Here is a 68868-nt window from a genome sequence, read left to right as displayed (position 1 = left end):
TTCCTCCTCCTTTCCGCAGGTGTCAGTCTCAAACACACTCCTTGATCAACATGAAATCCTGTTGCAGAACCTGCTTCCTGGAGAACCTAACTACCACACCCTTGGAAGGTTGTGAGATCTCAGGGAGCAAAGCACCAGCAATGCTCAGGCCATGTAAGTCCTAATGTGAAAACCCACAGAGTCCTGATCATTATTCTCTTCCTTTCCATCAAAGACACTTGCAGTATTTCAAGGAGATGGTCCAACCACAAGCTAAAGTCCTTCTTATTCCCTATTGACATTTTTGAGCCTCTAGATTAAGCTAACTCTCAAGGCTACCCTGCCTCCAGACTATGTAAATAGGAGAGCGAAAGAAGCTCTTTATTGTTGATGCTAACTTGCATTAAGTTTTATACTGTTTATAACGTAAAGAGCCCTGAGATGCACAAAATAGAGAGAGTGAATTGGTCAAGAGAGGAGAATGGAGCAGAGAAGCAGGAAGATCCAGAGTTACCTACAAAAATTGATTTTGGAAGCTGCCCCAGTGCTTGGGCTCTCCTCCTCCAGATCCACGCAATATGCCTCTCCTTTGATGGTAACTTCACTGGGATATCTCCTCTGTGAAGCCAAAGAAGCTTGACTTTGCCTTAATATAAAGCAAGTTTGGTCAAAATGATTTTATCTATCTATAGTTGTTATCTATATGATTCACCATACTTTTGACTGTTTTTGAAAATGTACTCCTAAAATGCAAAAGTTGCAATCATTAAAGATACTTTAAAAATATGGTGCAGGTTTTTAAAGCAATGTCAGAAGAGGAATTGAAAAAAATGTCTTATAGAATAGGTAGCAAGGCACTCAAGGTAACTATTTGGAGAAAACCAAGCCATTAATTTGTGCTTTGATTGTTATAATAATCCGCTATTAATAGTAACATTTCTACATCCCAAACTTCTAGGGACAGCATATTAACGGTGCAGAGAACAGAGCTTTGGAAACAAACTTGGATTTATATTCTAGCTCTGCAATTTACTGTCTGTGGTCAAGTCACACAGTCTGAGTCTTTGTTTCTTCATCTGTAACATAGGAGCAATAATTGACCTTTCAGGACTTTTCTGTGAGAATTAGGGTAATATATATGAAATGTGTGATATGTAATAGGTTTTCAATAAATGCTTGCTATTTTTTTTTTTTAAGGAATCAGGATAGAAATCATCTCTTCTACCTTTAGAAGATTTTGACTTTTCCGCCCAGAGTCCCTTCTCCTATTTTTGCGGGGGTAGGGGCAGGGAATAGACTGACCCACCTATGACTGTGAGGTTAGGCCATGGGCCAGCCTGGAATGGTATTCTATTCCAGTTATAATGATTGATCCAGAGCTGTGCATGTCACACGTACTAGGCCAACCACAGTCCTTCACCAAGATTTTTTTTTAACTAGCTTCATCAAAAGTCTCCTCTCTGGATGACAAGAAGCACTGTCCCGTATGTTAACCAGTAGCGACATGTGGCTATTTAATTTTAAATGATTTAAAATTAGATAAAATTTATAATTCATATCCTCAGTCCTACTAGCCACATTTAAAGTACTCACTAGCCACGTGTGACTAACAGCTATCATACTTGGCAATGCAGATATAGAACATTTCCATCATCACAGGAAGTTATATTGGACAGCATTGATAATCTATAGCATCTGGCAGCCATAACTCCCAACAAAAAGTATAAGAAGGTTTAAGAAAATGAAGCTGACACCAAAAGCTAAGCAAGAGATGAGTAATAACCAACATGGCTTTTAAATATCTTAATTCCAATTATCCAAGCTCCCTTCAAAATTTTGACACGATACAAGAAATTTCTCCCTTTTTGTTTCAAATTGTTCACATTGAACTTCTATCACAACAAAAAGTCTCGACGGGGGCACCTGGGTGGCTCAGTGGGTTAAGCGTCTGCCTTCGGCTCAGGTCATGATCTCAGGGTCCTGGGATGGAGCCTGGCATGGTCGGGCTCCCTGCTCAGCGGAGGATCTCTTTCTCCCTCTATCTCTGACCTCCCCCGCTCGCCCACACCACTCGTGCTCACTCTCTCTGTCAAATAAATAAATAAAATCTTAAAAAAAAAAAAAGTCTTGACAAATCCCACTCCTTAGTTTGTGGGGCAGCAAACCAGATGCAGAATCCTGGAGGACTAACTCTGGCAAAGATCTCTAAATTAGACAAAGCTAGACCCTAGAAGTACTGAGACAAGGGCTGAAAGCTTTGGCCTGTCTTCAAGGCCTCCTTCCCTATACGGGGCCTTCTTTTAAGAAATCTTGCTCCTGGGGCACCTGGGTGGCTCAGTCAGTTAAGCATCTGACTTCGGCTCAGGTCATGATATCTGGGTCCTGGGATCGAGCCCTGCATCATCGGGCTCCCTGTTCAGCGGAGAGCCTGCTTCTCCCTCTCCCTCTGCCCCTCTGCCCCTCTCCCCCTTATGCTCTCTCCCTCTCTCAAAATCTTTAAAAAAATCTTTGGGAGTGCCTGCGTGGCTCAGTCGTTAAGTGTCTGCCTTCAGCTCAGGTCATGATCCTGAGGTCCTGGGATTGAGCCCCGCATTGGGGTCCCTGCTCGGGGGGAAGCCTGCTTCTCCCTCTCCCACTCCCCCTGCTTGCGTTCCCTCTCTCGCTGTGTCTCTGTCTGTCAAATAAATAACATCTTTAAAACAACAACAACAACAACAGAAACTTTGTTTCTCCCCCTGTTGAGTCTTGTGTATCACAAATCCATCTTCTTAGTGTCTCTGGACTCATTACTGGGGACCCAATCGTTCTCTTGCTGATTAGGTTTTGTTTTTTAGGTCCTCTTGTCTGCCTTATCCCTTGTTTCAGAGCCTTGCTGTATTCTACTGAATTTTTACATCTGGGTCTGACTGAAGGCCATCTCTTTCTGGAGTCGTATATAAACACTAGACCAAGAAGCACAGGCTGAGTCTGGACTTTGAACAGGCTACTTAGCCTCTCTGAGTTTCACGATTTTCTTTGGAGAAAAAAATTCCTGCACATAGAATTGATAGAAGATTAAATGAAATAATTTATTTTTATTTTTTTAAAAGATTTTATTTATTTATTTGAGAGAGAATGAGATAGAGAGAGAGCATGAGAGGGGGGAGGGTCAGAGGGAGAAGCAGACTCCTTGCCGAGCAGGGAACCCGATGCGGGACTCGATCCTGGGACTCCAGGATCATGACCTGAGCCGAAGGCAGTCGCTTAGCCAACTGAGCCACCCAGGTGAAGGCAGTGTGTAAGCGGCAATGCGAATGTATTGGCAATCGTACCTGCTTACAGATTGAAATATACCGCTCCCAGCTATATTTAAGCACCTGGACAGGAACCGTGCCTTCCATTCCTTTGGAATGCGCCACCGTTCCCCTTTCCCACATCCCACTCCTCTTGTTAACCTCTGGAACATTGTGTGCTCTTCACACAGTAAGGAATTATTAGATGCTGGCTAGCTGATTTCCATTTCTGGGCCTCCCTCACTGGGAGGAGGGGGGGGAAGAGGAGAGGGAGACAGAGGGAGTGTGGCAGCAAATCCTTCCGCAGGACATGGTTGGTGGGAAGACACCATTTGAGGATCTAGAAGAAGGGAAACAATGAAGCCTTTCATGAGTTGGGGGTAACTGTGGCTTCCCCAGGATTTTTCAACCTGTTTTTATTTGAGTACTGAAGTTTTACAAGAACAGAACTCCAGAGAAGTTCTCTAGAATGTCCTCACTGCATCTTAAATAGGTCAGCAAAAGCACGATCTTTCCAACACTTTAATGCCCATTAATTTCCCCTCTTTGTTCCTCTGGAGAGTTGCTGAATAGGGCGCGTTCAGCAACCATGGACACAAGCCTGAGTTCCTCTCAGTTTCTGAGGGGGTGGGAATTCTATTCAGAAGTCAAATATTTACTCTCAGCATAAAAGGCTTTGATGTTTTTCAGTTGGCCAGCTCAGATATGGGAGCACCTCCTCTCCACCTTACTGAAATTCACCCAGGACCCCTTGCCCTCCCAAGATCACATACTTCTCCCAACACCACCCCCCCCCCACTTTTTTGAGATACCATCTGTCTGCAGAAGGCTTTTCCTCTGAGTGACTCCTCACATTTACAGAGATCTGCAGGCAGCAAAACCAATGGTTCAGGACGAAGGCCCTGGATAGGGCGGAAGGAGCCTTTGACCCCATCTCCACTTTCTATTTGATGTTTCTCAGAAAGGACCCGGAGTAAGGCTACCTAGGAGAACTTTAAAAAGGAAAAGGAAAGATGAAATGTCCTTTGGGAGGGCCATTCCTCGCTGTCCAGTTCCAAAAAAAAAAAAAGCTTGTTTTGTTCCGAAGAGAGTTAGCTAATCTGTCTCTTGTTCAGTGCTTGCTGGAGCAGCGAGGCCCTGCCTCCTCTCAGCACAAAGCCTCACACAAATTCCTTGTTTCCCAGGCAATGCGCTGCTCTACAAATTCTCTGGCTGATGTTGGCATCCTGATTCCGCCCTCTCTCTCCATCCTGGCAAATTGAATTTATGACAGGGACAACTCTGGCACCATTCACGTATAGGTTTATGGAACCAAGAACCAAAAACAGCTTCAGCAATAATTGGGGGCACCGGGGGTGGGCAGAGAGGGCCACCTTACTTTCTGGAGCTTAGAGAGCTGTTGCTGGGGGTAAAAGATTAGACCAGGACCAAGACTTGCAAGTGGGAAGCGGATTCTATTGTGGAGCTAGGGAGGTGGTCAGAAGCCCAAGCTTTGTTGGTCATCAGCCTGCATTTCTTTTTTTTTTTTTTAAGATTTTATTTATTTATTTATTTGACAGAGAAAGACACAGTGAGAGAGAGAACACAAGCAGGGGGGTTGGGAGATGGAGAAGCAGGCTCCCTGCGGAGCAAGGAGCCTGATGCGGGGCTCGATCCCAGGACCCTGGGATCATGACCTGAGCCGAAGGCAGACGCTTAACAACTGAGCCACCCAGGTGCCCCATCAGCCCGCATTTCTAATCCAAGTTCTGCCACTGAGTATCTACAGGACCTTAGCGCATTGTTAACTTCTTGGAATTTGAAATTTTCTTGTTTGTAAAGTGGGGTTATAATGTCTGCCTAAAAGGGCTATTGGGAGAATTAAATGAACAAATAGATATAAAGTGCCTGGCAAAGTGAGGAGTATCTTACACACACACACACACACACACACACACACACCTATATTAGTTCTCTATGCTGCATAGCAAGTTGCCACAAATTTAGCAGCTTAAAACAATGTACAACTGTTACTGTACAGTTTCTGTGGGTCAGGAGCGCAGGCATGGCTTCGTTGGCTCTTCTGCTCAAGGTCTCACCAGACTTCAGTTAAGGTGTTGGCTGCTCAGCATTCCTCTCTAAAGGTCGGGGGTCCCCTTCCAGGCTCCCTGCTTGTTGGGAGAATTTAGTTCCTTGTAATTGCAGGACTGAGGTCCCTAGTTTCTTGCCGGCTGTTGGCAGAGGGTTACCCTTGGCTCCGAGAGGCCACTGGCAGTTCCTTTCCATGTGGCCCTGGCCCACCCCACACTTTACACCTTCAAAGCCAGTAGGACGACAATCTCTCTCTGGTCTGCTGAGCCAAGTCTTCCACGACAAAACCGAATCAAGGGAGTGGCTATCCCACTACCTTTGCCATATTCCATCAGTCAGATGGAATACACTCATTCTGCATTAGGTGTATTAAACTTTTCTGGAAGTTTTGAAGAAGACAGAGGAGGAAGGGTTTCACAGCACAACTGTTCACACTGTTCTTTGCATGTCTTCAGCTCCCCCATCATGTGGCTCTCTCATTCTCTCTCCTTCCTAACTTCTGTCCTCTCTGCTTGTCCCCCTCCCCAAATTCCTTTCTATTTCTAAAGCACAGCAGTTTACCTTTTTGTTCCTCGACCTTTGATGCTTAAGACCTTACCTCCTGCTCCCTGTGATGTATTTAAATCTTTTTCTGGCTAAAGACAATTCCCTCTCTAAGAGGAATCTTGGTGCCATTTGTTGGAGGACTTTTTTTCATTCTGCGTCCAGGGATGATTTACAATTGAATGGAAGAACAGATATGACTCAATATCAGTGAGTGAATAGAGAGAAAGAGAGGAGAGTGCTAAATATAAAAATTACCACTGATATTATGGTCGATAAGGCCAGAACCTCTCCAGTGGTATCGTGAATGCCAGTGCATTCTTCCTAGAGCCTGGAGACAAACAGGCCAGGTGGGTGGAGATGTTCTTAAATCTAATGGTCGAGTTATTAAAATTGGTACTTATCTACCAATTTGTGTGTGTGTGTATTTTACCTCTTCTTGCCTCTATAATGAAGTAACTTCAGGAGTCCTGGGTTGATCATTACATAACAGTTTAACTCTGGGCAAGTTACTTAACTTCTCTGTCCCTCAATTCCCTCATCTAAGAAATGAAGAAGTGGGACAAGGTAGTCTCACATGTCTCTTGCTGCGGAGTGAATCTACTGTTCTGCCATTCCTGCTAGGCCTTCAGTTCTTTGAAGACAGAGCTCATTTTTATGATTCTCCAGCCAGCTTCCCCCGCCCACCAGCATTTCCCATAAAGGTCTATGTAGGATGGTGACTTATTCAAAATCACTAAGGAACAGCCTCCTGTCCTGGGGATGGAACACTTGCGAGTTTAAGTTGACAGGGGTGTGTGTGTGTGTGTGTTGGGGGCTCCTTTCTGAGCCTCAGGGCACCATCTGGGTGCTCAGTGCAGAGGTCTGAGTACAGCCGGCTAGGGCTGCCATGGGTGCAAGGGTGAGGGGTTGGGATCCCAGAGCCCCAGCGGGGGTGCCAAGGAAGAGTGGCCGGAAGCAGCCGTGTGCAGCAGAGTCAAGAGGACTGGGCCATGCTGCTCAGAAGAGGACAATGCCTTTGGAAATGCATCTGTGAAGTGCTCAGAGGAGAAAGGGGCCTGGGTCTTGGCTAAGCAAGGGCATTACTGCCGTCAGTCAAGCAGTCCGTCGACATCATCTGCTTCAGCAGCTGCATTAAGCCTCGCTCAGAAATGGGCCCATGAGGAGACTTGTAAGAATGAAGAGTTATAGTCCCTGCACTGGAGAATCTCCCGGGCTAATGAGGAAATGGCCTCAGGAACATTTTCTGATGTGTTCCTGCATGTGCCCCAAAGTGGGACATGCAAACTGACACGTATAAATAGACTTTTGAAGTTGAAGAAATGTAATATTTAGAATCAGGATATCCCTGTAAAATCAGAGAACAGCCTATCCTCAACAATTAGATGAGGCAGACACACCCACAAGACATATGGAAGGATAAAACAAGGCAAGGGAGGACAGGTGAGATACACGTTATGTTATGTGTGAGAATCGAGTTGGCTAGACTGTTACCTTATGTGTCTGTAACCCAGTTGCTTATCGGATGAGGGCCGCCCCCCAACGTGAATCCCAGTTATTTCTGGGAATTCACAAAGAGGTGCCTCATCTGTGTTCCCAAACTGGTCTGTCATCTGCAGTCATTTGGTGCCCTCCCCGCCCTCACGCCTCTGTCCCAGCTCCCCTTCACAGCCATCCTATACTGTCTCCAGTCGCTTAAGGAGTGCCCCGCCGCCCCCCTGCCGGCAAGTTCTCATCCCTGCAATATTCAGCAACTCTTTGCTGAGAACCTACTATGTGCCAGGCCCTGTGTTAGGCAGTAGGACTACAGAGACCAGTAAGACATAGTCCTTCAATCAGAGCGCTCGCTGGTTTAAGAGAGAAAGGCACATAGGCCGATGACATAAGCTTCTTTAGGTCTACTCATCTTGGAAGGGCCTGAAGCAAGATGGCAAGATTGCTCGTTGCTTCGTGCCTTTGCGGCTGGCTGCTGTGATCTGTCACGTATGCCCCCTCGCAGCCCCCAAGCTAAATATTAATCCATCCTGGTAAACTCATTCTTGACCCGTCTATTTCGACATTCTTTTGAGGAGGCTCGATCAGGGCTGGGACAACTCACGCAACTGCTCATTCAATTTGTTTAGTTTCCTCCCCCGACCCAGCTCCTCTCTAAGGAGAGTTGGGGTGAGTATACAAGGTGTGGCTTCGGTGACCTTGTGACAAGCGGGGAGCTGGTGTCTGTGGACCTATGCACTGTTCTCCCTGCTCCCTGCTGAGCTACACGCTGACCCCTCCCCCCCCACAGCAGTTGGCGGTCCCCAGCTGTTGCCAGTTCTTTGTCTTCTGGGCACTTCTGAGTCCCCTCAAGGGAGCCTGTGAACACTTTGGGATGCTTGCATATTCTGCATGGGTGTAAGGAGCCTAAGGTCCACCTCTAGGGCAGGGGAAGGGAGGATGTTGAGAAGTTAGATTCCACTTAGGTCTCCCGCTATCACATTTTTCTTTCCATCATCCTTCAGGCTAAAAAAGGCAGACTCCAGACTTTCTATTTCCTGAACATCATATCCTCCTTTTACCCTTGGACAATAAGCCTCAAGGCCTAGCCCTCACAGACAAAAGAGGCCGTTTATCTATACTCTACAGCAGAACTCTGTGAGTCCGTCCAAAGGTCGCTCCGTGATAGGTGGAAGTCATAGTTAAAGGAAATTAAAATATCCTTTTGTCCTTTACAAAGACTGGCTCATAAGCCTTTTGTCTTGCTACTGATTCTAAAATAGTATTTTAGATGTCAGAAGCTAAATCTTGACTTTTTCTTTTTCATTGTATGTCTGCTGAAACCACGCTGACTTTTACCAGAGGCAAAAGTCTAGGGAAAAGTCATAGACACAGAAATGCAAAATGAAAAAAAAAGTGTCTTTACGTATTTCAGAGTATTTTTTGGAGTTCCTTCATGAAGTTCAAAACCAATGCTTCTCTCCTCAACTCCCCATCCTTTGGCTCAGATGAGTTACGCAATGAGTCTTTAGTTCTAGAAACCTGGCCTACTCAGGCTTTCTCCAGTATGTAACAAGACTATTTCGAGAGGTAGTTACCACATTTACAAGACTAAGACCAGGCTTAGAGACAACCAAGAGGGGAGCTGTAATCTTTAGTCTCATCAAGATATAAAGATTGCTACAGGAATGAAAGAGAAGAAGAGGCAGGTTTTTTTAAGTTTAAAATGTTATCTCTCTAACAAAGGATTTCCAAGGCACTCCACTGTACTAAATTGTCATCAATCTTCTCAACAATTCCTACAATGAAGCTACATACCCTACAAAGAAGATGTGAAATTGGAGGCTTAAGGAGATTGTAAGCCCATCCCAAGATCTCACAGCTAGTAAGTATACATTCCACTGACAGTGCTCTTGAAAATGTGTGGACATAATAGTGAGGGGTCAGGTGGAGCTAGGGTGTTTCTCCTCATCACATCCTCGAGACAAGAGGAGATAAGTAGGCTGTGAAGCTGCTAATAGAACCCCAGAATGCTGGCTGTTAGAGTATTACCTTCATCTGTGCTCTGACATGTTCTAGAAAATTGGCTGGAGACAGGGGAACGAACAGAGTGGTTCCTGGAAAGAGGTCCCCAGCATCTATGTGATTCTGTGATGGGAGAGAGAATCCCAAGCAAAATCCTTATTTTCCTTGGTAGGAAAATAATAGAATTTGAGCCATTTTCCAATCTTCTTCCTGGGGGTAGAACAGGGATTTTCCATTTCTTCAGCAGTTCTCTGGAGTCTCTCTTTCCCCAGCTTTTTAAAAGCTCCTCTGTTTCCCTTTTCAGAGCTTATTGGAGGTCTGTCCCTGGCACGTGCCCTCCTTCACAGGAACACGGAGCGTGAGGTGGAGACAGGATAGATTGGGACACAAGATCCAGTTCAGCGTGTGTCCCAGCCCAGTCCCTTCACTGAGCCCCAATCCTCATCACCCCCTGGTAGTGGGGCTCAGCACAGGCAGGCAAAGAACGGGTGGGACCCATCCGATTAGAACCCGCATTGAAGATTATATCCTAAGCAGATACCCCCTTCCGAACCAGGGATGTAGTGCTTTGAAACTAGAAAATGCCAGGTCTGAAAGAGAGGAAAGAACAAGCCCAGCAATACACAGGGCTCTGTGTATTCAGAGGGAAGTTGGCAGGGTTGTGTTCGGGCAGAGAAACTCCGAGTGGTACAAAGGGACGTGCCCAGAGTGGAGAAATCATGCTAATTGTCTGCACCAGAGCCGGAGAACGCCACCCAAAATGAAGAGAGAAAGGGGAGCCCCGTCCAGAGCCTTCAGTGCCCTGAGCCTCACTCCTTTTGTCTACCTTCTTCTGATCCAGACAGGTAGGAGACCGGAAGGGTAAGAGAGGGTCTGGAGAGGGACCCCGCTACATGCAAAAGGGAGGGAGGGGGAGTTGAAGGCCAGAATGCCTTTAATCTGGGAGGAGGGGAGAGAGCTCAGCTGCCCGTGGGAAGCATCTCAGTGAATTCAGGCATTAATGTTGAATGTATTTCTTCATTCTCTGTGCCTCCCACCCAGCCCCTGCGCCCCTCCCCCAAAAGGCTGCATGACTTCGGAGCTCCCACAGCATTCAGTACATTAGATAGAGGGCAGTGAGCCATTTCTTATGGGATGTCTTGTTGGCGTGGGCTTATGGGATGTCTTGTTGGCGTGGGCCAGTCCGGCATTCTTTCCAAGGGATCATGATGGGGCTTGGAGGGGTGAGGGAGATCTGGGATTTTTGCCTCCCCAACCCCCCACCCTGGCCGCTCTGAGTGTACAACAGCAAGGGAGATGAAATAAGCTTGGGAGATAATGAGTCTTTTGGTTTTTGGAAATAACAGCAACCCATCCATAACTCACCCCATGCTGTAGACACCTACCTTGTGTACTGCCCCCTACCAACTCCTTAGAGAATTGATCTTACTTTAAATAGATAAGTTTCTGTGTGTGTGCACAGGCATGGGAATAAACACACACACACACACTATTCCGGAGAGCCTAGCAATTCACAACTTGCTGGGGCAAACAGATGCAGAGATCATTTTAATAAAATGCAGAAACTACGATGAGTGAGATACACAGAGGATGGCCAGGATCAGAGAGGGGTCCCCTACCCCAATCCAGGAAGCTGGTGCTAGCGCTGCAGGGTGGGGTGAGGGGAATATCAGGGGAGGTGTCCTGGGAATGTCTGCACTAAATTTTAAAGGATGAGAAAAATAGGTAGATGCAGGAATGGGCATTATAGTTGGGGAAATGGGCAAAGGTCAACATTTTGAAATGGCATCATGGGTTTGGGAGCAGTCCAGCCACTCACCCTTGCTGGAGAAGAAAATGTTAAGTGGGCAAGAGCCTTGTAAACCATACTAAGGAACCTGGGATAGAATCTGTAAACAGTGAAGGGGGAAGGGGGTATTGGATGGCTTTTCATCTGGAGACTGGCAGGACCAGACTTGTGTTTCAGATAGCTCGTTCTGCTGCGAGGCATTAGAGAAGAAACGGGAGGCAAACAAGATAGGAAAGGAAGCCTGTATCCATTTGCTAGGACCACTGTAACAAAGAACCACAGACTGGGTGGCTTAAACAACAGAAATGTCTAGTCTCACAGTTCTGCAGGCTAAAAGATTGAGATCAAGGTCATATTCTCTTTGGGGCTCCATGGAAGAATCTGCTCCAGGCCTCTCTGCTAGCTTCAGGGAGTTCCTGGGCTTGTGGCAGCAGAGTTTCTCTCTTCACAGGACATTCTCCCTATGCTTGTGTCTGCATCCAAATTTCCACTTTTTATCAAGACATGAGTCAGATTAGATTAGGGGCCCATCCTCCTCCAGTATGACCTCATCTTAGCTTATTACCTCTGCAATAACCCCATTGCCAAATAAGGTCACATTTGAGGTACTGCGGGTTAGGACTTCAACATATGAATTTGGGGGTGGGAGCACAATTTAACCCATAACAAGGTTATTGCAATAATTCAAGGGAGAAAAAACATGAGCTGGAGTTAGGTTAAAAATAGGGGGAATGAGGCATGTGGAGATAATATTTTGGAGGGAAAGTCAGGACCTAGTGATTGATAGGAAGTGAGAGGATCGGGGGTGGGGAGGGAGGATTTCTGTGTGAAACCTGAAATGACACGCTGGGATAGGGTTGGATATACGATAATGAGTACTGTCCATATTGAGGTTGAAATGTCTATGAGACATTTGTGGGAAAATGTGAAATAGCCTAAAGCAGGGGTGGGGGTGGGGGGCAGGGAGGTCAGGGTTGAGGTGGGAGCTCTCAGCCTATAGGTGAAATCCAAAACAATGAGAATGGATAATATCACCTAGGAGGAGAAAATGGGCTGAACGTGGAACATTGAGTAACCCCAAGATTTGTAGAGGAAGGTAGAGGGAAAAAAGGCCCATCAAGGAGGCCAAGAAGGAACAGTGAGAGAGAGGGGAACTAGAAGGCTGTGGTGTCCAGAAAGTCAAGGGAGTTGGGAGTTTTTTGGAGAATCAGCATCAAATGTGTCAAAGAGGTCCAGTATACCAAGGGCCAATTATATCTCAACTATTAGTGTTATTATATTACAACTAAAAACGTTTGTTGGATATGGCAATTCAGAGATAACGATTAACCTTAGTGAGAGTGGTCTCAGTGGAAATTACAATGAGTGGAAGGAATCATGAAAGCTGAAGGTATGGAGGCCGTGAATAGAGAATACAAAGTGCACGGTGAAATATACAAGTCAGAGCTGTCCTTAAATTCCTTCAGGTCATAGAATGGTAAGGAAAAAAATTATAGAAAGATCTTGTCAGTCAGTGTGACCAGGTAAAATCAAAAGGTGACCAAGGATCTTCTATGTGGGAAAATATAACCCAATAAATATAACAAAACATATAAATTATGCTGATAGGATATTAGTTATGACCTTTGATGGGTAAGAAGTAAGTGTAGGATTAGGCCATTGTATTGCTGTGGACTCAAGAACAATAAAGAGCTGAGATTCTACAAGGAATTTCTGTCATGCTCACCATATTACTTAGGAAAATGCCAGCTTCTGTGACAAACAAGTTCCCAAATTTAAGTTCCTGGCACTAACCATGCAGTAGTACAATGCAGTTCCAGACTAGGCCTAGGATGAGGAAGAACTCTGTTCTGTGAAGTTTTCAGGGACCAAGTTGACATGTGTTTCCACTAGTCACCCTGTCACCCTGAGGTTTTTCTCCCATTTCTTGCAGGTAGAGGATTTAAAACAAACAAAAGAAACAAAAAAACAGGATAGGTTTTTTCCAAACTAGCCTATAAGTGGTACCTATCAATTCCCCTGGTTCTATTGTCTAGAAGAGAGTCACATGGCCATACCTAACTGCAAGGAAGGCTGGGAAATGTAGTTTTTAAGATTAGCACTTACAGGGGGCAAGTAAGAGTCTTTAATGCCTTGTCCCTAACACGGACAAATGAGACTTTCCTAAACTGATCACAGCCCAATTCATGAAACATTCGAACAAAGTTTTTCTAGAGGCTAGGACACCGACATACGGACATAAATATGGCATGCCTTAAATCTAGATAATCTGATTGGCAAAATTTTACTCTCTGGAATCCTAGAACTATTCCATCCTCTAGGGACCCAATAGGAAAAAGTCCCTTACCTGGGTTTTACCCTTTTAGCCCTAAGATCACCTCCACATTGTAGGTGCTATCTTTTTCTTCTGACAGAGAGTTATGCCCAGAAATGCATTTAACATAAGGATACAGTTTGATGAACTTTTAAAAAATGAATGAACCCATGTAATCAGCCTCCAAGATCAAGAAATAGAACATTTCAGCACCTCAGAAGCACACCCATACTATTTCAGTTACTGTGGCCCTCCCCTGGGTTACAGTGGTATCCTACTTCTAATACAGATTAATTTTGCATGTCTTTGAATTTTGTATAAATGGAATCATATGCATGGATTCTTTTGTATCTGGCTTCTTTCGCTGAACACCAAATCTGTAAGATTCATTCGTGTTGTTGTTGAAATTGTAATTTGTTTGGTCTCAGTGCTGTATAGTATTCCATTGTATGAATATACCACAATTTATTTATCTATTCAACTTTGATAGACACTTTGGTTGTTTCTAGTTTGGGGCTTTATCAATACAGTTGTTAAGATATTCTAGTACCTGTCTTTTGGTGAACAGATGTACACATTTCTTTGGGGATATACTTAGGAGTAGAACTGCTGAGTTATATGTGTGTGTTTAGCTTTAGTAGATATGGCCAAACAATTTTCAAAAGTGATTGTGTCAATCCACATTCCCACCAGCAGCTCCAGATACCCTGCATCTTCACCAACAATTGTGTCTTCTCTTTTTTATTTTAGTCATCCTAGTGAGTAGGAAGTGGTATGAAATTATGGTTTAAAATTGCATTTCCATTATTACTATTAATTAAGTTCTATCTTTTTCATATCATTATTAGCCATTTCGATATCCTTCTTTGTGAAGTACCTCTTCTAAGTCTTTTGTGCTTTTTCTACTAAGTTTTCTGGATTTTTAAAAAATTATTGATTTGTAGGAGTTTAAGAAATATATTTTGGATACAAAATATCCTTTATAGGATACATGCCTTGCAAATATCTCTCACCCTGCAGCTTGCCTTTTCACTCTCTTAATGGTGTCTTTTGATGAACAGCCCTTAATTTCATTGTGTCCAATGTATCACTTCCTTCTTTTATGGGTACCACTCTTGTGTCCTGTCTAAGAAATCTGTGTCTGCCCTCAAGTCATGGAGATATTCTCCTATGTTTTCTTTTTTAAAAAAATATTGTTTTACCTTTCACTTTAGATCCACAGTCCACCTAGAATTGATATTTGTGTAAGGTGTGAGGTAAGGATCAAGATTCATTTCTTTCCTATATGGCCTGGCACTATTTATTGGAAAAAGAATCCTTTCCCCAGAACACTGCAGCATACCTTTGTCCTAAGTCGAGTGATCATATATAAGTTTATTTTTGGACTCTGTTCTATTCCACTGATCTGTTTATCTATTCTTGTGCCCTATCACAAAGTTAACCTCCTAGGATTTTGATTGGTATTGTATTGAATTTATAAGTCAGTTTTGGAGAAATGACAGCTTAACAATAGTGCCCGTTCTGATCTAAAACAAGGAAAATCTCTATGTGCCATCTTAGTATCTATTAGCTAGATACGCATTACTGAACATCTACACTCTTTAAAGTACAGATAAAAAGGTACAAAGACCCTTTTCTTCCTGGATCCCAAGGGCCTTCTCCACAATTTCTGTTTCCTGGCTTTCTCCTGTGTTCCTGAGTGATTGACACTTAAAATGATTTCTCACTCGTGTTGGCCCTTGGAGGCCTCAACAGGATACTAACAAAAGAACACAACACGGTAACTTCAACAAGTATGTAATCAGTAGTGCACCTATAGGACGGGGCAGAGGAGGGGGTTGTTCTCAGAGCATTGTCCCCTAGGAAGAACATTAAGAACCAAAATCAGAAAGCAAAATGTTTTCCTTTTAGAAAACCATGCTGTGGGCCACCCTTGGATTCTTGTATGCAGTTCTGGTCACTGCACCTCAAAAAAGAAATAATAGAATTGAAGAAAGTCCAGAGAAGGGTATCTGTGATGGCCAAAGGGACTTCCTTGTGGTGACAGACCCAAACAAGACAAAAAACCCATAAAGAAGGATATAACTGCAGCCCACGGTGTTAGCGAGTATGGATTAGGTGTATAAAGACCAAATCCTAGAATACGTGTTTGGCATTGTCTCATTGACACTTTTAAAAGGAAAATTTCAGGCAAATACTGGTAAAAGGAAAACTGTGCCAAGCATAAAGGAGCATAGGAAAATAAGCAGATGATGGTTCCCTTAAAAGGAGAGGCTCCTAAGGGAACCCAGGGTTACTAGCATATACTTTCTCATATTTTAAAGCTTAACATTTCTTGGTTGTCACCGCTGGTCAAAATCCTCCTTGAGAGGGGCCACCTACCAGTATGGCACAGTTTAACAGGTAAATCTTGCTGTGATGTCAATTTCCTTTTGTTCAGCCTCCAGTGGGAACAGAGACTTTCTACATAATGATGCCTCAGAGACTCAAGGACCATGATTAAGTTAATCGCTTCTCAAGGTTGAATAGCCCTAGTCCCTTTTATTTCCACTGTGGATTGTAGTTGTTATAGCCATTTCCTCATTTCTGTGTCCTGCTTTGGCTCCTGTCCCAGTTCTCTGTGTCCCTTGAAAGTTGTGGAACCCTGAACTTAATACCAACTCCAATTTTGGCTAGAGTTTTTGGAAACAGTGTTTGCTCAGCTTCTCAGAAAGACTGCTCCATTCATTTCTGAACATGAGTACATACATCCCTGCGACTCGTGGGCATACCTGTGTTCCCGCGCACAAGGAAGGTACCCACCCAGAGGAGGGTGAAGCCTAAGGCAATCCATATGCTGTAGCTTTTCCAATGTTTTTATACAGAAGAATCAACTTTAAACTGACAGAAAGAACTGACCTGAGCTGGGAAGACATCACAAAAGGACCACTAGGACCTTGTAGGGAGTGACAGGAAATGGGGGAAGCTCAAGGGAGGGCCAGAGAAGATGGAAGGAAGGGGAATCTCTTCCACTTCTCCTTGGAGCTGGGACTGTCACTCCCTAGCCTCCTGGAAGGAGGAAATGAGAACCCTCCGGTTCTGCATCTACAACCCTCATGCGCTCATACCACACTGCTTCCGACTGGGTCCTGAATAGAGGTTCCCCAACCATTGCTCATCACCACCATGGCCTTTAATGAAACTCAATGACTTTTCTCAGGGCCACCTCAAGTCACACATTCCAAAGTCTATTTGCCTATCCAGGGAACTCTGAAAGCTTGCTTTTCTAAATCAAGCCAAGCCTGGGACCTAGCTGTTGCTAGGCAGGAAATCCCATCTAAATAATCACAGAAACTCAGAGCTGGAAGAAGTCTCAAGTATTATGTGAGCAAATGGATTTCAGTCTGATACACAGAGCCAGAGGGATTCCTAGTAGTACCCCAAGTTATTGGGGAGGACAGGAGTCTGGTCCCCACCACCTCTTCTACTGAATCTGTGAGCCAGAACTAGATTTTGTTTTCATTTTTATACATGGTTTTATGGGAACAACAATATCTTTAATAAAAAATATTTGAAAATATTTGATTTTGTCCATTATACCTCCCCCAAATCAAGACTCCTCTTGATAACAAGCATAGGGGTCATTGGGTGACTCAGTCGGTTAAGCAACTGACTCTTGTTTTCAGCTCAGGTCGTGAGATCAAGCCCCTCATTGGGCTCTGTGCTCGGCGGGGGGGGGAGTCTGCTTGAGATTCTCTACCTCTGCCCCGCCCCTGCTCTTTTGCGTGCTCTCTCTCCTCAAATAAATAAATAAATCCTTAAAAAATAACAAGCATATCATATTCATACATATGGACGTTTTAATCATTCAAATAGTCTCTTCCACTTTTAAAGTTTTATGATTCTAACATACCTGGCAGGTCATGGATCACAGAATGTCAGAGCTAAAAAGGACCCTTGTGATCATCTGGCCCCACAACCTCATTATACAGAGGAGTAAACTGAGGCACAGAGAGGTGAAAGAATAGCAATGCGCCTTTCCTCCATCCCTTCCAAAGGTGACGAGCTCACTCTTTAACAAAGAACTTGTTTCAAAAATGGACTGAATAGGTTTATTACATTTGCTTTGATCTCCACAACTCACCTTTTAAATTAATTCCCTCCTGGCTTGGTCTGGGTCCTCTGAGCACAAGTAGAAGAATAAGGAAGGGAAAGGTACAACTTAACTTCCCCAAATTTAAACAACAGTAGCAGAATGGGAGAGTGGGAGAAAGAGAGAGGGAATTCAGAGGCAGTGACCATCAGAGAGAGCAGCTGGGGGTGCAGAGGGACTGAGAACCTGACCTGTAAGTGTCTGTTCAGGTAAACTCAGCCCTGCTCCCAACTGACATCCTCTCCAGAAGACCGTCTTTGGGTGGTCATATTGCTCTACAAGGCCATGTAACACCAATGAATGGCATCTGTTCAGGTCCCGAAGCCCCCTAAGAGACCTCTGAAATATGGGATGCATCTCTAGATGGGGCAACCATTTGACAAGATGGTAAAATCCCAGAATGGCAGGGCTGACAAATGGATGTAACATCAAGTTTGCCACTTATTTTACCTACCTGAGTCCCAAACAGGTAAGTGACTTCTCCTAGGTCCTAAGTCAACAATAAGGGCCCAGGTCTCTGATGTTCACTCTTGTGTTCTCTCCACTACACAACAATAACTGATGTATGTATTGTGCTTTTCCATTGTGAACCTGATAAGGCAGTTGTTCTTGTTGTTGCTCATATCCTGATTTTCTAAATGAGAAAAATGAGGCCTAGAACGATGGCTTGCCTAGGTCCACTTAGGCTGTAGGTGGTGGAGCCCAATCTTACAAGGCCTTCTGTTTCCAAACTCTTTGTTCTGCCCATCCCAAATCCCTCTTCTATAGGGGTTGCATGTGGGACTGGGTGTATTTCTAAAACCAACTACTCAGCTGCAGAACTCTTTGGCCCCAGGTAGGCCTAGTAAAGTGTTCCATGCAGCGGGGGCAAGGAGAGAGGAGACTCTTGGTATGAATGAAGAATGGTCTAGTTGTCTTCTGGCCCCTAAACTTCCCCTTCATTGGCACTGCCTTGTGACACACTCCCTTCTTTATGAATCTCTCTTCCCATGCTTCTCCATTCCCTACTTTCCCAATCCCCAATCAAGAAGCAAACCTGACAAATTCACCCTGAGGTCCATCTTTGTCTGTTTTGCTCACTGATATATCCCAAGGGCAGAACAGTACCTGGCACGTGGGAAGTACTCAATCAATGTTTCTGTGAATGGAGCATAGAGTGCGTGGGTTAGCTGGAGGTCTTCCTCAAGAGGAAGGCAGTGGAGAAAACCGCCAGAGGCAGAGGGCCAGCGAGAAGAAGGACTGAGGGCAATGCGATGGGTGTGAGGGGTGATGGAGGATCAGAGGGGCCCAGAGCTATCATGGGAGAGGAGATGGCATCAAAGTATAAGAAGGAAGGACTGACAGGAGGTGAAGAGCCCAGAGGGTGAGGCATGAAGACATCTGAAGGCATAAAGGAGGCAGAGGGGTAGGGAGCCAAGGGCCTGACATTGCCCTCTCCCCGTGGGCCTCTGTCCACAGAGCCCCTGGAGGGGGTGAACATCACCAGCCCGGTGCGCCTGATCCATGGCACGGTGGGGAAGCCCGCCCTGCTCTCTGTGCAGTACAGCAGCACCAGCAGCGACAAGCCCGTGGTGAAGTGGCAGCTGAAGCGGGACAAGCCAGTGACCGTGGTACAGTCCATTGGCACAGAGGTCATTGGCACCCTACGGCCTGACTACCGAGACCGCATCCGCCTCTTCGAAAATGGCTCCCTGCTTCTCAGTGACCTGCAGCTGGCCGACGAGGGCACCTATGAGGTTGAGATCTCCATCACGGATGACACGTTCACTGGGGAGAAGACCATCAACCTCACTGTGGATGGTAAGGTGCTCTGACAGGGAAGGAGGCGGGGCTGGTACCTGGGATTAGGGGAGGGTCTGCCCAGTGCGCTGGCCAGATCCCGGGAACACCAACACGGAAGCTGCTTGGGAGCTGAGAGTGAGACAGTCGGGCATTAGAAGTTGGCTGGCAGGACACGCAAACGCGTATAGAGTGCTTACTAAGTGCCAAAAACTATTCCAAGTGTTTTGCATATCTTGACTCATTTAATGCTGATAATAATGTAGGCATAGTTAATATAATTATCCCCATTTTGTAGATGCAGAAACTGAGGCACAAAGAGGTTGACTAACTTTCCCAAGGTCATGCAGCTAGTACGAGATAGAGCCAATATTGGAACCCAGACATTTGGAACCTGGGTTTAGCCCAACTGAAATATGTTCCAGGCTGGGCCAGTTTAAGACATCCTGAAAAGACATTTGAGAAGAAGGAAGGGAAGGTCCGTGAGGGCAGGGACCATGGCTGTCTTACTCAGCATTGTACCCTCTGTACTTAGTAGATGCTCAACAAATAATTGGTAAAGAAATGAATGAATGAATGAATGAATGAGTGGATGATGGGGAAAGATCGGACTGATGATCCCCGAAGGGCCTCTCAGACCACAAATCGAGTTGCGACATGTTGCAAGGCAGGGAGTTACGAAGGGGAGGGGAGACACTGTTTGGCCCCTGGCTCACAGGCCGCCCCCCCCCCGGGACTCAGTGCCCATTTCCAGGCCACAGGTATTAGTGGCTTCCACCACGGTGCTGGAGCTCAGCGAGGCCTTCACCCTGAACTGCTCGCACGAGAATGGCACCAAGCCCAGCTACACCTGGCTGAAGGATGGCAAACCCCTCCTCAATGACTCGAGAATGCTCCTGTCCCCTGACCACAAGGTGCTCACCATCACCCGTGTGCTCATGGAGGACGATGACCTGTACAGCTGTGTGGTGGAGAACCCCATCAGCCAGGGCCGCAGCCTGCCCATCAAGATCACCGTATACAGTGAGTCTCCCTGTCTGCTCGCCCTCAGGACTCCAAATCCCGAGAGGCGGGCGCTGTGAGGGACTAAGGACATCCCAGACAGAGTGCAGGGATGAGAGGCAGGGATGGGCCAGCTCTCCATGGAAGCCAGCAACAGGTGGGAAGTGGGCTCAGCAAGCTCCACCATGGACCAGCCATGCTGCACGGGGCTCCTTTTCTCTTCCTTCTGCTGCAGGAGCTCTCCTCACCAGACTTGTTGCCCTCTGAAGTCTCTCCCACCTCTCTGCCTCTCTCCCCAGGAAGAAGCTCCCTCTACATCATCTTGTCCACAGGAGGCATCTTCCTCCTTGTGACCTTGGTGACAGTCTGTGCCTGCTGGAAACCCTCCAAAAAGTCTGGGTAACTCTTCAAGTTCCACACCCTGAGCACCCTAATCCTTCAATCCATCCCCACCCCAAGCTCTAGTCTTAGTCTCTTAAAGGCCTATCCCCCCCCAGGGCCCTGCACCTCTTCCCGGGAGATCCATTTTAGCCCTGCATGTGTTGCGTATGGAACTATATTCTGTGCTCACAACCCCCAAAAGCCCCAGCGCTGAAACAATGGTTTCACTTAGGGCACCTTTTGTGGGCCGCCACGGTGGTTGTGGTTAATGAACTGCCTTTTAAGTGTGATTATCCACAGTTTACAGATAATAACACAGACTCAGATGGGTTCAGTGACTTGCCCATGATGTCAGCCACAGACTCAAGACACAAACCTAGATGCGACTCATTCCAAAGCTCACGGACTATTGCCACTCCCACTGCACCCAGCCCATCCTGTTACAAGGCCTCTTTTACTGCCATGAGATTGCACTTGTGACACTGCCCCCAGGCCGTCTCCTGCTCACACGCAACAACTCTGTTCAGAGGATGCTGGGTTGATTTGCAGGAAGAAGAGGAAGCTGGAGAAGCAAAGCTCCCTGGAATATATGGACCAGAATGATGACCATCTGAAACCAGAAGGTGAGCTCCCAGCCACCCACTCACTCATCCCATCGTCACTCAGATCAGTGGGCTGCTGGGAAAAGGCAGAACTGGGCCACAAGGAAGCCAGCTCTGCAGGGCCCCTTCCTCCACCAAGTGCACGAAGACTGCAGAGCAGGGAGAGGTGCGGCCAAGGTAGGACCCCAGGTATTCTGGATCCTTTGGTGGAGGTTGTGGCGGGGCCATACTGGCCACTTGGGGAGCAAAGAGTGTAGGTGCTGGCTGGTGGAAAGGGCTCTGTACTGGGCCAGCCACCCCCATTCTTCGCCCTGTGCAGCAGATACCCTCCCACGAGGCAGTGAGCAGGAGCGGAAGAACCCCATGGCACTGTATATCCTGAAAGACAAGGTGAGCATACTTGTGCTGGTGTCCCCACAAACACACAGTGAGCCCTACCACGTTCTGGTGCTCCATAGCCATACCATCTCTTTATAGCATTCAGACGAACCCTGAGAAATATTTGTGTCACCCGCACTTTAGGGCTTAGAAAAATAAGGTTGACAGAGGTGAAATGACTTGCCCAGTATCAAACAAGTAAATACACATTAAGTGGCAGATCTAGGCTTCAAACCTACGTCTCTGGATACCAACTCTGGTGACTTCCCCACTGTTCTACAACTAAGTCTGTCCCAGGCTGTCCAAGACAAGTGGGAAGAGGAGAATAAGGGAACAGAGCACTCAAGTTAATGCATTGCAGCCTTTACCGAGCACCTGTTAGGGGCCAGACACCATGCTAAGGGTCTGTGTGGCCAGAAAAACCAGACCTCTGTCCGCCGCCTTCCACCAGGTGGGAGTGTGGAGGGAAGCCTGCTCCTTCAGCTCGGTATGCCCCGCGCCCCGCACTGGGCGCTCACCCCGGCGGCGCGTGTCCTTGCAGGACTCCCCGGAGCCCGAGGAGAACCCCGCCCCGGAGCCTCGGAGCGCGACTGAGCCCGGCCCGCCGGGCTACTCCGTGTCGCCGGGCGTACCCGGCCGCTCGCCGGGGCTGCCCATCCGCTCGGCCCGCCGCTACCCGCGCTCCCCGGCGCGCTCCCCCGCCACCGGCCGGACGCACACGTCGCCGCCCCGGGCCCCGAGCTCGCCCGGCCGCTCGCGCAGCGCCTCGCGCACACTGCGGACTGCGGGCGTGCACCTGATCCGCGAGCAAGACGAGGCCAGCCCGGTGGAGATCAGCGCCTGAGCCGCCTCGGCACCCCCGGGGGATGGGGGGGGCGCCCAGCAAAGCGGCCGGTGCCCGGAGAAGGCGGGGGAGCGCGGCCTTCGCCGCCGCCAGGGGCCAGGGGAGGTCCCCGCGGCGGCGCGTGGGGCTCGCGTGGGGCTCGCGTGGGGGCCAGCGTGAGCATGCGCGGGTGGGGGACGCAGTGGGGCAGCCAGGAGTGGCTCAGGTGGTGAAACCTGGCCGCGTTTGCTCCTGGTTCACCGGCTGTGTTCTCAGTGGGTATGGGTTGTGCCCTCTTAGGACCATATAGATTATTAAATTTCTGGCCCAATCCCCCGAGGGTCTTATGGAAACTAACATCAGTAACCTAACCCCCGTGACTATCCTGTGCCCTTCCTAGGGAGCTCTGTGCTTCCACCCACCTTCCCTCCGAATGAACGCCTGGTTCCCGGGACACTTTCTTGACAAGCTCAGATTAGAGAGGCCACTTACCCAAAAGGAACAACTGTCCTAAACTAAGGGGAAGTCGGATGCCGGTTACTGGGTGTGCAGAGGACTGTTCTGAGAATCCGGGACATCATTGTGAAGGCAGTGCCTTCCAGCACCCTTCTCTGGGCACCTGGTACCCGGGGATGTACCAGTTGGTGAGGCAGGGGTCAAGTTCATTCCTTTGACCCCTGACCTGCGCCCTAGCAAGGGCAAAGAATTCAAGCCTCCAGTGCTTGGCCTCCTCCCAAAGCCTCCCTCAGTGGCAACCAAGCCTTCTTTCCGTCTCTATTCCTATAAAGAAGGGGGTTCTCACTCCCGTGACCCAGAAAGCTAGATCAAGTGAAGAACTTTTTTTGAAACCCTCACACCTATGCCTTCTCCCTGGCTTCCTTACGAAACAAGACTTTTAAACAATCATTATCCCTGGGAAAGGTCCTTGGGCTTCCTTCAGCTGTAAGAGGATAAGGTTCCAGTCTGCAGAGTAATGGTAGGGAAGGAGAGGAGGAGGAGGCTTATTGCTCCCCAGGACAGCAGGGAGACAAGATCCAACCCTTGGCCTCCAGGCTCCCACCTGCCCTACTCCCAGATGCTTGGATCCCAGGAGATAGGACAAGGGCAGACTTCTTAATCACACAAACATAGAATACAGAGAGGTTGAGCCACTGCGTTGCCAGACCATGCCATGTCACCGCCTCTTGAATAGTTTGCAGGAGAGACAATAATCTGTGTGAGGAGTGAGGGCAATTAAAAAGCTGTACGAGAAGTAAGGGCCTCTGTGTTCTAACCTCTCTTCCCTGATGCCTGTAGGGGTCCTTGCATCCCTGGCCCCTCCCCAACCTCCTAAGCTCCAGCCCTGACTCTCCACCATCCCACAGAGAAACTCCTGTGTCTCCCACCACTCCACACTGAGGCAGGTTTTGTTCCAGCCCCAAGGGCAACAACATTTCTAATTGGCCCCCTTCACCCTTATCTCGACAACATGCCCCTCCCAGCTCCCTGTCTCTATGCACTTCTCCAGGCTCCTTGAGCAGTTGTGCCTTTGCAGCTTTCCCTCCTTAGCCAGAACTCTTCCCCTAGGTTTCCCAGGTACCTCATCCCAAATAAGACCATGCCTACAGAGGAAAGCTGCTCAGGCAGGTGGGAGATGCAGGACTTGGTGAAGGAGTACAGGCTGCTTAGGCTTGGGAGGCAGGGTTGAAGTGAGGGGAAGACAAAAGCATGCTGTACCCTATGCCCTGGTGCTGAATCCCTGAGGGGCCGGCTTCCCAGGCTTAAGCCAAATCTGCCTTAAATCTTGGGGGGTAAGTAAGGAAGTGGTTTTGTTTTTGTTTTGTTTTGTTTGATCTTCATCTTTGTATTACCAGCATCTAGCAGAGTGCCTAGCGCATACTGGATGCTCAATAAACTTTTGATGAAATGAAATGACAACTTTATTGCACTTAAGCGAGGAGAACAAAACAAGCAGCTTAAAAATGCCAGTCATTTCCCTTTTCCTTTTTCTTCTCATCTTCCTTCATCATCCTTCACCCTCTTTGCAAATCCCAAGTTGTCCACTCCAAAATCATCACTCACTCACCTATCATTTATTCATTCATTCATTCATTCCAGTGCTCTTTCATTTATTCAACAAACGTGTTTATCTACCTTGGACTAGGTCCTGTGTGAGACACTGGGGAAACAGTATAACTATACCATGACCCCTACCCAGAAGACAGTCCCATGGAGGAAGACAGATGAGTAAGCAGGTTATTATAATACAGTGAGGAAAATGCCATGACTGAAGTAGCTAGAGCATGTTCTGAGAGCATGTAAGAGCATCATCTAACCAGGGATTGTCAGCAAAAGTATCTTGGAGAACAGGCTTGAACTTAGTCTTAGAGAGATTAGTTAATCAGGTGAAAAAACAGGATGAAAGGAACATATTCCAGGGAAAAGGAGCAGCATGTATAAAAACTTGCAAGTATAAGGTGAGTCCAGACTACATAGCACTCATAAAATGTGGATTACCCAGGAGCAAATGTTTATTTTAGCACTGTAATGGAAGACTAGATCTGGGCCAGTGGCAGGGTAGGGGAGCTGAGCCTGAGGCTCCTGGATTAAGTTCATATCCTAGAAGGGAGTCCCAAGCTCCCAAAATAAAAATGCGAATCTTTTCTGGAGAAAAGCATCTCCTAAAATTTTCAAAGATTAAGATCAACCAAAGATGACCTTGAAAGGATATAAACACAGAAGGAAACAAATCACGATGAGTGAGAGTCAGCAGATAGAAGAAGCAGTAGATTAAGACCCCTAAGGCCCACAGATATTGAAATTATCAGATATAAAATATAAAATAACTATGAAATGTTTGAAGAGATGAAAGACAAAATTATAGAAATGAACAAGCAACAAGAGACTGTTGAAAGTGACCAAAGTTGAATAGCAACAAAAAAGAACTGTTGTAAATAAAAATAGAACTGATTGAAATAAAAATGTAAATGAGAAAACTAAACAGCACATTAAGTAGAGTTGAAGAGAGTTAGTTCAATTGGAAGATGTATCTGAAGAAATGTTTCAGAGTAAGGCACAGACCAAGAAGAAGATGAGAAATATGAAAAAGAGAGTAAGGGATACTCAGATATATAGCATATATTTTGTCAAGAGCTCAAAGGGGAGAATAGACAGATGGAGGAGAGACAATATTTTAAGAGTAATGACTGAAGTTTTTGTAGAACTCATGATAAATGTAAATATACATATATAGGAAGGTTATTAACATAGAAGATAAATTTAAAAATTTCCACACTTACACAAAATGTAGTAAAATCAGAGTATGCCAAAGACAAAGAGAAGATATTAAAGGCATCCAGAGAGAGAAAGATGGATCTTGCATGTTTAGACAACAATAATAGAAATCATTAGAAAGTAGAGTAGTATCTTCAAAATAATGGGCACAAATAACTATTAACCCAGAATATTGTACCTAGCCAAGCAATCTTCCAAATATGAGAATAAAATAAAGGTATTATCTGATGAACAAAAACTACAGTTTACCGGGACACCTGGGTGGCTCAGTTGGTTAAGCATCTGCCTTCCACTCAGATCATGATCCCGGGGTCCAGGGATTGAGTCCTGCATCAGGCTCCTTACTCAGCAAGGAGCCTGCTTCTCCCTCTGCCTGTCACTCCCCCTGCTTGTTCTCTTTCTCTCTCTCTCTCTGACAAATAAATAAAAATCTTAAAAAAAACAACTACAGTTTACCATCAACACTATAAGAACTCCTAAAGGACATCGTTTGGGAAGAGGAAAAAGCAAGATTTGAGATACAGGAAAGAATGGTGGGTAAACAGGTAGACAAATCTAAATAGTGCCTTATAAAATGATAGTATCTAATTTGTACTTCCAAAACCTGACAAATAAAATACAGGAAAATGACAGCATATAAATTGGGAGGGGGATTATTCTAATGAAACTATTACAGGGTCCTTGAATTCTTTGGAGAAGGAAGGATGGTTAAGATATTAACTTCAGATTTTATTAAATATTCAAGGGAACCTTATCAGGGTAACCACTTAAAGAATAAAATGAAAGAATTGGTATAAATTCCAAACCAATAGGAAGGGGGAAAAGAATAAAGAAACAAACACAAACTCAATTTTTTAAGCCAAGAAAAAAGAAAAAATTAACACAGAAAAAGTGAGACAATAGGAAGCCAAATACAAGATGGTAGAAACAAGGCTAAATTATAAATAAATTGTAAATGACCTAAATTCATCAGTTAAAATACAATCTGTTGGATTATATTTTTAATAATCCAGCCATATGCTATTTAAATGAAATACACCCAAAACAAAGATTTGCAAAAGTTGAAAATAAAGTAACGGAAAAAGATATGCCAGGCAAATAGCAAGCAAGAGGAAGCTGGGATAACTATTAACTATAACCACAAGACAAATGGACTTTGGGACAAAAAGCCTAATTCGTGGGTTGACCTTATGTCCTGTTTGCCTGAGACAGCCCTGGTTTACTCCTGTTATCCTAGCAACAACTAGTATGCCCTTTGACTCCCAAAAGTATCCCAATTAAATAGATAGCCTCCTTTAATATTAGGACTAAGTGAGGTGCCTTGAATTTGAGTGCAGATAATTTATTTCAGGAAACACCAGTAGAGTAGTAGGGAAGTGGATCAGGAAAGTGATCAAAGTCAGTAAAGGACATGTTATCAAGCCAGTTAATACTGTGGGAAACTGGAGCTCAGTACTATGGGGGAAGCTGGGAGAACGGTGTTGAAATCAGATTTTAGATAAACAGATTTCAGGATAATCCCAACTGAAAGGCAAGGCAACTGGGGTACTGATCTGCCAAATCTCCATGCATCATGAGTTTAGGACCCCTTCTAGGGCCTTAGCTCCTAGTGCTTCCAGCTTGCCCTGCATGTGTCCAGATATGGTCTCCAAAAAGAAAGCAGCCTTCAGCGTAGAGGTAAATTCTGAAGAATTATAAATGGAGCCTCAATAGTGTCTGCTACAGAGGGTAACTACAGAATATTAAAGATTTATTTCACCAAAAAAAAAATTAAAATTGAATTGTGTGTATCTAATTAACCTCAAAATATATGAAATGCATATATATGTATATATGTATGTATCACATCTTCTTTATCCATCCAACCATCCATTGATGAATGAATATGGAAACAGGTTGTTCCCGTATCTTGGCTATTGTGAATAATGCTGCAATGAACATGGGACTGCAGATATCTTTATGAGATCTGGATTTCAATTCTTTTGGATATATACCCAGAGGTGAGATTGCTGGGTCATATAGTAGTTCTATTTTTAATTTTTTTAAAGAACCTTCATACTGTTTTCTACAGTGGCTCTAGCGATTCTCATTCCACACTGGGGTTACCCTTTCTCCATACCCTCATCATCCCTTGTCTTCTTGATGACAACTATTCTAACTGATGTGGGGTGGTATGTTATTGTGGTTTTGATTTGCACTTCCCTGATAAACCACGGTTTATCCATTCACCTACTGAAGGACACCTGGGTTACTTCCAAGTTTTGACTATTATGAATAAAACTGCTACAAACATCTGTGTGCAGATTTTTGTGTGGACATAAGTTTTCAACTCCTTTGGGTAAATACCAAGAATGCAAGAATAATTTAAAAACAGAAAATCATGGGGCGCCTGGGTGGCTCAGTCAGTTAAGCATCCAATTCTTGGTTTTGGCTCTGTTCGTGATCTCAGGGTGGTGATCTCAGGGTCACTGAAGGACTCGGAGCTCAGCAGGGAGTCTGCTTCCCCTCTCCCTCTCCTTCTGCCCCTCCCTCTGCTCCTGCGCTCTCTCTCTCTCACACAAATAAATAAATTAATCTTTAAAAAATAAAAAATTCATAGATGTTATTCCCCACATTAACGGATTAAAAGAGACAAACTATCTCAATAGATGCCAAAAAAACCCTTGTAGAATTTAATACTTAATCACGACCAAAAGCTCTTAACAAACTAGAAATAAAAGGACACTTTAAAAAAAAAAAAAGGACACTTTTGAAACCTGATAAATAGTATCTACAAAAACCAACAGCAACCCTCATTCTTAACGGTGAAACATTAGAAGAATTCTCTTTTAAATGAAGAAGGAAACAAAGAGACCCACGGTCACTCTCTGTAGTCAACACAGTCCTGGCAATGCAGGAAAGAAACAAAAAGGTATAAAGATGGGAAATAAAAAACCAAAAATGTCGTATTTGGATTATATGCTTTCCTACATAGACAACTCAAAAGAATTTTGACAAACTTTGAGACATAATATCAAGGCATCTCAGTTCTTGATTGCTTTGTAATGAACCAATCCAAAATTGAGTGACTTAAAAGAGCAGCTATTTTATTCCATCGCAATTCTTTGTGTCCGCAGTTTGCGTTGGACTTGCTGGGTGGTTCACTTGCTGGTGTCATGAGGTCACTTGTGTGACCACATCATCTGCTATCTTGAACTGGATCTGGGTGCCTAAGGTGGCCTCACCTGCATGTCTGCTGATTGATACGGGTGGTTGGTTAGTAGGTCTAGGGATCCTCAGCTAAAATAGCTCATCTCTACTCTATGTTGCTAAACTGAGCTTCTTCACATAGTAGTCTCAGAGCAGTGTTTCAAAAGGTCAAAAGCATATACACAACTAATGAATCATTGAACACTACACCAAAAATTAATGATGTTCTATATGCTGGCTAAATGAACATAAAAAAAAAAAAAAAGTCAAGAGCAGAAGCTGCAAGCCCTCTAGAGGCTTAGACTTGAACGTTCCACACATCACATCGCTTCCACTGTATTCCATTGGTCAGAACAATTCACAAGGCCAGCTGAGTTTCAGGGTGTTAAGGAAAAGATCCTACTTCTTTGTGGGAGGGGTGACAAGTATTGCAAAAGGACAAGTATACAGGATGGTGGGGATTACTGCAACTATCTTTGTTTAACAAGTCAGCTAAAAACACATTTAACAAAATGTGGGTAATATCTATACAGAGCAAAATTGAAAACTATTGAAAGAAATGAAGGAAGAGCAAAATAAAGGGAGAGGTATATATGTTCATGAATAGGAAGACTTAATGTTATAAAATGCCAGTTCTTCTTATATATTCAATCAGGTCCACGAGGTTTTCAAGGAACTTGACCAGCTGAAGCCCTAAGTAGAGCCAAGACACATCTAAAAAAGAAGGGGGGATGACTTACCCTACTAGATATCAAAATTTATTAGACAGCTCTAGTAATTGAGACAATGTGATGTTCACACAGGAATAGGCAAAAGGCCAATGAAACAAGCTAAATATATATGGGCATTTGATGTGTAACAAGGAATCATTGCAAGTCACTAAATAAGAAGTACTGGGAGTATTGTTGACTATCTGAAAAAATATATATATATGTACATAAGCCATATAAAATAATCAATTAGTGATAGATCAATGACTTAAATGTGAGATTTTTGTACTTTCAGAAGAAAATATGGGAGAATATCTTTTTGGCTTTAGTATAAAAGAGGTTTTTTTCAAAAATGGAAAGAATACACTAAACATAAAAATAAATATATCTACAGTAAAATTAAGAACATCTGTTACACTATAAAGAAAGAGAAAATAGAAGGCCAAGCTTGTTTTTGCAACATCTCTAATCCACAAAGAATTATTATCCAGCTTATATAAAACTCCTGAAAGTTATTGAGAAAAAGACAAATAAGTAGTAAAAAAATGAACCAAAGATAGAAACAAATACTTCCCAGAAGAGAAAAGGCAAATGGGGAGTAAACACTTGAAAAAGTGTTCAGCTTTATTATTTAATCAGGCAAATGCAAATTAAGACAATAATAAAATATTATTTTACATGCTAGATTGTCAAAAATTAAGAGGTTTACCAACTGTTCTGGGGATGTGGCTCAAGGACATTGGTACAACCAACTGATTTGAAAAACAATCGTTACCATCTAAAGTTGAATATTTGTATGCCCCAAGACCCAGAAATCCTACTACTAGGTTTATGTATTCCCTAGAGAGACTCTTAAACACTTATAGTTACACTAGGAGACATAGAAAATGAAGGTTAGGGGCAGCACTGTTCATAATAGAAAAAGAAAAAGAATGACTTGATCTACTACATAGCAAGGAAATTATTAAAGACACTCTTCTGCAAAGAATCATAGAATTATCCCTGATTCCTGAGAACACCCAATTTAGAGCAAAGCTCCACTTCCTAGGACCCTCCCCAATATCACCCAGTCAAAGCCCAAATCCTATAATTGATTCTTTCTAACACCCGAGGAAGTCTCTTACTGAGTAAGTTAAGTGTCTCTTACTGAGACACTGCACAGTTCCCCATGGTGTGCACGTTCCTTAGCTGCAAGGAGTAATAAATCCCACCTGTTCAATAACAAGTATGCTCCTGGTGGTCTTTAAAGCCCTGGAAGTCATTGACAGGTTGAACACAAAGTACAATAACTGATCTCCTTTTCTTCTTGGACATGTGAGCAGACGGTTAAATGTTGATGCTAGCAGCCTTGGAAATCTCCATTTGATCCAATCTCCAATGTTTGGTCCAGGATGACCCATAGTCATTGGTGTCAAAAAGGTCAAGAAACTGTAGGGTTGAAAGTATTAGATGTGAGTCCCATCATGGACCTTGAAATTGCCCGTGACGTCGATGGGACCAGGAACTAGGGACCAGGAACTAGGGAACAGATGTTGTGCCAGTGAGGTGGCATCAGGGCAACCTTTCCATTCAGCTTAGAGAAGTTCATTACTGTCTCCGCTCCTGACTCAGTTTCCCTCCAACCATTGGCATCCTGCAACAAAAATGAGAACTTGGAGATTGGGACCAAACAGACTCAAGCAAAGAGGAAAAAAGAAAGCAAAACCAGAAGACCAAAAGGGCAGGATCTCAAGACCAGAAAGAGTGCCTCCAGGTCCTTGGGGCTGGCTGTGGCTGTGTTGGTCAGGGAGGGGGTATGGCATTCCCAGAACACTCAAGAGATAATTAACACATATCTAATATTTTCTAAGCACTTCCATATCCACTCTCCATAAACCTCACACAAACACTTTACAGATATGGAAAGTGGGGCTCAGAGAGGTTATGTGACTTATTCAAGATCTCTCTGCCAGTAAGCAGTGAAACCAGGATCTACGCCTAAGTGTAGCTGACTTCAAATCCTACTTGAATTCATATATTTTGCCCTACCAGCTTGCCCAGCAGGAGCCCCTGGCTGCATCTTCAGAGAACATAGAATAAGAAGCCAGAGAAGCCAGGAGCCAGATATGGGAAACCATGTCCCCTGGAGGGTCCTTCAGGAGGACGCTGAACTCCTCTCCTCTCTCTTTCCCCTTACAAGCAACTAAAGAATTACTCCCAAAAACGCAAAATTCTAAAACCAGGAGGTGAAGGAAGATGCTATGTAAACTGGTCACTGGCCCCACAGCAGAGCTTCCTTGAAATAACTGGAGACAGCTCCCATTGACTAACCTCATCCGCATGACTCATGCAGTAGGCTCTTCCTTAATGTGTGGAAATGAGACAATACAGATGCTGCAAGGCGTGGTTGCTGGAAATGAGCACTGTGATCTCTGGGAGCCACCCAGACACACTTTACTGTTGGGAAGTCCCCTTGGCCATCATTCCACAGATCCCTGGATGCCCTGGATGCTTGGACTGAGTGAGGAGAGTCTCAGTGTCTCCCAGGAACAGCCCAGTTCTTAGCACTTGGCCCTCCAAGAGTCCGGGAATGGAGGCAGGCTGTGCTGAAGATCTCCAGGGATGAGGCACGTGACTGTGGGGTAGGGGCAGCTCCTCGGGCTGCTGTAGCCTCCCTCTGGGGCTCCGTTCCTGTTGTTCAGCACCGGCACCTCTCCCCACTGTGTACCTGAGGATAGGGCTAGCCACGAGTCTGAATTCTTTTGAGACTTGCCCTCCTATACCATCTTTATGGATTGTAGAGATTTGAGTACAATCCAGTTGGTTCAACTCATGAGCAGAGAACTTGGTTGGGTTCCCCAAGTCCAATGGATAAGCAGAAGAGATTAAAGAAAGACTACCGACAGCAGGCAGTCCTGGGTCAGACGGGCTTGGGGGATCCAGACCCGGGAAAATCCCAAGTTGTCAGTAGGTACGGTAAATCCATCTGTCCGACAACATCCTTCCTTGTCTTGTCCTTGGATGACTTCGGTGTCCACATGAATACCCCCTTCATCACTCTGGCCTCCCAGATCCTTGACCCCCTAAACTCTACTCCACTCTGCCGGGCACACAGATGCCTATGCTCCTGCCCCGGACCTTGTCACTGCCCTTAGCTCTTCCACTTCTGAAATACCAGACTCTGCTCTCTAACCCCAAGTCCTATCCTTGCAGCTCTTTCATTATGTTGCTTTCACTCCGTCTGTTCTTTCCCCACTGGAAATGCCCACTTTCTAGAGACTATGGTGTTCTCTTGCTCTGTCTTTATGTGTGTTGGTCTGCGTTTGAGGGGAAAGAGAAGGAGTGAAGGAGGCCTAGGGCTGTGGCTGTGGCTGGCGCTGAGGCCAGGCTGGGAAGGGGGAGGAAGGGAGGAAGTCAGCTGCATTAGGGGCCCCACAGAGGAGCTGGCCAGGAACAATGGGGAACAAAGGCTGGACACTCTTCCGCTGAGCCCCAGCGCCTGGCCTTGGCCTTCCGGGAACAGCTCCAGGAAATGGCTGAGATTCCAGATTCGGGAGGAAGAGACCTGTAAACAGGAGCTGGGCTCTGAGAGGGGAGAGCGGCGCGTCTCTCTAGGGGAGGGGGCGGGAAGGAACGGCAGGGTGAGCACAGACGTTGCAGGCTCAGAAGCTACAAGGCTTGCCTGTTGTAGACACAAGGTTCCAGGGCTGGAAAGACCCTGAGAAATATCCCTGCCAAGGATGCTTGAATAGTTAAGGTGATGGCATGTGCATAAAAATAAATAAATAACAATATTGGCTAGCCCTTTCCCATCACTTAGAGTGCATTCGGCGTTGTTCTAAGTGATTTCATGCACGATCACATCTCATTCTCACTCCAGCCCCCAAGGTGGGGACTATTACTATTACTCCTACTTTATAGGTAAGGAAACCATTTGGCAAGGGTGAAGGAACTGGCCCAAGGTCTCCCACAGCTTATTTCATTTTTCTCCCAGTGAGTAGGAACACACCGTGGACACCTCCCAGCTTCTCCCAGAGCCCCTAAAGCCTTCCCATCTTCTGTCCTACCCACCCCCCCCCCATCCTTGGGTGGATGGGCTGTGGGATGACAGTACACTCGTGCCTCCCTCCCCCTTGCTGCGTTGGCCCACTTTTCTCTACCCTCAGCTTCCCAACGCGGTGCCCTGAGACTCCACCCCTGGGTCTCCGTTCCACTGTGGCAGGGAAGCGCTTGGAGCCAAGGGACCAGGAATGGCATCAAGGTTTAAATAGAGGCTGAAGGCTGTGCTTGGAATTACATCAGTGTGAAGATCACCTTTAGGAAATCCCAGACTAGACCCCAAGGTAAACCTTAGGGCCAGAGCTGGAGTCAGGGGTTATGGCTAGAGGGTCAAGGGCAGAGAGTTTCTCTCTGCTGGTCTCCTCCCCGTTCTCCAAGGCTCGGAGGGCCAGGCAGGAAGCATGGGCTTCCTCAAAGCTGCTTCCCTCCTGGGGCAGAGGCTCCGTCACAAACAACCACCACCACCCCTCCCCGCCCCTCCTTCCCTCCGCTGTGAGCTTGGAGCGGCAGGACAAAGTGCTTGCGGGCAAGGCTAGAGGCCCGAGAGCAGCCATGGGCTCTGGAGGAGCGGGCCTCCTTGGGGCCCCGGGGCCCCTGTCTCTCCTGCTTCTGCTTGTCACGGGTGAGTGTGGCCGTCCCCTCTCCTAGACCCTGCTCCCTTGATCCAAGGCCTTCCCTTTGGCAGCAGGGGTGCCAGCAATGGTGATGACGATGGTGGTGATGATGATGTATGTGTGAGACGGAGACAGACAGAGACAGATTAAGGGCTCTGCCTGGACACCCTGTGTGTAGCCCTCTCCCCTCCTGGCTAGCTTGTTATTGGAAGCTATCTTCAGACAAGAGAAGGCAGAAGAGATGTCAGGGATTTGGGGGGTCCTGTTGGTAGTCAGACTGGGCTCCGCCCCCCTTTCCCTTCCAGGAGGCAAGGCCCAGGACTCCCCACCCCAGATCCTAGTCCACCCCCAGGACCAGCTGCTCCAGGGCCCAGGCCCCGCCAAAATGAGCTGCCGAGCCTCGGGCCAGCCACCTCCCACCATCCGCTGGCTGCTGAACGGGCAGCCCCTGAGCATGGTTCCCCCGGACATCCACCACCTCCTACCTGATGGAACACTCCTGCTGCTGTGGCCCCCTGCCCGGGGACGTGCCCAGGACGAGCAGGCCCTATCCACAGACCTGGGTGTCTACACCTGCGAGGCCAGCAACCGGCTGGGCACAGCCGTCAGCAGAGCGGCTCGGCTGTCTGCGGCTGGTAAGGCCTGGGAGGGGAGGCCCAGGGTGGCGCACGCCTGGGGCCCGATGCCTGAGGTGAGGATATCTGGGGGGCCGTCTGTGAGGGAAGGCCTGGCCGGGGAGCACTGAGGGCTGGGGCTCTGAAGAGTGAACACAAGGCAGTGAAAAGGTGGGTAAAGCCGAATGGGGCGAGTGTAGTAGGAGGCACGGAGGCCGGGCCTCTGTGGAGGGGAGCACTGCACGCTCCTCCCTGCTGACCCTCCATCGTGCCCGCAGACCTTCGGGAGGATTTCCTGACCCAGCCTCAGGATACAGTGGCCACAGTGGGCGAGCAGGTGGTTCTGGAGTGTGGGCCGCCCTGGGGCCACCCAGAGCCCACAGTCTCCTGGTGGAAGGATGGCAAACCCCTGGCCCTCCAGCCAGGGCGGCACACGGTGAGTGTAGCCCCCTTCCCCGTGCTTTCCCCGGTTCTGAGTGGAATGGGGCACACCCGGAGGGAGTGACCCGCCCCCCGGCCCCATGTCCCCCGCAGAATTTGAGGAAGGGAAGGCAGTGAGGCCTAAGTTTCCCTCCCCAGTCAGAGCCCCTCCCCACATGGAGACTTCACGAAGCACTTGGCCTTGACAGGTCTCCAGGGGCTCCCTGCAGATCGCAAGAGCAGAGAAGAGTGACGAGGGGACCTATATGTGTGTGGCCACCAACAGTGCAGGACGACGGGAGAGCCGGGCAGCCAGGGTATCTGTCCAGGGTAAGGCGAGGGTGGTCAGCTCAAGTTAGGGCCTGGTTTGGGCTGGGCTTAGGGTATGTGGGGATCAACCTGGGATCGGGATCAGAGTGATGGGGGACCCCATTTAAAGAGAGTTCCCCCATCCTAGAGGAGAAATAGGAGTGCTCTAGACTGGGAAATCTGGGAATTGTGGTTGCTCTAAGTCTGGGGGCTGTTTCATCCCTCAGTCTCTCATCACTCTGGCCTATAGGCCCCAGAACATCCCTATGCTCCCCACAGAGCCCCAGAACTATAAGGAGCCTCTGGAGCTGTTGGCTGTGCACATTCAGCTGGAAAATGTGACCTTGCTGAACCCAGACCCCGCAAAGAGCACCAGGCCTGAGCCTGCTGTGTGGCTCAGCTGGAAGGTAAGGCCCAGGACCTAGGGGTGGGTGCCAGTCCAGAAGCTCAAGGAAGAGCTGGTCCTAAACTCCTTGACCCCCATCCTTCCTCTGGACTCTTTCCCAGGTGAGCGGCCCTGCGGCACCTGCTCAGTCCTACACAGCCCTGTTCAGGGTCCAGACGGCCCCAGGAGGCCCGGGAGCTCCGTGGGCAGAGGCCCTGCTGGCTGGCTGGCAGAGCGCAGAGCTTGGAGGCCTCCTCTGGGGCCAAGACTACGAGTTCAAAGTGAGACCATCCTCTGGCCGGGCTCAAGGCCCTGACAGCAACGTGCTGCTCCTGAGGCTGCCCGAACAAGGTCAGAGACAGATGCCCGCAGGACTCAGCAGTATATACTCTCCGGCACCTTCCTGTCTGTGGGCCCCTGGACGGTCCCACTCCAGTCTGGGGGGGAGGGGGGCCTTGGTCCCAGGCTCCCTTCTGCCATGGCCAGCAAGCAGAGCTGCAAGAAGCTCCTATTCTTATCAGTGTGGTCTGTGACCACATTCCCGTCCCAGCTCTATTTCCTAGAGTCCCCTCCTTCAGCATCCCTTATAGCCTCTCTTCCTCCCCTCCAGTGCCCAGTGCCCCTCCCCAGGAGGTGACCTTAAGGCCTGGCAACAGCAGCGTCCTTGTGAGCTGGGTCCCACCACCTGCTGAAAACCACAATGGCATCATCCGTGGCTACCAGGTACCCCTTCCTGGTGGTGCCGGGACATCCTTCTTCCCTGACACCCTGCATACCCTTGCTCTGGGCACTGAGAAACAGCCCCCGTGCAGAGAAGCAAGGGAAACTCACTGCTGCTGAGCGAGGTTTTGCCAGCCCCTGCCAAGCACTTTTCTACCTGATCTCATTTTTGTCTCGCTGTCCGTCCTGGGTGATTATCCCTACTTTACAGACGTGGAAAGTGAGGCCCAGGTCACAGGTGCAGGAAGCAGAACAGGAATCAAACCGGGCTGTGTCTGACTCCCAGCTTCTAAGGCAGTGGCCTCAGAATGGGGTTCTGGGACCAGCCGCACCAGCAGCGCCCGACAACGTGTTAGAAACGCAACCCCCTGGGTCCTTCCCAGGCTTCGTGAATCAGAAACTCAGGGATGGGCTTAGTAACCTGGATTTTTAACAAACCCTCCCAGTGACCCTGAAGCACAGTGAAGGTTGAGAGCCACGGCCTACCGTCTATGTTAGCAGATTGCTTTGGCCCTGCTTCTGCCAGGCTAGAGAGAGGTCTCTCTCACTCTGCAGGGGGAAGGGAATAAGAAGCATGGCTGCACGGGGTGGAGGGAATGTCCCCAGGGTGGCCACATGCCCAGAGATGAAGGGCTCAGCTGCTGGGATGGTGCAGGGGGACCATTGCTCAGCTCCGCTTGTGCCTCAGGTTTGGAGCTTGGGCAACACCTCGCTGCCCCCAGCCAACTGGACTGTGGTGGCTGAGCAGACCCAGCTGGAGATCGCCACCCGAAAGCCAGGTTCCTACTGCGTGCAAGTGGCTGCCATCACTGGTGCCGGGGCTGGGCCCCCCAGTAGCCCCGTCTGCCTCCTTCTAGGTGAGGGCAGTGCCCACCAGCCCACCCACACCCCGTGAGCCCCCCTTCCCACCTCCCTCTCTCCCTACTCACATCTCAGCCCTCCAGTTCATTGTCTGCCCCACTCTCCCCGCCCTCCCCGCCTCGCCCACTGAGCACGAATCCCCATACAGAGCGGGCCATGGAGCGAGCCACCCAAGAACTCAGTGATGGTCCCTGGACCCTGGAGCAGCTGAGGGCCACCTTGAAGCGGCCAGAAGTGATTGCTGGTGGGGGTGTTTTGCTCTGGCTGCTGCTGTTGGGCACCGCCGTGTGTGTCCACCGCCGGCGCCAAGCAGGGGTGCACCTGGGCCCAGGTGAGAGACGCAGTGGGCTCCCGGGTGGTCGACGCAGAACAATACAGGGGTTAGATCTCAGGCCCGGTGCTGGACACTCGGGATTTAGCCTCCCTTTTGCCCTCGCCCAGGTCTGTACAGATACACCAGTGAGGACGCCATCCTAAAGCACAGGTGAGAGATGAGAGGGGAGGGGCTTGAGGTGAGGTAGGGGCCGAGGGGCCAAGGGACAGTGGAGCCGGGACGGAGAATTGGATGGAATATTCTCTCTCCTGCTGCCACGCACTTTGGGATCCTACTACCCAAATCTCTCCTGAACTCCAAGAGAGAATTAATTGCTCTTTCATTTATGTTCCTATCACCTCATTGGACAGTTGAGTAAACTGAGACTCATGACTTAAGTGACTTTGCCCAAGGCCACACTGCTAATAGCTGGTGCGCTTGTCGCCCACCTCTCACTAATACTTACTGGACTCTCCTGCTGACTGGTTCTGCTAGGTGGGGAATAACTAGCATGGGAAGACCAGTCTAATTTCTAATTTTCTCTGTACACCCAGTGTCTACCTAGCTGTGCCTTTGCATTCAGGAAATCACCTACCTATTGAGGGATCGCTCCTTCGCCAGTAATCACCCACAGTTCCAGCAGAGGGCGCTCTGCCCCTACGGTCTCGATTCTTCCTCCTTGTTCTCAATATCAGGGTCAGGGGGCAGGTACATCTGCTCCAAGGGTCTTTGGCTGCCAAAGCAAGTCTGTGGTTATGAGACATGATGCTAAGAAAGAAAACATCCTTTTTTTCTTATTGGCTGAGTTTTACACTAAATAACCATTTCAACTCTGCCCACCTTCTCCTGCTCTTTATCTCATTGGATTTCCTCTGAAGGGCTTCACATTCCAAGTCTGCATCTTTCAACAAGTTTATCAAGCACCTACTCTGTGCCAGACACATCCAGCCCTTGGGCTACTGTTTTGCTGTCAGTGTTTCAGCCCAGAGCAAGGTTCCAAGCTGGCTGGGGCCATATTCCTGCATTATTCTGTGCTCACTGGCCTTTCTTTTCCAGCTACTTCCTGGGCTTTGTCTGCTCTACCCTGAACCTTCTCTGGATCCCCTGGGACTTTATCCCTTGTCTTTGAGGGGGATTCCATTCTCTTTTTTTTTTAAGACTTATTTATTTATCTGAGAAAGAGAGAGAGAGAGAGATGGGGGAGGGGCAGAGGGAGAGGGAGAAAGAGTCTTAAGCAGACTCCACACTGAGTGCAGAGCCTCATGCGAGGCTCAATCTCAGAACCCTTAGATCAGGACCTGAGCCGAAACCAAGAGTCAGACGCCTAACCAACTGTGCCACCCAGGCGCCCCAGAGGGATTCCATTCTGATGGTTCTGTGTTCATTCATTTCTTAGCACAGGCTCCACACCACCAGGAACTCTGCGTCCAGGCAGCGACAGCTATGTTAGCATACGAATGCAATCCAGTGTTAGAAGTGCAGAAACATGGGGGTGCCTGGGTGGCTCAGTTGGTTAAGCAGCCAATTCTTAATTTCAGTTCAGGTCATGGTCTCAGGGTTCCTGGGAGCTAGCTCTGCGCTCAGCAGGGAGTCTGCTTGAGGATTCTCTCTCTTTCTCCCTCTCCCTCTGCCCCTCCCCCTGCTCACTCACATGCTCTCTCTCTCTCTCTCTCAAATAAATAAATAAATCTTAAAAAAAAAAAAAAAAAGAAGTGCAGAAACATGCACAAGATTCGTGGAAAGGGGGGTAGGATGGGGAAATATGGGAGGAAGATTCCACAATCACCCTGACAAAAGAAGGGGAAGGGAAAAGGAGCAGCAAAACCTAGCCTGCTATGTTCATAGGGAAACATAAGCCATTTGGGCTGGCTGGGACATAAGGTGCAAGATGGGTCAGAGTAAAGGATAAGATTAGGGAGCTGGCAGGCAGACCGACAAGGGCCCTGTTAGCCATGCTAGGCAGCTGGGCTCTATCCTGGTAAATGGGGAGCCACTGAAGGTTTTAGGCAGAGAATTGCTTTGGTCTGATCCCTATTCTTGCAAGATTACTCAGGCAGCCAGCAGGGCACCCAGTTCAAAGGGAACCAGACTGGAGGTAGAGAAGGAGCAGACTCCCGCCCTGCCAGCTGAATGATCTCACATTTCCTCATTTCCACTCACAACATCAGCCTTATATGGAAGGCTTATTTTTTGTAGCCCTTTTACAGATAAAGAACCGGGGCTCCAAGAGGCTGGTAGACCTCGTTGCCCAGGGCTGCACAGCTAGGCTGCGGCAGATGGGGATTTTCACAGCGGGTTTGTCTGCCCCCAGATCCGTGTCCTCTTTGTCTCCGCACATAGCTGTCTCCCTTCAACGCCTCCTGGTTCTGGGCCACTTGGACTTGCCCTGGTCCCAGGATAAGAAAAGACCACTGAGTTTGGGGCACCAGGTCGGAGATCTTCAGGAGTCTGTGAAGGGCTAGCCAGCAGGGAGAATAAAGCTGCTACCACCCCCTCTGCGACCCTCCGAGCTGGAGGTCTTGGCCAATTATGTTCTCGCTTCACCTCGCTTCTCCTGCCCCGCCCCCACCCTCCATCGCCCCAGGATGGATCATAGCGACTCCCCTTGGCTGGCAGACACTTGGCGCTCCACCTCCGGCTCCCGGGACCTGAGCAGCAGCAGCAGCCTCAGTAGCAGGCTGGGCGTGGACCCCCGGGACCCCCGGGACTGTCGTCGCTCCTGTGAGCATGCGCAGTGGGGGCCGCGGGGCCCAACGGGGGTGGCGGGGGAAGAGGATCACCCCCTCCGCAGGGCTGGAGATGCGGGTTGCGCGGTGGGATGCCCTCGCCGTAATTCTTCCTGTCGTCCTACCGCAGTGATCTCCTGGGATCTCCGAAGCCCGGGTGTGCCCCTGCTTCCCGATACCAGCACTTTTTATGGTTCTCTCATCGCTGAGCTGCCTTCCGGCCCCCCAGCCCGGCCAAGCCCCAAGACCCCAGCTGTCAGGCGTCTCCCACCCCAGCTGGCCCGGCTCTCCAGCCCCTGGCCCAGTCCAGACAGCCTCTGCAGCCGCCGGGGCCTCGCTTCTCCGCGCTTGCCTCTGGCCCCTGCAGAGGCTTGGAAGGCCAAAAAGAAGCAGGGTAAGGAATGGGGAGGAGAGACACAGCCTAGAGCCGGTGGCAGGAGGGAACAGGAATGGGAACGTGGTGGGAACGTGGCCCGGGGGCCTCGCAGCCGGATGGGGGCTCTGTCCCAGCCATGGTAGACACAGGGTCTCCCCACTATCACCAGAGCACTCAGCCAGGGGTGTGCTGGCCTCTGCTTTTCTTTACGCTGTGCTGTTTCCACGTGGCAACACTAGTCATGGGCCGACTTTTGTACGCATTTGAATTTGGCAGACATTTCCTAAGCACCACTGTAAGCCAGCCGTGGGGACACAAGAGACAGCTCTTGCCATCTGAGGGCTCAGAGTCTAAGGAGAGCGGTTGACCAGCATATAAGTAACGTTAGAACCTGAAAGCATGTGAGCAGTGCTAGCCTGGAGCCTGATCTCCTTGTGCACTGTGCCCGGGGCCTCCCCGTGCACTGACTCCCAACTCACTTCCCAGAGAAGAATGAGTCGTTCCTTTCTGCCCAGATTTCTCTCCTGACTTCTGCCTCCCAGCTTTGCCTTCCCAGAGAGAAAAAATCAGAGTGTCTGTTTCTTTAGCAAATACTAGATGTTAGGTGCCTTACGTATTTGTTATTTCATTTAAAATTAGCCCCAACCTATTGGCTAGGTATTATTTCTCTAATTTTGCAGATGGGGAAAGAGGATCAGAAATGAGTAACTTGTTCAAAACCCCACAAGTCAGTAAGCTAAACTCAGATTTGAAGCCAGAATGGTCTGCTTCCAAAGGCCACCCTCCGGGAGCTCCCTTGAGAGATTCTATTCTACCACTGACTAGTTTCTCTTCTTTCTGAACATTGGCCTGCACTCCACCTGCTGTCTTCATGAGCCTTCTGTGCTGATTAGTAAGACTTACAAATGTCCTACAGCCAATTCCTTTCTTTTTTTTTTTAGTGGATATAATCCAACTTTCATGAAGACAGAGATGGATTCAGAGTAATTAAGAGGTTGTCCAATATCCAGAATTTTATGACTCTAATTTTAGCAAAGTTGGCATTCTTTCCAGCTTCGCCTCACAACTCTAGCATTAGGAATTCTCGGTGGTAATGAAATAGCAGCTAAAAAGGGGTTGAAAAAATCCCATTTAAAAACCCGCCTTCCCATGGAGAACTACACTGACTTGGATATGATGTATAGCCCATCCTAGAACATTAATACTACTGGGGGGGAAATGTAAGTAGTTTTCTACAGCCAACTCTTAAGACAGGTTCCAATTCTGAGGTGAGGCTTCGGTGTCTCCTCACCCCAGCCCCACAGGAGCTCCCCTACACCGGTGACACTCAATGGCCCATCTCTGGTTCCTGGGACCCCAGCAGCAGCAAGACCGTGCTATGGTCTTGTCCAGAGCCATGCAGTTGGATCTACTGCTGTCACTTAGTCTGCGAAAGACTGAGGATTCTTTGTCTTCTGACACTGACAAACTCTCTCAGTGCCCCCCTATACCCCTTGACCTGCTCATTCCTTTTTCTTATTATTTGACCTTAGTTGGGGTTTTTTTCCCCACCACAACTACACTCTCTCATGTTTCATCCATTATATCAGGTTCTTAGTTCCACTCTGCCAGATACATACACTGAGTATCCTAATCACTTAATGATTTCAAACAAATATTTCTTGCCATTCAGGTATGCCCAATGAGATTTGACCTAACCTTGATAACATTTTTATCGTGTAGTTTGCTCAAATAACACTGAAAAGTAAAACCCAAGTAATTGCAAGCATGGTGGAAGGAGGCTTTTGTGACTAGAATCCTTTAGAGGAAATAGAACGGGCTGGGACAAAGGTGGCCTTTTCTAGGACTGGCCTTTCCTCTTCCTTGTCCACACCAACCAACCAACATGTGTCCCCTTTTCTGAGCTTACTCAGGAAACCAGAACTAGATGAGACAAAGCCGTTGATAACAGAGTTGGAGCACCTGAAGTTGGCCTCCAGGACTCCCTAGGTCACACAACAAATAAAGGAAATAAATTTAAAAAAACAAAACAGCGTAGGAACAAAAGGAAATTTTGGTGGAGGAAGTCTGGGCGCTGTGTGGGTTTTCATCCCAATGGCTCAGAAGGTCTGGCCGCTGTACGTGGATTCCCAGGGCTCAGATAGTCTTGGTGAATGCTGTAGCCTTGATCTCGTCCCTGCTCTGAACCTGCCCATTTTTGGCCTCCAAAATTCAAGATCAGACCAATTAGACAGCTAAGCCTCGAGGGTCCTGCCTGGTCTCTGATTTCTCAAGGACGGAACCCCTTTCCTAACTGAGCTTCTGATCATGTGACACTAATCTGAAGGCTGCTTCTTTTCTCCTTGATATTTTCCTGGTTCCTGGTCTTGGGAAAATCTCTTCCCTCCATTACCCTCCCAGTTCCCTTCTGGTTTAAACTTAGATCCATTTGGGTTTTGGCCTGACCAAGAAGCATGCTTTAGGTCACTGCACACAGCTGGGTCTGTTCCTTCAGTTACCTCAGCTTCTCTGTTGTCAGAGTTCACTCAGAGCCCTGTCTCTTAAGTGGCCGTGTGAGCCAGATGGTAGCCGCCATCTTGTGATTCTTCTCACCTCGTGTTGACATCTACATCTCTGATATTATCCATCCATTTGCTCATTCATTCAACAAATATCATCAAATATCTATGGGCAGCGCATTGCCTCCCTGGGTGAGACCAACCCATCTTCCTCGTCTAGAGGTCCTCTTCTCAGCTGACTCTCTCCTGTTACACCCGGTAAGGTGTGGGGTTGTCTTACCCACTCGGCTCAACTTGACAGTCCAACCCTTCTTCCCAAGTGAGAGATACTCAGGTTTCTCAGGGCAAGGTGATCCAGAACATTGTAAGATATTTGTAATGTGAGAGATGGAAATGAACAGATTCTCTCCAAGAAAAGAAGGGGTATTTGTCTTCACAGGGCCAAAATTCATGAGAGGAGTAGCAAGGCGAGGGTATAGAGATCAGGAAGATGGGAATGTATACAGTAAGGAAAAGAAAATTGTCAAAGTATCTTTTAGGCACCAGGAACTTCCCAATCTGTGTTTATAAATAAATTAAGATTGGCAAAACTATCATTTGACTGGGTGTTCCCAAATGAAACCAAAGCTCAGAAAAGTTAATGGATTTACCTGAGGTCACACAGCAACTACCTAACTGAGCTGGGCTGTGAGTGCAGGTCTTTTGACTCTGAGCCTAGTGCTACCTTCCTCCCTTATCATAGCTGCCTGCATGAAGGTGAGGGTGGGGAGAACGGAGGGAGGTTCTTCCCTCTTTTCTCTGGGTTCAGGGACCCTAGAGCTTAACTGAATGACCGGCTGAAGATAGAGCTTGTGGTTGGAGTCTGCAAGGCCCACCCTGGCTTGCCCCCCACCCTGGCTTGCCCCCCACCCACTGACTCTTGCCTTTGCAGAGCTGCAGCAAGCTAACAGCTCCCCGCCCCTCCGGGCCAGCCGCCCTCTGGAGCTCTGGGCCTGGGAGTTGGGGAATAGAGGCTCCAAGAACCTTTCCCAAAGCCCAGGTGAGAGAAGGCCCGAAAAAGGAAGTGAGGGGGTGAGGCAGGGTGGCTGCTTTTGACCCTGAGGAGGCTGGGTGTGTGGGGTGTGGGGACAGGAAGCTGGGGTTTGGGGGCAGGTGGGGTCTGGGGCTGGTAGGGGTTCTGCCGGTCTCACCCCCAGGTTATTGTTCCCCAGGAGCTGTGCCCCAGGCTCTGGTTGCCTGGAGGGCCCTGGGACCGCAGCTCCTCAGCTCCTCCAATGAACTGGCTTCTCGCCCTCTCCCCCCAGCACCCCTCCCTTCTCGTGGAGCCCCTGCTCAGAGTCAGCAGACGCAGTAAGAAGGCATGGGGTCAGGAAGCAGGGCTGGGAGACTAGGGGTGTGAGGGTGTTTGCTGAGCTTGGGCAGGGGCTGGGGGACTAGGGGTGTGAGGGGTGTTTGCTGAGCTTGGGCAGGGGCTGGGGGAGGGTGGACAGGGGCTGCACTAACCACCCTGTCATCACTCTCCCCAATCAGGCACTCTGTGGAGCCCCAAGCTTCCTCTTCCCTCCCACAGCCAGCTGGCCCCCTCCCCATCCTGATCCCCTCCAGTCCCCCCAGCCCCTCCAGCCCCCAGGCCTCTTCCCTCTCTGGTCCCAGCCCAGAGTCCAGTCGTCTGTCCAGCTCTTCACTGTCATCCCTGGGGGAGGATCAGGACAGTGTGCTGACTCCTGAGGAGGTGGCCCTGTGCCTGGAGCTCAGTGAGGGTGAAGAGACCCCCAGGTGAGTTGCCTGAAGGATGACCAAAGGACTACAGATAAGCACCGGACAGGAGTACGCTTATCTCTCCCCGGCCCCGCCCTTCCTCCGCGGGAATGTTTCTGCTGCCAGCCTACCCACCTCAGCCTTAGTCCTGTCTCCCGTTTTGTCTCTCTTCTAGGAATAGCGTCTCTCCTATGCCAAGGGCCCCTTCACCCCCTGTCACCTACGGCTACATCAGCATCCCGACAGCCTCAGAGCTAGCGGACGTGGGCAGGGCTGGAGGAGGGGTGGGGTCCGAAGTGAGGGGCTTGCTGTGCCCACCCCGGCCCTGCCCCACCCCCACCCCCAGCGAGGGCTCCTTGGCCAACGGCTGGGGCTCCGCCTCTGAGGACAACGCCCCCAGTGCCAGAGCCAGCCTCGTCAGCTCCTCTGATGGCTCCTTCCTCGCCGATGCCCACTTCGCCCGGGCCCTGGCCATGGCCGTGGACAGCTTTGGCTTTGGTCTGGAGCCCAGGGAGGCGGACTGCGTCTTCACGGGTATGTGAGATCACCTGCCTCACGTCTCACCTCCACCCCTTGGAATAGACACAGCTCCTGGAAGAACCCCTCCCTGCCTTTTCCCCAGCCAAGAGGCAAGGCTTCCTAACCATTGTCTTTGTGGTAATCCTTAAAACAGCTAGCTTTTATTGAATGATTACTCTGTCCCCAGCCCTATATATACATTCAATATTAACAACTCTATGAGGAATATTCTTTATCTTTCTTTTCCAAATGAGGAAACTGTAAATCAAACAGGTTTTTTAACTTGCCCAAGGTCACCCACAAGAACAAGGACAAACTGTTCATGTCTAAAGCCCAGAGGCAGCCAACTGTAGGCCCCTTGCCCTCCCTCCAGATTCCTCCTCTTAACCCAGACACTGGTTTCTAGGAAAGATTGTTCCCCACTTCTTCTATTTACTCTAACCCACTGTTTTAGATTCTCCTCACTAGGGGAAGGTCTATTTTCTCTCTTACCTCTTGCTATGCTTACAAGCCGTCCCCTTGCCCTGTCTGTGGCTGGGGTGAGGAGAAGCTGGGCTCACCCCTCCACCTGTCGAGCAGAGTGGGACCATTATGTCCATGTCAACAGACAGTAGCTCGGGGCTCCCTGTGCCCTTTCCTTTTTTTTTTTTTAAGATTTTATTTATTTATTTGATGAGAGAGAGAGAGAGAGAGAGAGCACAAGCAGGGGGAGTGGCAGAGGCAGAGGGAGAAGCAGGCTCCCCGCTGAGCAAGGAGCCTGATGCGGGGCTCGATCCCAGGACCCCGGGATCATGACCTGAGCCGAAGGCAGACACTTAACTGACTGAGCCACCCAGGCACCCCCACTTCCTTATATACTCTGTCAGACCCCCTCTCCCCATCTTATGAACCCTAACTCTACCCTTTGCCTCCAAGAAAAACAACCAGGCTTGTAAATGGGAAAGCAAGGATTATCCAGGACAGAAGTGCCCATAACGGAGGGAGAAGAATGCCCAGGGAGGGGGGGTGCAGTGTAGGGTGAGAGTATGGATAGAAGGCCAGAGCTGGGCTAGGAGGAAACAGCTTAAGCTATTCTCTCTAAAGAAACCAATGGACTCATTCCAATGGCTGCCAGAATTGATGGGCTGAGTTGGGGCTAAGTTATCTTTCGGGTTGGGTGTGTGCTTTAAGCAGGCCCTAAGCATTCTGCCCTAAACTGGTCCCTCAGAGTGAAGGTCAGCCCTCTACAAATAACTCTACCCTCCCTGACAGATGCCTCCTCACCTCCCTCCCCCCGGGATGACCTCTTCCTGACCTCCGCCCTCTCCCTGCCCCTGTGGGAGTGGAGGTCAGACTGGCTGGAGGACATGGAGGACCACCACAGCCAGCGGCTGGGAAGGGGGCTGCCCCCCTGGCCCCCTGACTCTCGGATCTCTTCCCGAAGAAGTCAGCTCGGCCGTCCTGAGCCCAAGGCTGGCAGTAAGTGTCTGTCTTCCGAGCTGACATGGTGACCCTGGCTGAGGGATTCTGGGGAGGAGCCGGGAGGAGCCCTGGGGTTGGGCAGAAGAGGGGGAGCAGCGGGGTAACTCCACTCTCCTTCGACTTCCCCTGCAGACTCCTCATGAAGTGTGCCCGAGACTGCCAAGAAGAGAATCAAACCACCCCCCTGTGGAGTGTCAGTCTTGGCCTGCACTTCTCTGCAGCTGGGGGACCACCTTGCCCGGACTCCCGGAGAGCTCTCGTCCTTCCGGGATTGTGAAAACAGATGAAAGCGCAACAAAATAAGCACAAAGCAGACCTGGAGCCCTCAGGGAGCAAAAAGCCATCCCGGCCTGACTCCTTGCCCTTGCTTTCTCCTCCTTCCATCCATCCCACAGCCAGGTCTTCTGGCCTGAGAAGCAGCCTTATCTCCCGATCTCCCCACCCACTTGGATCACGGGAAGTGGGGGAGCCAGAGGTCTTCCCAGAGGACAGCAACAGCTTGTGGGACAGGCGGTAAGGGAAGGAGCTTTACAGAGCCACCCCTCTCGGGGGGGGGACCATTCATTCCCACAGGGGCAGGCTCACCTCTCCGCAGCCACACCCGGGAGAGGAAGAAAGGAGGACCCACCGACCAGCCCTGAAGCGGTGAGGCCCTTCCTTGCTACCAAGGCAGAGGGGCCAGCTTGGATCCAGGGAGGGAGCTGTGAAGGAAGGGAGGTGGGAAAATGGAGGACAGAACCCCCTCCTCATACTGTGGACTCTATGAGCTTAAGAAATTGATACCATAAAACTGTCATGACTTGAGTGCGGTGAGATCATTCCCCAGAGCACCATTTTGGGGAGGGTACCCGGAGATATGGGAAGAATTCTGAGTTCCAAAGGGTTCAGGCACTCGTTGGCACTCAGGGAGAGTCACTTAGTTCTGTTCTGTGATTGAGGGAAGAATTACATGCGTCCTTCAGATTCTTCTGGTCGGCTGGTCTTCGCAACTTGTCCTAGGAAAACAACTCCTGCTTTCAGCGGTCCCAGCCCCCCTCCCCAGAGACTAGTCCCAGATGGTTAAGACCAGAGGGTTTCTTAAAATAGACGAAGTAGCTTAATTCCCCAAAAGGTAGAACCACCTGTAATGGTTGGCTAGTGAACACCCTTCAGACAAAACAACAGAACAGAGAAATGGAGCTGGACTGCCAGGGTCAGAGCCACAGAAAGTCCCGGAAGGGCCCTGTCCTTCTAACGTGGCGGGAAAGGCAGGGGCAGAACACACAAGTTGGGGGCAACGGTGCTCCTGAGCAAGACCAGGGGCCACAGGAGGATGCCTTTAGGGAGGGCCGATTAGGAAGCAGGCCCTGAAAGGGGGTGATAACCCCCCAAACCTAAGCCACTCTACCTAGAGGCCACTCTGAACTCACAGGCCGAGTGAGGCAGGGCCTGGGGGACACGGTGCTGTCTGAACTACCAGTCTGGGCTCAGTGTCTAAGTCTCAGGATGAGAAATCAGTGCTCTGGATACATATCCGTTCCTCTCTATTTGCTTTTCCTTTTTTGGATTTTGTTTTACTTTTGGCTTCCTGGTAAAATTCCTTTTGAAAACATTCCAACCCTGTTTGCCAGACCAATGGAGAAAAAGGGATTTGTGCACACTTAGGTCACAGTGGCAGGAGAGGTCAGAGCCTGGGCTTGGGGGTGGGGGTGGGGGCAGTGGCCGTCGCCTGAGAGCCCAGGGCAGTTACTGAGCCTGGGGGTGAAGAAGTCAGAAGGAAACAAAGCTCAGAAAACCATTCGGTGGCATGGGCTGTGGGGGACGGAGCAGTGCGCATTCAGGGCCAAAATTTCAAAAAATTCTATGCCAGCCAAACCAATCACATCCGGGCCTAGCCCTGGCCAAGAGGTATTCCTGTGCACATACCCTCTGTGAGGGGGTCAGGGAATCTGAAAAAAGCCTGTTTTTCCTTTTTGGCTGGGGTTTCCCCCATCAACCTCATACCTCGAGTTTTATTTTATTTTAAGAAATTGTTTACAGATTTTTAAAATTTATTTTAAAGAGAGAGTGGTAGGGTGGGGGGAAGGGCTGGAGGGGGCAGAGGGAGGGGGAGAGGGAGAGGGACAAGCAGACTCTGTGCTGAGCGCGGAGCCCGATGAGGGGCTCCATCTCACAACCCTAAGATCTTGACCTGAGCTGAACTCAAGAGTCAGATGCTTAACGGCCTGAGCCACCCAGGCGCCCTGTTTGAGTTTAAAAAAAAATTATTATTGTGAGGGGCATATTTCCTTACAGGAGAGTAGATAGGCCCCGGAGGAGGGCACCTAGGGAGGGCCTGGCTTGGTTGTCTGAAGGTGGACAAGTTTCTCATTGTTGGTTATTTGGAAAGTCCCTCTGGTTTTAACTGGGGAGTGGGCTTTAGCTCCTTCAAGAGGCAGGACAGGACCCTGTCCTCGTCTAATGCTTTTGATGGAAGTTCAAAAGGAAGTGGAGGCTTCTCCGAGTGCCTTGATCTACACTCTTTTGCAGCCCCTTTCTTTCCCACATCCTGCATAAAACCAGACAAGCAGGGTCCAGGGCTCCCATCAGACTCTTTTTATTGTCTCTTTTACAAATGAGGTTCAGGTGGAAAGAGATAGAAAGGGAAGAGCTCGCTCTCTGGCTTTTGAGCATCACTGCCAGGAGGGACGAGACCACCCCCCTCCCCCGCTCCTCTCTGCTCACCCCCATTAACCAGGAGGAGGGGTTCCCATCCAGAGCTCCCAGCCCCGGGACAAGCCCTTCCCCATGGAATTCCTGATATCCTCCTCAAGGGTCATCTTGGTTCCTAGAGAGAGGAAGGAGGCTGGTTTGCAAGGCCCCAGGCTGGGGCAAGCAGGCCATAGGAGGCACCATGCCTCTTCTCTTCCTCAGCCCTTCTCCTGAACCCACTCTCCTCTGGGGAGCGCAGGCTCCTCTACGTATGACCTTGTCTTCACCCTTTGTCACCTGTTCTCCGGGATTCCTCCCTCCCCCCTCACTCCCTGGGTCCCCTCCTTTTGACACTTGCTCAGAAAGCCCTTCTCTCCCTCCTGTTTTCAGCTGCCCCTTGGCTCGGCCCTCCTAGCCTTCTACTCCCCTTGTTTGCATGCCCTAGCCCCCACCTCTCCACGTTTCTGTCCTGGCCTTTGGCTCCGGCTCTGGCTCCGGCTCCGTGCAGGGCCCCGGGAGCCTCGAGAGCTGCTGGAGCCTCTGGAAGAGTTGCTGCCCGCTGTGGAGCAGGTGCTGGTGGCCTGGCTCCGGGACAGGAAGCTTGGTCGGCTGTAGGGGGGCAAGGTCTCCTCTGCAGCACAACAGAGAAGGGCAACCAGGCAGAGAAGAGAACGTCACCGTTTGCCCAGTGGGCCACCTCGGCCTCAATCCCAGCTTTAGAGGAAGAGTTGAGGGCAGGCACGGGGCTCGGGCCATCCTGGGGGCTGAGGGAAAACAGAATGCCCCAGCACATGGCCTTGACATGACAGGTGCTCCGAAACCCACCGGGAACTCCCAGACAGAAAGAGCCCTGGCAAAGGAGAGACAGAACACCCAGCCCCACTCTTCTGTCATCTGGGCTTCAGTCCTGGGAAATTCTACAACTGGGGAACTTCAGGGGATTTTTCCCAGGGAGAGCCACAGAGACAAGTGTAGGTTGGGATCAAATGCATGAACCCAACTGAGGGTGAGGGGTGAGCTGGGTTGAAAACTTCAGAGTCCTTCGATGGCACGGTCTATACTATACTATCAGCCTCCAGTGCCACCTTCTTGTGTGGCAGTGAGCCTCTGGCCTGCCCTGGCCCTCCTTACCATCCAGGTGGGGACCCCGCTGGGCCCCCAGGGGCCCAGCCTGCACCAGTCTCCTCTCCCCACTGCGTTCCCGCTCCCGTTCCAAGGAGGACATGCTGCCTACTGCTCTCAGCCCTAAGGCCCAGCTCGTCTCTTCCTCTGGTGGCGGCAAGGGTGGTGGGGGCAAGTCTGGGGAGAGACCTGTTTTCAGCAGAGTCTCCCACCCCTCCTGATCCCGATCTTTCTCCCGATCCTACTCCCCGGCACCAGGAGGCTGTGACTGAACAGCCCAAGATTTGGGTTCACCTGCTCCCTTCTCCAGCCCCCAGAGCTCACCCTTGGTTTCCTGCCTATTCCCCCCACTGTCACCATCTCTCACGGCCCAGGGCACCCTCACCACCAGGACTGTGCTCCCGACGGTAGGGAACAGCCTTGGGTTTCCGGATTCGGGCGCGGGGCCCTTGAAGTGGAGGAGCCATCTCCCCAGGCACCTGCCAGGTTCTCCCTGTCCCATCGGCAGACGGGGAGAAGAGTGGGTAAGAGAGAGGATCAGGCAAGGGGCTCGAGGGTGAAGAGGAAACAAGGTGGGGGGGCGGTATGGGGAGGTAGGGGCAGGCTGAGTGTTCTGCAGACTCACCGGGGCCACTGCCGGCGGCACTGGGGACAGGGCTGGGGCCAGCACCCGGGCCAGCAGGCCTCCCTTCGTGGCTACTCAGAGTGGGCTGGGACACACTGAGAGGGGAACTTGGCCCAAGGGGCACCCTCCTGCAATGACATGAGGCCTCAGCGCGTGTTCACTCAAGAAACTCTAAGTGCCCACTATGTGCCAGGTCCCGTGCTAGGGACTCCGATGAACAAGGCACAGGCTGTCCCCACAGGGCTCCCAGGCTAGTGAAGTATGAGGAGAGCCATGTTTTTGAATTGCCCCGAGAAGCTTGCAGAGCCACTCCAATGGAGAAACAGTCTGAAGGGAGTGAGAGACCTTGTCAGCCATCACGTTCCTTCCGGAATCACACTTCCACTATGACACGGTCATGAGACCTTCTGTACCCCAGATCCATCCATCCATCCATCCATCCAACCATCCGCAGAACAGATATGCACCCAGGGCCTATACTGTGCAAGGCACTATATACCTCCCTACCTGGGCATCTGGTGGAGATGGGGAATGTCAGTGGGGGGCTGGGGAGGGTCAGGAGGTGAGGGGGTAAGAGTGGCTGTGGACTGCTGTCCATAGGAAGATGTGGGAGAGGGGGCTTCCCCTTGGGATGGAGGGACCAAGCAGCCTCCCCTGGAGCTGGGCTCGGCCAGATGGCTCCTCTCAGGCATTGGTGGGCACCACTCTTCTGGCTCTGAGCTGGGGACAAAGAGGAAGGAGAGTAGCCATGACTGAGCAGCTTCCACTTAGCCTTCTGGTTGCCCTCTCCCCTCCTCTCCCAGCACCTCTGCCCTCCCCCTACTGGTCCCATCTGTTTAGGGCATCTGCAACAGGGCACATCCTTACCCGCCCTCCAGGTCCTCCTCCGGCCCCTCTAGGCAGCTCAGTTCACAGGAAGGGGGAGGTGGGGGCAGGGCTTCTGGCCAGTTGAGAGAGGGCATCTGAACAGGTTTTCCCAGAAGCTTTACTTTGCCTCCCCTGGCTCCTGAGAAGGGTGGGATGGGGACACACGGAGATAAGAGGCAGATGAGAAACGTCAGAAGCAAGTGCTGGGCTGGGTCCCAGAGGGGAAGGGTAGAGGATATTCTTTGGGGATACTCTGCTCAGAGCTAAAATGGGGGTGTTAGGGACTAAGTCATACCACTGTCCCCCTGGCTCCATTCTGGAGGAGCATACTGGCTCCAGGTGCCTGGATCCCCTGAGGGATTTGGGGGGAAACCCCCATGGAAGGTCTGCAGCTCCTCCCCAGCTGGGTCAATGGTGCTGTAGACAGGACCCTCAGTAGGGGCGGCAGTGCCCCGGGCGGTCTGAGCCAGGTACAGGGAGATCCCTGCTTCTGAGGAGGAGAAAGAGGGAGGCCAGGGGGGGAGGCAAGGGGCAGGGGGCAGAGACAGAGGACATAGCGGACAACAGGAGAATGGAGGGCAAAAGGAGATCCCACCGGATCAACTTCTTCCCCCACCCAAACCTTACTTCCCAAACCAGGGTAAAGGTTAGGCATGAGAGAAGCTCCCCCAACTCATATCCTCCCCAAGGACTGACCAACCTCAGGAAGACTGACAATCCTCGGCTCCCTTCAGTTTGCCCCAGGAGGTGGAGAGGAGAGAAGGGTGTTGGGGGCCAGGTGTGCCCCTGAGGGAATTAGAACTCCTCACCATTGTAATATCTGTCGTCTGGGTCAGGATTGCTGGGGCAGCAGCTCCCCCTGGGCTCCTGGGCTGAGGGGCTTCGAGATGGGTGGGGCCACGAGTCTGCTAGCCAAGGGTAGGGGGCGGGGCCAAGGCCCATGGGTGGCCTGAGGGAAAGCACGTGAACGCTGGGGACCCAGAGCCTGAACAGGCCAGCGAATTTAAGGGTAAACAGGAATTGTAGGACAGTAATGGTGAATTTGGGGGTGGCAGGTGGGAGACAGTCAGTGGCAGTGAGGCCTGGGGAGGAAGGAGAATGGTCTCTTGATGGGGGGGGGGATTATCCTTGGGAGATAGATTAAGAGGATTACCTGGAACTGGCTCCAGAGAGGCCCTCTGAGTGTGGGAAGGACACTGGGAAGATGAGGGGGAGACTGAGTGAGAGAAGGGCCCATACTTGGGGTCTGAACCCCACTGGAGCAGAGAGAGCTTACCTGCAGGTGTGTAGGCAAAGGAGGCTTCCGAAAAGGAATCCATGGGAGAAAGAAGAGGGTAAATGGAGAAAGGGTCAGAAATACCCACATTCTTGTCCCCTTCTTGGCCGCGGTCCCAATTGCACCACTCAGCCTGTACCCTGGACCGATTTCATCAGAATTTCTAGGAGTGGGACTCAAGCATCAGTATTTTTCTAAAAGTTCCCCATGTGTAGCCAAGGTTGGGAACCCCTGATCTAAGAGACCTCAGAATCTCTCCAGACACGCCCCTCACCAGGGAGTAGCAGAAATCTAGTCGGCTCTTTTCAGCGGGCCCCGCCTTTCCACCCAGACCCCGCCTCACAAGTTAACGCCCAGGATCCTGACCACGCCCCTCCGGCCAGGCCCCGCCCCCTCCAGAATTGCCCCTTCTATACTGAGACTGACTGCAAAGCCCGCTCTCCTCTCGAGGCATCTTAGGGGAAGATTTTACCCGTCTCCCCAGACTCAGGTCCCGCCCCTCCGGGCCCCGCCAGTTCCCCCCAGTCCCGTCCGCTCCCTGCCCGACGGTGCCCACCGCGCGTCCCTCTCGAAGGAGCGATGCTTCGGGGAGGGAGGTGGGGGAGTGGGGGAGTTGGGGGGGCACCACCCCTCCCTTCTGACCCCGCCCCCACCCTCCGAGCGGTGAGGCCCTCCCGTCCCGCTCTCCGTCCGGCCCGCCTCCCTCCCCGAGGGGCGGGATCTCCAGGCCCCGCCCACTCCGAGGCCCTCCCTTCCGTCTCCCCAAGGCCCAAGTGCGCCGGTCAGCCCGCGCCGCCCCTCAGGCCCCGCTCACCCGTGTAGTGACTGAGCTCCTTGCGCTGCCTCCGGCGCCGGTAGAGGACGGCGCAGAGCCCGAGCAGCAGCGCCCCGCAGGCGGCGCCACTGCCCGCGAGGAAGGCCGGCTCCCGCAGCACCCTCGCCAGCCGCTCCGCCAGCCCCGGGCCCACCTCGAGCCCAGGCTCCGATTGCGGCGGGGAAGCTGTGGGGGTCAGAGAGGTGAGGGGACCAGGGGCCTGGAAACCCGGCAGCGAGGAAGAGGGGCCATCCCTGACCCCGTAGGCACCGCCACTCCAGGACCCACCCCCCTCCAATTCCCCAGCCCGGCCCCCCCCCCCCCCCTCCGGACTCACGCAGCTGCACCGACACCGGGACACTGGCCACGCCCACGCCAGCGCTGGTGGCCGCGGCGACCTGGGTCCGGTAGAGAAGACCGGGCAGCAGTCCCCGGAGCACCGCGGAGCGTGCCCAGCCTGCCGCGGACCGGTTGAGGTGGAAGCGGCTCTCATTGCCCAGGCACCAGATCTGGGGAGGCCGAGACCCGGGTTTAGAGAGTCTGAAATGGGATCCTGGCCTCACGTGGAAACTCGAAGCTCTGAATAGTAGAGGGGGCTTAGCCAGGCATCATTCAGCCCGGAGGGAAACACTCTGAAACCTCTCTCCTCTCCCCCAACCTCATCTCCAGCCCCGAGGTCATTCTAGGTTCCCTCCTCCCTAATCCTAGCCCCTAGCTCCCCCCCCCCCCCCCCCCCCGCCACCCAGTCCCTTAAACCCTGTACCTGGTATTCCTTGATGACCCCATTTTGCTGGGAAGGGAGCGGAGGTTCCCAGGACACCGTGACACTGTTGTTGCTTTCACCCCCCAAGGCCACTGTCACTCCCTGGGGGGGACCACTGGGGGCTGGGCCCCGAGAGGAGCATGGTGAGAAAGACAGTCATTGCCAGCTACCCCTCCTGCCCCAACCTTCCCCCTCCCAGGTATCATCTTGGGAACTGAGATATCAGGTATCCCTTCTTCCCACAACTCCCCTTGCTCTTCCCCTGCAAACTTCTATCTTCCCCCACTCCCTCTTTCCTGTTGTTCATTCATGGGCTCTGTGCACCACCTCCTTACCTTCCTCAGGAATGCTCCTGGTCACGAAGGGACTTTCAGCCCCCAGCCCCTCCTGGCCTTGGGCTTGCACCTTGATCTGAATTTGGGTCCCTGGCGGGAGTCCTCTTAGCACAGTACTTTGCTGGCTTGGGGACTGTAGGTCCAGTACTGTCCAGCTTCCCCCATCAGGACCTGCTACCCTCCAAGACACCCGGAAACCTTGCACCAGCTGGACTGGGCCATCTACCTGTAGGAGACAGGACAAAGTATACCAGAAGGAGAGCCAGGGACCACACAAGTCCTCCGGGCTCTGCCCCACCTCCAATCACCCGGTCTTCCCCAGCCACTCACCTCCCACTCTCCCGTACCCATTCCTGGAGGTCCCTATGGCCCCCATCATCATCCCTGCCCTTAACCGCATCCCTATGCCACACTCACAGTCCAGGACACCTGCAAGCTCCGGGGCCCAAGAACTATGGGTTCCTGCATGCGCACAGCCACTTCAGCCAGCCCCCGCTGGCCTCTCCAGGGGTCCTCCACTGGCCTGGATGGGTTGCTGTCTATTGACCAAAGAGCCCACTCAGCCGGGGCCACCAGGGACAAGGAGTCAGACTGAAAGTGTGCCTGTATCCTACCTTGTGCTGCTCCCACAGACTGCACTACTTAGTACTCCAGAACACACCCCAGGATCAGGAGGGGGCTGGTCAGGGGAAGAGCTTCCAGAGGTGGGCCTGGGTGTCCAGCTAATAAGAATCTACTCTCTGCACTTTAGAGACCTCAGTTCCTCATCTCTAACATGAAGATGAACCCTCCAAGATCCCTTCTAGTCCTAATAAGCTACATTATCTGTGGGTAAAAGGCTCAGAAGTGAGGGGCTACCAAGATGACTGGATTTCCCTCTCTCCCCTCTTCTCTTGTCCCCTCCACGAGAGGGAGGCGTGACCTATTCCAGACTGGGCTACCAGGAGAGGCCGGGCACAGCAGAAAAGAGCTGCTATGCTGCCATAGTTTGGAGAGGGGCACTCTGCAGTGTTTCGTGTCATATCCCCGAGCCAGGGACTCTGACCTTACTCACCCTGGGTGCGCACAGGCTCAGAGACGGGGCTGGGCTCACTGAGGCCCCAGGCTCCCACAGCGCGCACCAGGAACAGATAGGTGGTGCCGGGCTGCAGACCACCGACCATGTGTGTCTCCAGCCTCACGCCATCTGCCACTGTCCGCCAGGTGTTACCAAATATTTGACTGCAACGGGAATGGGGTGACGGAGTTGTCTGAGCCAGGGACCCCCCACTTGTCTACTCCCTCTCGTCCATTCTCCTCCCCTTGGGAGAGGGAACTGGCAGAACTCTCCGCACCATAGCAAAGACCCTGAGGACATAAGATCCCCTTCTTTTGACTTTCCAGGTTTGCATGTAAAACTTTCTCCATACCTGAAGGCCTCTATCACATAAGAGGTGACTGTGGCCCCCGCCTGCGGGTTGGGCTTCCAGGTCAGGGTAATGCTGTTCTTGGTGATCTCAGTGACCACTGGCTGAGAGGGAGGCCCTGGAGGGCTACTGGGTTCTGTAGGCGGCTCTGGTGATCCTCCCCAATCTTCTGCAGTAAGGAGATAATCTTTAAGTAGAAGGATGGGAAAAGGACGGCCCCCCATGTAACCTGCCCCCTTCCCAGAGAAGCTAAGGAGCTGTGACAGGGGTGACGGTGGAGAGGGGGACGGAGTGAACTAACCCCTACTCACATCTGCCTCCCAAGGGCACCACTTCCGTCCTTCTCCTCCCCACCACCGTGGCTGTGGCATTTGGAAGCTTAATCAGTGCTGGGGCTCGGGGAGGTACTGACTACTTTCGAAGCAGGTTTGGATGGAGGTGTTGGCAAAGCAAGGGGACAGAGGCAAAACTCACCCCGCGTCCTAAGCCAGCTACTCCATGTGGCCTCCCCTGTGGAACTCTTGGCCACACAGCTGTAGAAACCCATGTCCATCTCCTGTAGGAGAGGGTAGAGGGCTGGCAAACTGGGGATGGAGCAAGGTAGGGTGAGGGGGTGGAGGTGGGTGTTCAGAGGCTGGGGAAGGCGTGGTCCACTTTCGGTGGTCTCAGGGAGCAGAGGAGTAGAACTGGAGTTAGTCCCAGCAGGTACTTACGAGAGGTGGGCACGTGGACCGTGTGGCCGTTCTCAGTTACTCGGGTCCCAGGGGGGAGACTCACCTGCACACTGGCGATGTACAGGGTACCGTTGGCCATGAGGCTGAGCTGGAGGTCATCCCCCTGCAGCCACTGCCCATCCTTCTTCCATTGGACGCTAGGTTGAGGGTTCCCAGTCACTCTGCATGGCAGCCATACAGAGGAGCCGAGTGCCAGCGTCTGATTGGCTGGTCCCTGGAGGATGATGGGAGGGAGCCCATCCAAGGAGGAGGCTGAGAGAGGAAGAACTTGGGCACCTCAGGAGAGGATCCCGGGTTCAGGCCACCAGCCCCTTGTCTTCCTTCTCTGCTCCTTCACTCGTCCTCCCCCCGGAGACTGGAGGGGCTTCGATAACCATCTGTAGTCTCTGCCTGGGACCAGCCACCTATTAGTGGTTGCTGTGGCTGATTTCCAAACTTCAAGGCCATGTCTCAGGAACACGCCCCTCCCCTTGCAGACATATTATATAGAATCCAAGAAAAACAGGTATCTTTAAGTCATTACTTCCTTTCAGGCCATAGGTCCAGGCCTATCTGCATGAGCACCTACCTTTTTTTACCTCCAACAGGGCCTTGGCCAGGATGCTGCCGGCCACACTAACAGCCTGACACACGTAGTAACCAGCATCCCCACTCTGCACATCAGTTATGTTGAGCTGGCCTCTGGGAGAGACTGAGAAGCGCCCCTTGGGCTGAAATGGCTGACTGGGGAAAAGCAGAACCTGGGGACAGAGCAAAGAACCAGGGTAGGGAATGAGCAGGCAGCTGACAGAGAGAAAGATCCCTATTCCCATCAACCCCAGAATTCAGAGAATTCCTAAGGTTCTAGCTCCAACTCTGTCCCCACCAGCCAGTTATATGACCTTGGGCCAGCCAGTGAGATCTACTCACAAAAATGTGGAAATTTTATTAGATGATTTTGGGGTGAACTTCCCAGCTTTGTGACTTACAAGTTAGGAAACTCTGAGCAAGCTCTTTAACCTTCCTGAGCCCACATTTCCCCAAATTTGACTCTTAGGGGATAGTTACGAGGATTAAATGAGTAATCATGAAAATCTTTTAACACATTATGTGATAAAGGTTAAATATCTTCCCCTTTTTTCTGGCTCTATGTTACGTAGATACACGGAAGGTAGGGAAAGAGGTTAGGGTCACAGGTAAATGGCATGTGGTTGATCCCCTGATGGATACCTACTACCCTCTACTACCCTCTACTACCATCAGCATTTCTATTCATTTAAGAATCTAGTTAAAATACAGCAATCCCAGATGCTAGAGAAGATGTTGGAAAATTGTGGCTGTGGATTTGGAAATGAGGTAGTGGGAGAACTGATTTTCCAGTGGGGTGGGATTAGTCAGACTTATTTTATTATACTGACCCTGTTTCCTAGTAGCAAAATTCCCACCCTTCCCCTAGTGGTTGGTACTCATGTTGTGTAACTTCAGTGAATGTTCCTTCTGGTTCTCAATTGAGGTATCAGTTTGCCAAGGTGGGTGACTGTGAACGCCCCCTGGTGGAAGCCCCTTGTAAGTAGATGAGCGAGTCGTGCTGTACCCTGAGCAGCTTTGGAACAAGTACACTTTCCAAAGCAGCATATTAAAGCCCAGGCCCCAGGTGTCTGGGAGAGGAGGCACCGACTAGATTTGCCACATCTTCAGGACAGCCTTGCCTAAAATAGAAGGATTCTGGGCGCCTGGGTGGCTCAGTCGGTTAAGCGACTGCCTTCGGCTCAGGTCATTATCCCAGGGTCCTGGGATCTAGTCCCACATTGGGCTCCCTGTTCCGCGGGGAGCCTGCTTCTCCCTCTCCCACTCCCCCTGCTTGTGTTCCCTCTCTCGCTGTGTCTCTCTCCATCAAATAAATAAATAAAATCTTAAAAAAAATTATCAAAAATCTGGAAGCGATCCTTCCAGTTTTTAAAAAAAATAATAAAATAAAATAAAACAAAATAAAATAGAAGGATTCTCCAGGGAATTACCATACAGGACTGTTTCTTCCCACCTAAGCATTATTAATGATGTATGTGACATCATTTCTTTTTAAAGTGTTCAATACGTTCCAGGCCTTTTATATTCATTATCTTATTTAAGCCTCCCAAATAACCTGCAAGGGTTTCTGGGAGGACTAAAGGTAAAACGGGACCACAGAGAGAAGTCTGCAAAATGTACAAGGAGGGAGGCTAAGACCCAGAGGAGAAGCTTGTGGGAAGTCCCACAGAGCTGGCCACCTACTTGACTTCCCTCCTTTTGCCAGAAGATGGCAGGTGGGGGGTTTCCTTTGGTCTCACATTGGAAAGCCACACTCTCTCCAGGAGCTGCCATCTGGTCCTGGGGCTGGGTCACCAGCTGGGGTGGGACTGGGAAGGGGGAGGGGATAAAGGAACAGGGAGTCAGGGCACTCAGAAGGGAGACTGAGGGAACAGGAGAGAGAGAAGCCCAAGCTTGGCTTAAGTAGGAGCAGATAGCCAACTCTTGTTTCAAGCCTGCTCAGCTTTCTCCTCCTTTCTCTCCTTCTAAAAACTCTCAAGTGGCCTACCCGTATCTCCCACCCAGTCCTTTCTCCCTCGTTCTCCTCTTCACCCCGTCCTCCACGTTCCCTCATCTTGTCCCTGCTTCTGGCAGTCCCAGGTGGGCCCTCACCGTGAACACTGAGGGAGCCAGAAGCTTCAGCGCGGCCCACGCTGTTCTCAGCCACACAGGTGTAGGTCCCCTCGTCGTCGGCACTCACACGCCCAATCCAAAGGCTGTGGTCACTCCGGATCTCATACCTGCTCCACTCCCCACCCCCAGGCTGGGTTGGCCACAGCTACTGACCCCTTCTCTCTCCCCCAAGACAGACACCAGAATCAGGTACATAAAGACAAGGTAGGCCCCAACAGGGACCGAAGCTGGAATCCATGGACCCATAAAATGAGATGGGGACTAGATAGGGCAGGGGCCACAGGCTCTGGGAGACAGATTTCTCTGTGTCGTCAAGTGAGACGGTGTCTGCCTTCCAGTTTTCTAGGGCAGGGTATGCTCTTGAGCTGGTTGAGTCTCCTTACAGGCAGGAGGAGGGGGATTCTCACCTGCCTGTGGGCAGTTCCCCATCCTCCTTGCGCCAGCGTAGACGGGGTGGGGGATCCCCTTGCACCTCACATGCGAAATCCACAGGGGCATCTGCCAGGACCACCTGATTCACTGGTCTACGCAGGAATGAGGGTCGCTCTATGGAGCCAGAGTGAGTGAATCGTCAGGGGATCTACAAAGCTTCTCACTACCCAGGCTGCACACCCTCGTAACCCCCGTAACCCTCCCTGTGCCTACCCAGTACCACAAGTTCAGCTGCCCCACTCTCCCGTTCTCCTGCCATGTTGGAGGCCACACACACATACATCCCGGCATCACTCTTGAGTGTATGTGACATCATCAGCTTCCCTCCACGAATCTGCAGAGTAATAATGGTAACTTTGGTCTTTTGTAGCCATCAAAGCATATTTTTTTATTTATTTGATCCTCCCAGTAAGCCAATGAAGACCAGTGAAGAAAGTTGACACACTTATCAGATAAGGAATCCTTAAATGATCTGCCCAAGGGAGTGGGGGGGTGGGGGGGCTCAGCTCTGTGCTTGCTCCCACAGCCCAACCTACCTCCCATGAGTTCCTGGGGCATCTTGCTCCCCACCTATTTTATTCCAATTCCATCCTATCCATCCTTAACTTATCCCTCACTTAATAGCTGACTCTCCATGCTCAGCCCCCTACCTTATGGCCCCGCCCACCATGATGGTCTTGTCCTGCCCACCCCCCCCCCGCCCCCCCCCCACCCCACCCGCGTCAGATCCCCAGCCATGGCACCACGCCTCACCGTGATCCTTCCCTCCTCCTCCTTGAGTCTTGCACTGTCCTTCTTCCAGGACACGGAAGGCTCTGGGTGGCCACGGGGGGGCACGCATTCCATTACCGCTGGCTCCCCCACTGCCACCACCACGTTTCCAGGGGACTGCCGAAAATCATCACGGAGGACTGGAGAGAGAGATAGACAGAGACAGAGACAAAGAGAGAAGGAGAATGAGTGAGCAGGGGAACCGATGAATAACTGGGTTAGGACACAAGGGAAGTGTTTTGGGGAGGGGTGTATCACCACAGACCTGCACTCTTCCCCAGGTGCAAAGATACCAGGCCCACTTCCTCCTCTGGCCAGGGCGTGGACGTTAGACACCAAAGGTCACGGTCCCAAAAGAAGATGCTGAAGGGGCTGAGACTGGGGCTGGTTCTGGATCGGCTTACCTGGTGCCCTCCCGCCTCTGGTTGGAAGCAACCAGAGGACAATGCGACTCTCACCTGCCACTTCCAGCGACGCATTTCTACTAGCCGCTGCCCCCAGGTAGTTGCGCGCCACACAAGTGTAGACACCCTCGTCGGGACGCGCGCGGCGCCCGTGCACGATGCGCGGGAAGAAGAGGGCGCCGCTGGGCAGCAGCAGGCGGTGCGCGCGCGGATCCTCGCGCGCAGTGGCCACTCGCGCCCCATTCTTGTACCACTCGATGTTAGGCCGCGGCCGGCCCTCGGCGCGGCAGGGCAGCGTGGCCGGCTCGCCTCGGGAGACCAGCAGATCTGGCGGCTGCTCCACGATGCGCGGCATCGCGTCCTCCGGCTCCACCCTGGATGCTGAGGGCAGGGGGGTTGGCACAGAGCATTTCGACCGGGAAATTAGGGGACAGGATCCAGAGAGAAAAACAACGCTGTCTGCCCACCCTGTCCCCCTTCCCCCTGTAGGGGTCCTCTGGGCAGACACCCCCACGTTCGTGGGCTGGAAAGGATATGCCTACAGATGGGCCTATCAGTAGAGGAATCAGGACACAAACTCCTAGGCCGGCTTTCTAGGCTGCCTAAAGACACCAGCCTTCTCTCTGGCCAAGGTTAAGTGGAGAGTGACTGGGCCTTGTCTGGGCAAGTAGACCACCCCTCTAGTCCACGGGTATTCAATGTCCCACACCGGCTGGTTTGCAGATTGTCCTTGCTCCCTGAAGGGGTGCACCAGAGCCAACACGTGGTCCTTGGCCTCTGCATGGTGGTGGGCCCGAAAAATGGAGAACGTGGGCCAGCCTAGAGTGTCTTAGAAAAGGTAAAACGAGAGTGATCTGACTGGAGTCTGGGACTAGGAGAGGTTCTTAACCTGGAGTCCATGAATGGACATAGAGCCCTTCTTTGTCTTTTTTATTTTTTATTTTTATTAAGTAAACTCTGTGTTCAACTGTGGACTCGAACTCATGACCCGGAGATCAAGAGTTGCATGCTCTGCCAACTGAGCCAACTAGGTGCCCCTCTTACTGATTCCCCAGACAATCATGCTTGGAGGAACCTGTGAAGTCATGGGAATTGAATGAAAATGGTAGTGAAATGTGAATAACATTCCTTTTCTAAGAGGTGCAGAGTTTTCAACAGATTCTTCTCCAGGTTGATGTAGCCGAGAAAGGCTAAGAATGCTAACTAGGAAGGGAATTCCTCTCCTTCCTTTGTTTCATCAGATCGGTTCACCTGCATTTTCTGTTCCTGCCTCTCACTTGGCCTACAGACTCCTGCTGGCTTCATCTTCTGCAGTTGCTTTGGGATCCAGGATCCTGAAGCCCATTAGGCCAGACACTCCCAACTTTGTCAAAAGTGGATTTGTAACCTGGTGGCGGCCAGTAGGCACCACTGCTGCCTCACCTAATTTGGTGTCCTCAACTAACCAGGACTACCCCTGCTTCTGTTCTCTACCTTACCCTTCCCCCGCCAGCGCCCCCTCCCACTCAGTTCCAAAATCCACCGGGACTTTTAGCTCCCAGCCTCGGTGTGGGATTGGGCTTCATGTCCCCACCCCTACTCTTAGAAGTTCCTATGGAGACAAAGCTGGAAAGGGTCGCCCCATGCTGACATTGTCCTGGGGAGAGTTTATTTAACTGGCTAGGACAAGATCAGTTTCCCTCCCACTTAGGGAAGGGAGTAATTTTCTCGATTTCCTTCCTTCCAAATGGAAATCTCTGCTTCTCAGCCGTCTCTTCTCTGGCATCCCATCCCAGTCCCAGTTTAGGCAGAGCCCCATGCCATGGTAGAGCAACTAAGAGCTCAGGGATTGTCCTGGAACCAAGTAGGGCTGGGATCTCAGATTTGACACTTCCTAGCTCTACGAACTTGGGCAAATTATGGAGCTTCTCTGAGTCTCAGTTTGTTTGAAATATGGGAGCAGTGATAAGGCTGTCATAAGACCATTATATATGTAAAGCACTTGGGGGAAGGCTCAATAAATATGGTAATTCTCTGATTACTTAGGGGCTCTTCCTCCCTAGCCCACTGGACCTTATCAGATTCTATCAGGCCCCAATATTCCTTTCTGCCCCATCGTATAACCTTAGAGTGTAATGGAAATAGGTTTGTTATCGCTAAGCTTTGTGTTGCTTTTGTGACCTTTGGAGTACTTTTCATCTTCTCTGAATTTGTTTCCTCAGTTGCAAAATGTGGCCATCAGTAACTTCCCTACAGACCTCCTTACATTTTCAAGCGTAAACGAGACAATGTATGGTGACAACACTGTTAGAACGGTGGGGGTACAGAGGTGTGTCTGCGCCATCTGTGAGAAGGGTTCTTCTATCCTTAACCTCCTGGGAAACTGAAGTGGGGCCAGGAATTTGGAGAATTCCAGCTCATTTCCCACCTTCTTCGTCCCTGCTCCCTCGTACATACCACACCCTTCTGGTCGGCCCTTTCCCCCTAATTCCTGTAGACACAGATGCCGGCGCCCTTTCCCTGGAATTTCTTCCCTGTCATTCCCGGTCTCAGGAGGTGCTCCGACAGCAGCTAATGAATAGCTAATGATCATGCTAATGAAGCTCTGGGGCTCCTCCCTCAGCACCCGGAGTACCCCACACACAAACACATGCACACTGCCCAGGTCTGCTTTTTCGTCATCTTCGAGTTTCCAGGACCGTGCTGCCCCTAGATTCGAGTGGGTGGATGTCAAGGGATGGGGACTGCGGAGGAACCAGAGGGGAAATCCTGGGCAAAGGTGTCCGGGAAAGCGGGAATTCCAGACGGGGCCGGCAGGGGGCGCGATCGGGCCTCTCCCCAGACTCCGCTCTGGCCGCCTCCCCGCGGCGCTAGGGGAGAGCGCGCTGTCTCAGTCATTTATTAATCACCGTAATTAGCGGTAACGACCTCGCCACCCGCGCAGCCCGCCCGCCGCAGTCCTGCCGGGTGGGCCGGCTGTGAGTTCCACCTCTGAGGGGCAAACTTCTAAGTTCCCTAAACCGCTCTCCGCTTCTGTCGCCCTCTGTAGCAAACACTCTTTTAGCTTCAACATTTTAGCTTCCTCACCCAAGTTCTAAGTGAGTTCTTGGAAAACTTAGGGTCCCGAAGAAAAACCTGCTAGCTGGGTGGGTCACCAGGTGGCGCGGCTTGGCCCAGGCCCGCCGGCGACGGCGTGCCCTCTTCTGCCCTCCCTGCCGTGGGTCCCGGCCTCTCTTAGCTCGGTATTTGCCCATCACCAGCCACGGTTCTCCTCACTTGGGGTGGCCGCTGGGGTCGGTTGGGCAGATGGAGAGCAACGGACTTAACAGTCATCTCCTCCCAAGCCCTGGATCTTCCGCCGATACCCCCACTCAGGTGCTCCAAGCCCCAAATTACCCCTTGGTTCCCCCCCCCCCCCCCCCCCCCCCCCGGGGGGCCCCCCCCGCCCCCCCCCCCCGGGCCCCCCCCCCCCAAATCCCCCCTGGTTCCCCCCCCCCCCCCGCCAGGCGCTTGGGAGGCTCCGCTTAGTCCCAGATCTTGAGGCAGGAGCGCGTTGGCCTCCCCCTCCACGCCGCCCTCCCACCTTACCCCATCCCTTGATCCGACGTCCTCACTGGGCAGGGTCTTACCGTTGAAAGAAGGATCGCCGGGGGGCAGCAGGCTGTGGTTGAGCGCTGCCACCGAGGAGTTGAAGCCGAAGAGCAGGTCGCTGGAGTTGGAGATGTCCCCCGCCAGGGAGTCCGCGAACAAGTTCATCTGCAGCAGTGTTTTGAGCAGGTAGCGCAGCATGGCGCGACCCAGTTGGGACCGGGGCGGGGGGCTCGGGGCCCAGCCCCTGGGTCTGAGACCCGCGGGCCGGGAGCCGTAAGCCCCTCCACAGCCTCTGCCCGCTGCCCCAGCCACGGTGCCGCTCTCCTGCCGGCGCGCCTGGGTACGGTGCGTGCCTCCGCGTGCCCTCCTCCTTCCCTCGTCCTTCTCTCCACCCCCCAGTGCCGGGGTCCCCCGGGAGCTGGGCGGGAGGAAAGCAGGTGCCACGCCGATCACGGCGTAATTAAGGGATTAATCCCCCTCCCTCCACCCCTCCCATCCCTACTCCGATGGCCACTAGCAGGGCCAGCGACTAGAGTCGCGTAGCGCGCGAGTTGGAGTCCCCGCCCCGCGCCCCGCGTCCCGGCTCGGGATTCTGGACGCCGCAGGAGAGTTTCCCTCCTTTCTCAAAGCAGTCAGGATGAGGGAGGAGGCTCTGTCGGACTCTGCCCTTTTGACTGCCTTTAAAGCAAGAATCCCATCTCTCTTTTACCCGCCCTTAGGCTAAGACCAAGAACGCTCCTCTAGCTCTCAAAGCCCTGGTTTCCATTTCCTCCCAAGTCCTGGCGCTTAGCTGCGAAGTGCTGGAGGCTGGGGTGGTGTGGAGTGGGTGGGGAATAATTGCACGGCGGGTCCACCCCTTTACCCGCAGTCGCCCATTTTGCAGCCGAGAGACCATGGGACAAGGTGCTGCGTCTTGACCCAGAGTCCTGCTCCAGACCCTCTAATCTAGTAGTAACTGCAGGAGATTCAGCACGGATAAAACTGGAGGGGACAGGCCCTAGGAAACAGGCATTTAGCATCCATATGCATACCCCTGGCATCTATTTGCATACTTCTGCAGTACCGTGCTCTGACATGATTTATTAAATTGTTACCTTCTTGAGGAGCCTGCAGGCAGATAGTCCAGGAAAAGACAAAGAGAGCAATATTGTTTCTGTAAAGGCAAGCGCAAGAGAAGAGAAGGACTTGATGCAAAACTCGTGCAAATCCGTTCAAACCCCATAAAGATTTTCCTTCCAACGGGGAGCAGCGGGGAGAAACCATGACCCCCTCTTCTCCATCCAGCCTGCTTCTGAGTTTTCTGCAGTTCTTTTTACCTGAAGATCTCCTAGTCCCCCACCACCCACCTACCCGTCCACTCGCGCGTGTGCACACACACTCACTCGCTCACTTTCCTGGAAATAGCGTTGAGGTGTCAAGGGGAGAGAGAGACCTGGGCCTACCTATCTGGGGTGAGGCCGTGTTGATGGCTGAGTGGTGGGGTTCTAGCCCAGTCATCAGGCTCTGTATGATGAGACCACCTTCGTGGGGTGGCTGCCTCTGACCCGGGAGGGGCTAGGTGAATAGGTCGAGATCCAGAAAGGTGGATGCTACAGGGTCATAGAGCCCACAGTAAGCACATTCAGGAGTTGAAGTATCAGGCAGACACTTTGTCAAAGGGTGGGAGGCTTGTCCCAAAACTCCACCCTCAATCCACACGCCGTCCCCTTGATCTAAAAACTAACATGTTTAGGTGTCTTCCTACTCGCCCCCCACACCCACCCTCGCATCGGCTCTGCGCTGGACTGACTTCGAAAAGCCGGAAGCAAGTGTCAGGGGCTTGGGGTGCAGAGACCGCCCGAGGAAGGCAGCGCCCTGGGAGCTGTTCTTTCAGCACCTCGTCTGCCCCTGCTGAACTTGGGGTCAGGCGCCCCACAGAGAGCTTAAATCCGAGCCGACCTTGAGGCTGAGATGAGTCGGGGTTGACAGACGAGAGAGAGGGGCTAGCGACACATTCTCTCTAACGCAACAGGATACTAAAAGATGGGATTTCACGCTGTCCCTTGTTCCAGGGCCAGGCAGCACTCAGGTAAGAGACCGTTAAGGACGGTAGAGGTTTCCCTCACCAGAAATCAATCCGTTCAGGAATGACCCGTCCGGAAGTGCGTTCCAATCCCATATTTGCCAATTGGAAGACATCACCGTTCTGGACTTCAATTTCCTCATCTGATACGGAGAAATTGTACTACTTTCTCCGCTCTGATGCTTCAGATTTCCGGTTCTGGGGCCCTGTGCTCTGCCTCCTGCTGACTGGGGTCACCCAGCTTCCATCACACCAGAGGCTAAGCCAGGACAGAAATCCGGGGTCCTGGCACCTGGCCCTGCTGCGGGGCTCGGAGGGCTGAGGCAGACAGGAAACTGCGTCCCACCGTGTAGCTCCTGCCCCATCCTAATCCCCCGATTTGCTCCCGGTTGGCCTCTCAGCAAACACAGGGCCTGCCAGCGTCTAGGGGCTTGTCACCCTGTTAGCGGATTTGTTCCTGGAGACGGCTCAGTTAATTGGCCCTTTATTCGGGGATCAGGGCGTATTTGCTCAGGGTTCCCTGAGCGGAGGCTGCAATTCAGCCCATGGGCAAGGCTGCTTCCTAATCCCTGTCATCCTGGTTTGGAGGCTGGACAAATAGTGGGGCCACTCTCCTTTCTGGGACTCTCCTGGCCTGAATCTCCTGTTCCTCCTCTACACCTCGCCCCTTCTTGGGATGTTCTTTTTCCTATTCCCACCTTTCTTCTTGTTTCTCTCTGTGCTTTCCTTCTTGGTACTTCTCTGTATCTCTAGAATACTCTCCCTTTAAACAAACTCAGACCTAATGCCAAAAGAGGGTGAGTACTCAACTGGGGTATACTGGAGAATAAACACCTCCCAAGTTCCCTTCCCCTGCCCTGGTGTTCCTAGAGCCCTGGGTCTAGGAGACGGTGAGACAGAGAGAAGACGGAGAAGGCCCACCAGGGGTCACACCTTCCAGTTCTGTCCTCGGCCCTCTCTTTCCCTTCCTTTCTTAAAGTCAGATGGGCAGC

At 50.9% G+C, this 68868-nt stretch overlaps 4 protein-coding genes across 8 annotated transcripts; 2 read left to right on the top strand and 2 right to left on the bottom strand.

Annotated features, from left to right (window-relative positions):
* The first annotated feature begins 9710 nt into the window (after positions 1-9710).
* On the top strand, positions 9711-24473 carry HEPACAM (hepatic and glial cell adhesion molecule). Of its 5 annotated transcripts, none has more exons than XM_032426287.1 (7): positions 9711-10207; positions 19056-19397; positions 20118-20399; positions 20678-20777; positions 21309-21538; positions 21684-21751; positions 22281-24473. In XM_032426287.1, exons 1-7 carry the CDS (start codon positions 10123-10125, stop codon positions 22581-22583), a joined length of 1410 nt encoding a protein of 469 aa, XP_032282178.1. In that variant the 5' UTR covers positions 9711-10122; the 3' UTR covers positions 22584-24473. The 5 variants fall into 5 exon arrangements, with proteins under 5 accessions (XP_032282178.1, XP_032282177.1, XP_032282175.1 ...); XM_032426286.1 differs by having other exon boundaries at positions 21681-21751; XM_032426284.1 differs by having other exon boundaries at positions 21309-21550; positions 21681-21751.
* On the bottom strand, positions 23680-24015 carry HEPN1 (hepatocellular carcinoma, down-regulated 1). The gene is given in 3 exon segments (XM_032426200.1): positions 23680-23816; positions 23819-23882; positions 23885-24015. Coding segments are annotated over 3 exon segments (312 nt in total). The 5' UTR covers positions 23996-24015.
* A 9795-nt stretch (positions 24474-34268) lies between the features above and the next one.
* Positions 34269-48130, top strand: ROBO4 (roundabout guidance receptor 4). The gene is made up of 18 exons (XM_032426434.1): positions 34269-34394; positions 34692-35021; positions 35279-35436; positions 35630-35750; positions 36009-36136; positions 36237-36465; positions 36725-36837; positions 37523-37691; positions 37844-38026; positions 38137-38179; positions 40593-40729; positions 40865-41128; positions 44540-44647; positions 44820-44958; positions 45139-45384; positions 45542-45900; positions 47137-47343; positions 47479-48130. Exons 1-18 carry the CDS (start codon positions 34325-34327, stop codon positions 47487-47489), a joined length of 3015 nt encoding a protein of 1004 aa, XP_032282325.1. The 5' UTR covers positions 34269-34324; the 3' UTR covers positions 47490-48130.
* Positions 48131-49948: 1818 nt separating this feature from the next.
* ROBO3 (roundabout guidance receptor 3) lies at positions 49949-66012 on the bottom strand. Its single transcript, XM_032426316.1, has 28 exons — positions 65853-66012; positions 62299-62625; positions 61823-61980; positions 61283-61403; positions 61045-61183; positions 60617-60744; positions 60209-60333; positions 58527-58698; positions 58002-58210; positions 57699-57780; positions 57228-57393; positions 56873-57039; positions 56236-56357; positions 55819-56044; positions 55484-55605; positions 55058-55229; positions 54721-54906; positions 53907-53930; positions 53784-53826; positions 53440-53579; positions 52926-53120; positions 52631-52769; positions 52271-52483; positions 51764-51891; positions 51524-51631; positions 51148-51315; positions 50469-50647; positions 49949-50152 (listed from the first exon to the last, which is right to left on the bottom strand). Exons 1-28 carry the CDS (start codon positions 66010-66012, stop codon positions 50141-50143), a joined length of 4131 nt encoding a protein of 1376 aa, XP_032282207.1. The 3' UTR covers positions 49949-50140.
* Between the last annotated feature and the right edge of the window lie 2856 nt (positions 66013-68868).

The sequence above is a fragment of the Phoca vitulina genome, unplaced genomic scaffold (assembly GCF_004348235.1).
Source record: "Phoca vitulina isolate PV1807 unplaced genomic scaffold, GSC_HSeal_1.0 scaffold34, whole genome shotgun sequence".
In the NCBI taxonomy this organism is placed as follows: domain Eukaryota; kingdom Metazoa; phylum Chordata; class Mammalia; order Carnivora; family Phocidae; genus Phoca; species Phoca vitulina.
The sequence above is the reverse complement of the archived record's forward strand: the minus strand, read 5'-3'. Positions and strand labels throughout refer to the sequence as shown.

Excerpts from the sequence above, each read along its gene's own strand:
- HEPACAM (XM_032426284.1), top strand. The coding sequence starts at position 10,123 with ATGAAGAGAGAAAGGGGAGCCCCGTCCAGAGCCTTCAGTGCCCTGAGC. Across the intron at positions 19,398-20,117 it reads CATCAACCTCACTGTGGATG|TGCCCATTTCCAGGCCACAG; the intron begins GTAAGGTGCTCT and ends CCCGGGACTCAG. Across the intron at positions 20,778-21,308 it reads AAACCCTCCAAAAAGTCTGG|GAAGAAGAGGAAGCTGGAGA; the intron begins GTAACTCTTCAA and ends GTTGATTTGCAG.
- ROBO4 (XM_032426434.1), top strand. The coding sequence starts at position 34,325 with ATGGGCTCTGGAGGAGCGGGCCTCCTTGGGGCCCCGGGGCCCCTGTCT. Across the intron at positions 36,466-36,724 it reads CCTGAGGCTGCCCGAACAAG|TGCCCAGTGCCCCTCCCCAG; the intron begins GTCAGAGACAGA and ends CCTCCCCTCCAG. Across the intron at positions 44,959-45,138 it reads GCTCAGAGTCAGCAGACGCA|GCACTCTGTGGAGCCCCAAG; the intron begins GTAAGAAGGCAT and ends CTCCCCAATCAG.
- ROBO3 (XM_032426316.1), bottom strand. The coding sequence starts at position 66,012 with ATGCTGCGCTACCTGCTCAAAACACTGCTGCAGATGAACTTGTTCGCG. Across the intron at positions 61,184-61,282 it reads AGCTGAACTTGTGGTACTGG|AGCGACCCTCATTCCTGCGT; the intron begins GTAGGCACAGGG and ends CTGGCTCCATAG. Across the intron at positions 53,121-53,439 it reads AGACGACAGATATTACAATG|AAGCAGGGATCTCCCTGTAC; the intron begins GTGAGGAGTTCT and ends TCTCCTCCTCAG.